The sequence below is a fragment of the Gracilinanus agilis genome, chromosome 2 (assembly GCF_016433145.1).
Source record: "Gracilinanus agilis isolate LMUSP501 chromosome 2, AgileGrace, whole genome shotgun sequence".
NCBI lineage: Eukaryota > Metazoa > Chordata > Mammalia > Didelphimorphia > Didelphidae > Gracilinanus > Gracilinanus agilis.
Genome location: NC_058131.1, coordinates 523,420,456 through 523,492,544, shown reverse-complemented (window position 1 = coordinate 523,492,544; position 72,089 = coordinate 523,420,456). Strand labels below are relative to the sequence as shown.

The following is a 72,089-nucleotide window of genomic DNA, read 5'->3' as shown; positions in this document are numbered from 1 at the left end:
TAGAGAGCACAAATCTCTAATAACTGACCAGAGGTCAGTCCTCCATCCTGTGTGATTCCTATTGTGCTCTCATGCCACAAACCAAGGGACATGTAGTGATATGGACAAGGCTGGCCACAGTTTATGAGAAGTAATATTAAATCTGGCAAATATATTAATTTTTTAAATATTTTTTCTAGATTACATGTCAATGCAATTTCAATAATTGTTTTCTGATATTTTACAATATCTCCCTCCCTCCCATCTCTTCCTCCTCCTTAAGAAAGCAGGTAGGGGCAGCTGGGTAGCTCAGTGGAGTGAGAGTGAGGCCTAGAGACAGGAGGTCCTAGGTTCAAACACGGCCTCAGCCACTTCCCAGCTGTGTGACCCTGGGCAAGTCACTTGACCCCCATTGCCCACCCTTACCAATCTTCCACCTATGAGACAATACACCAAAGTACAAGGGTTTAAAAAAAATAAATAAATAAAAAGAAAGCAGGTAATATGATATAGGTTATAAATGTATTATCATACAATATATATTTCCATGTTTGTCATAGTGTGAAGAAAGACACATATTGCTAACATTAGAGAAAAATTTATGGAGGAAAGAGTGAAGAATCAGACTTCATCAGTTCCTTCTATGGCTTTTTCATCATGGGTCCCCTAGGGCTGTCCTGGATCCTTGTGTTACTGATAATAGTTATTCACACTTAATCATCGAACATTATTGCGGTTACTGTGCAAATGTACTCTTGGTTCTGCTCTCTTCATTTTGTATCAAAATGCCTTCTTTGTTTCTGGATATTCTTTTTTAAAAGATATTTTATTTTCTCAATTACATGTACTAACAATTTCCACATATGCTTTCTGATTGTAGAAGATCCAAATTGTCTCCCTTCTTCCCTTCCATCCCCACTCCTGGAGATGGTAAGCAATTTGATCTAGGTTATACATATACTATCAGAAAAAAACATATTTCCCCATTGTTCATTGTCATAAGAGAATACTCATATTAAAAACCAAAACCTCTAAATAAAAACACAAATAAACTAAGGTGAAAAAATAATATGCTTTGATTTACATTCCAATTCCAATAGTTCTTTTTCTGGAGGTGGACTGGATATTCTTTTTTGAAGAGAAAGTCTACTCATTTGAACCCTCTCCTCCCTCCCTTTCCCCTTCAGCTTCCTTTATGTATTATCTTCCTCAGTAGCATGGAAGCTCCTTGAGGGCAAGGACTGTCTTCGGGCTTTGTAGAACTTTGTTGCTATTATTTAGTCATCTTGGTCATGTCCAAATCTTCTTGTCCCCATTTGGGGTAGCAAAGATACTGAGGTGGTTTTTCATTTCCTTCTCCAGCTTGTTTTACAGATGAAGAAACTGAGACAAATAGGTTTAAGTGTCTTGTCCAGCTAGTAAATGTCTGAAGTCAGATTTAAACTCAGGTCTTCCTGACTCCAGAACAACCGAAGAGCCACCTAGCTGCCTCAAATATATTCTCTAACAGAATACATTAAAGAGAAACACCAACAGAAGTAAGGTTGGGGTAGGGCTCATCTTTTATTCATCTCTTAACTGGCTTTTTTTTTTCTCATCTGGCTCCAGAAAGAGCTGTGATAAAGCAAATACAATAACATGAACTTCCCAGTTTGACCATTCACACGGAAGCCAACTCTCATGGTCTTACAGAAGGGAATCTGATGATGTGCCTGGGACCAATCTCCTTCCCCTGCCTTGGGATGATTGCCACCTCTCCCTTCTCTCCTCATCCCCCAATCCTTAACTCTGTCCCTCTTCCCCAACTCAAGCTCCCAGGGATCAATTTCCAATCTTCCCAAAGAATGTGGGAATCCCTGAGGGTTTTGCCACCAGCCCACTATTTGCAAGGGATTGCTTCGCATGCCTCATCCCACTCCAGGGCCCTAGACTCTAAACTCTCAGAGGCGCAAAGATATAAGAAAATTCCTTCAGGGATATATACTTTCTTATGCTTCTTTGTCTCCCTCACAATGCCTGCCATGTATAGTGGGTGCTCAACCGATGTTTATTGAATGGATGAATTGATTTGAAGACTTAATATCTGTCAGATACCAGGTAAGTGGCTGACTGCTCAAAAAGCTGGCCCTGTTCCAACAGCCAACATAGATGCTAATTTTGCAATGAAGATAAGTATCATTTGTCTTCTTTGAAGTTTATTGTCCTTAGCTCATTAAGATAATTCTAAGAGCTGGAAAGACAGTCAGTCTGGCGTCAGTTTTGCCTCTTGGAATCAATTTGTTTTTAGAAACCTAGTCCAGTTACTAATCTCCATGCCTGAATTTCAAATCCAAGGACTTTGGGCCAGAGTAGTGGATTGCTAGAGCCAGTGAACTAGCTTCTAAGAGCTTGGAATAAGTGAATACATCCTTTAGTTTAACTTATGAGCTATAAGAATGCTACTTGTCCTTCTGTAGAATCAATGGGCCTATGTTTTTTTTCCTTCTTAGAGTGTTTTTGTCACCTGGCACCCATGGCTCATTTTGCTGAGAACTTTGTCAACCATGCTGTTTTCTTGGGTGTATTGAGCATTGGGGAATTCCAGGATCTCACAGATAGTTCAGGTTTGGGACCTGCAAGCTGTCAGTTCTCCCAGATTATCCAGGACGAAGTCTGATCACTGCTCCTCTCGTCCGAAGGCTGCAAGTTCTTGACCCAGCTTTGGGTCTGAGCAATAGTAGTCTGCTGCTTGACTTAGCCACTGTCAAGTAGCTAGAAAACTCTGTTGGTTCTGAGTGACATAATTTTAGGTTCCCCTTTCATCAGGGATTTCTGCCTCTTCAGATTTCAAAAAGGGCTAGAAGGTAGACCTGTGACCCTGCTTAGCTCCTGGGATCAGAGCCACACTGCTGCTGCCTGCTTCTGAACTTGTTCTTCCCATGACATACCAGCTAGGGACTTGGGCTATTCTTTTTTTCCCCTTTTATAAAAACCTTTACCTTCTGGGGCAGCTGGGTAGCTCTGTGGATTGAGAGTTAGGCCTAGAGACAGGAGGTCCTAGGTTCAAATCTGGCCTCAGTCACTTCCCAGCTGTGTGACCCTGGGCAAGTCACTTGACCCCCATTGCCCACCCTTACCACTCTTCCACTTAGGAGCCAATACACAGAAGTTAAGGGTTTAAAAAATTAAAAAAAACAAACAAACAAACAGAAAAACCTTTACCTTCTGTGTTAGAATTGATACAAAGTATAGATTCCAGGGCAGAAGGTCATAAGTGGATTAAGGGACTTGTCCAGGACCACACAGCTAGGAAGGGTCTGAGGCCACATTTGAACCCAGGACTTCCCATCTCTAAACCTGGCTCCCAGGACACTGAGCCACCTAGTTGTCCTTTGGACTACTCTTTACCCCAGAATGCCTTCCCTGGAGGCAGATACCCTCCTTGGTTCATCTAGAGTCTATGACCTGGAGCTTGATAGTAGACAACAAAGCTGCCAGTTGGTACCCATCTCTAGGATGCATCTGGCATCTCCCCTTGCCCTGGTGCACAGCCTCAATCACCCGGGAGTGCTCCTAGCTTGTTGTACTGCCGGCCAGACCCCCTCCCCAACGTACACAGACCTCTCTGTCTCTTTATGCCAACTTGGCCTGGAAAAATGACTCACTCCTTCCTGATCCTCTCCATCTTGGCTGCATCTCCAAGAGGAGAACTTCCTGATATATAATGTCACTCTATCATGTTCTTTAATCTTTTCCTTTTAGATAAGCTAAACTCCTCCATTATCAAATCCAGGCATGAATCACATCCCATTTTACTTCAATATAACTATCAGTCCCAATTTATGTCTTTACTTTTATGGCTCCTGCTCACTTTTCTTTGGATCAATACTCTTCTCTTTTTTATACTGATATCAAAAGGCAAGAATATTATTGCTTTCTCTCTTTCCCGATTCTGTCTCTGGTGAGTCACTGGGCATTTGTACGGCTATTGTTTCCTAGGTAGCACCTGCTATTCTGTTTTATATGGATTAGTAGATGAATGTGGGAAGATTTTTCTCCACTTGTCCCACTTTTAGTTTAAAGCCCTCTTGGTCCAACCTGAAATCTCTAAACAAATATATGCTTCTGTGTTCACAAGAAGCACTACATCCCTGGATGTGAGCCAATCGTTACTATATCTTAATCCTTGATTTTTCGAGGAGCCTAAATTTTATTCTCAGACATTGCCTTTTTAACCAGGTATACACTTCCCAAATGTCCCTTTCTGGTCTCAAGCTCAGCCCTGTATCAGCTTGATGCTGCTCAATTATTTCACTTGTGTCTGACTTCATGACTCCATTTGGGTCATTTTAAATAATAAAATAATAACTTTATTATCACGAGAACAAAATCAATGGTATAAAATGAATGTCTCTTTCAAATACAGGCATGATATGACACCTTTCTAGTCTTTTTGATATATTTCATGGCTAAGTCGAGGATCTCTATCCCAAGATACTAGAGTGGTTTCCCATTTCCTTCTCTAGCTCATTTGACATATGAAGAAACTGAGGCAAACAAGTTTAAGTGTCTTGCCCAGAGTCACACAGCTAGGAAGTGTTTGAGACCAGACTTGAACTCGGGTCTTCCCAGCTCTGAATGTGCCAGTTTCTCCCCTTTACCACCTAGTTACCTTCTGCAGCAGTGAATAAAGCACCAGGCATAGAGCCCAGGATCTTGCATTTTAGGTCCCGGGTTTTATTATCTCTAGAGATACCTTTTAGGTCACTTTTCTTCAAGTGTTAGGTTTTCCAGCTCTCAGAGATAGAGCTGCTCTGTGACCACATCACCTTTCCTAACTGCTCATATCAGGATGACCCAGGATTGCCTGGGGGGCTGCTTCAGTAGAAAGTCACTAACCAGCAGGCCTGTCTCTTCTTCCTGGGACCAGTATTAGATATCTTCAGCCAGACAATCAAAACGCGGGGATCCTAATCAATGAAGGAGAACTTGCTTCTTTCTCAGAAAATCCAGCCCTGTGCTCTTTGGGGAGAGCCTCAAACTCCTATTAAATTTGTAATTTGGGTTTCCTTGGGTCCCACTCTTGGAAGATCAGGTGTGAAACATTTCACTCCCCTGAGTTCTCCAGGACCCTCCAGTACCTCTCCAGGACCAGTTTACCCCAGCGGGTGTGTGGAAGGGTCTCGGTTTTCTGTAATTGGTCAGAAGTCCCACCAATTATGATCCTTCAGTTTAGGGGATCATTTAACTACTTAATGATCAAATTAGTGGGTTTTTTTAAACCCTTACCTTGTATCTTAGTATCAATTCTGAAACAGAAGAGTGGCAAGAGCTAGGCAATTGGGGTTAAATGACTTCCTCAGGCTCATCCAGCTAGGAAGAATCTGAGATCAGATTTAAACTCAGGTCCTCTCCATTCCAGGCCTGGCTCTGTATCTACTGTGCCACCTAGCTACCCCTTAAATTAACTTAATTTTATATTATATAATAACAATAAAATTATAATTACATAAAATATAATCATACTTTAAAAAATTAACTTAAAAAAAAAACCCAAGTACCAATCCAAGGCGGAAGAGCAGCAAGGGGTAGTCAATGCGGGTCAAGTGACTTGCCCAGGCTCACACAGCTAGGAAGTGAATGAGACCAGATATGAATCCAGGTCCTCCCCATTCCAAGCCTGGCTCTGTATCTACTGTGCTACTTAGCTGCCTCTTAAATTAACCTAAAAAATTAACTTTACATTATATATAATAAATAAAAATTATAATTATATAAAAATATATTAAAATTTTAACTTAAAAAAAAATCCTTACCTTCTGTGAGAATCAATACCAAGTATCAATCCAAGGAAGAAGAGCAGCAAGGGCTAGGCAATTGGGGTTAAGTGACTTGCCCAGGGTCACACAGCTAAGAAGTGAATGAGACTAGATATGAAACCAGGTCCTCCCCATTCCAAGCCTGTCTCTCTATCTACTGTGCTACCTAGCTACCCCTTAAATTAATTTAATTTTATATTATATAATAATAATAAAATTACAATTATAGGGGCAGCTGGGTAGCTCAGTGGAGTGAGAGTCAGGCCTAGAGACAGGAGGTCCTAGGTTCAAACCTGCCTCAGCCACTTCCCAGCTGTGTGACCCTGGGCAAGTCACTTGACCCCCATTGCCCACCCTTACCACTCTTCCACCTATGAGACAATACACCGAAAGTACAAGGGTTTAAAAAAAAATTACAATTATATAAAAAAAATTTACAATTATATAAAATACAATAATACTTTAAAAATTAACTTAAAAAAATAAACAAGTTTTTCCAAGGCGGAAGAGCAGCAAGGGGTAGTCAATGGGGGTCAAGTGACTTGCCCAGGCTCACACAGCTAGGAAGTGTATAAGACCAAATATGAACCCAGGTCCTCCCCATTCCAAGCCTGGCTCTCTACCTACTGTGCTACCTAGCTACCCCTTAAATTAACTTAATTTTATATTATATGATAATAATAAAATTATAAATATATAAAAATATAATAACACTTTAAAATTAACTTTAAAAAATAAACAAGTACCAATCCAAGGCGGAACAGCAACAAGGGGTAGGCAGGGGGGTTAAGTGACTTGCCCAGGCTTACACAGCTAGGAAGTGTTTGAGCCCAGGTCTGAACCCAGGTCCTCCCCATTCTAAGCCTGGTTCTCTATCCACTGAGCCACCTAGCTGCCCCTTAGGGTGATATCTTTTGACTCTGGCATAAATTGGATTTAAATGAGGCAGAGTTGCACAAAGTCATCAGGCTTGCTCTCTCTTCCAGAATCATGCAAGTCCAGTAGCCAGAGAAAAGTCCAGATGATTGGGGATGGCCCAGGATGCAGAAGATCTTAGAGTCTCCAGTGTCTGACAAAGCTCAAGCACTTCCCAGTGCTTGCTTCAGATGCCTTCCTGCCTGTTGGAACAAATTGTTTTCATTGGGGATAGGTTTTACATGCTTGCGGTAGACACCACCCCCACCACCCCCAAGCCACTAATGGGTTTGAAGCCTCAACCTGATTTAGCCGTCTTCTGACTTGATTTTATTGGGATGTAGTTGCTGTACATGCTACAGCTTCTTGGAGCCCCAGGTGAGAGCTGGGTAAAAGCAAGACACCAGAGGTGGAGGAGCAGCCCGGAAAAGGGCTCGCCAGAGGTGCTAGTCCTCCCCAGGCACCCAGGTGGCACCATAGTGCACAGAATATTGGCCCCCCACACCAGAAGGTTCCAGTCTTCCCTAAACACCCCATACAGCCTTAACCATAGAGTAGGTCAACACAGAATGGCTAATCTCATGCCAGTCCTCCTGTCTCCTAGAAGCAGGTCTTTAGTGTCTGCCATATGTGTGGGAGTTAGGTAATCTGGACATACACCAAACCCTGGCTAGCTTCAGTGGTTCAATGATCCTCCTCTTCTTTTTCTGCAGATTTTCTTATACTCTACAATTTCCTGGCAGGCTTAGAATCCCTTTAACCTCTTCACGTTCTTTACTTTTGTTTTCCACTTGAAATATTTCCGTTCTTTCAAAGAACACTACATTCTCTGCTATAAGGCAGAACATAGAAGTATTTCTCTAGAACTTTCACCTTCACTAGTAGGGAGAACAATATGCAATTTAAAAAAAACTTTTATGTTCTGTCTTAGAATCAATACCATGTATTGGTTCCAAGGCAGAAGAGTGGTAAGGGCTAGGCAATGGGGGTTAAGTGACTTGCCCAGGGTCACACAGCTAGGAAGGGTCTGAGGCCAAATTTGAACCCAGGACCTCCTGTCTCTAGGTCTGGTTCTCTATCCACTGAGCCACCCTGTTGCCCCCATGCATTTTTTTTTTATGTAGTAAAAGTTGTATTCTATGGAACATGCATGGGGGTAGTCTCATATTTGTGATGAGTTCTCTTCACATAGGCTCACATGTGTAGTTTAGCAATGAAGAAGCTTGGTGCTTTGAAATGACAAGGCAATTTTCTTGCTGGCCCACCAGGCAGGAAGACCCATAGAGTTAGCAGACATTGAAAAAGTGCCTCGTGGGTATCTTTTTCTCTCTATTTGCTGAGCAAGTGAGGACTATTCAAGCCTCTCTCTCTCTCTCTGGAGTAGTGGAAAGGAACTTCTAACCCCTGGGCAGCCTGGTGTTTGCAAGCATATGGTAGTAAAAAAATATGCTCTGCCCTGGTGAGTATAAATTTTGGGGTTTCCTCACTTATTTTGTTTCTTTCTTGAGAATAGGTCATTGAGAAGTAATCCTGAGATACCCATTTCTATCCTTGGAGGTAACTTGGTAAGTTCAAGAGGTCTCGTTTGAAGCTGAATGGCAGCTGGAAGGATGTCTGGAAACTATTTTAGTACTTAGAAAATTACCTTTGGCAGAAAATTACCTGGCCTGACTTTCTGGAAGATATGAGTCTAAAGAGAATTGGTTGAAAAGCACAAAAATGAAGTGAAGGATAAAATGTCTATTTAACAGTCCCACAACCAGCTTTATGGATGTTTAAGTCTCAACCTTCCAATAGAATAAATTCTTCCCGTTGGTTAATTTATTTTTTTTTCTATCAATTAGTGCTTGTGGATCTAATGTTCATTAAGCACTTTTCTTGTGTGCAAGAATAAATAGCTGTCCTAGATCTGATTTACATTGTCCATAGAGTACCTCTCTACTCCTCACTTTGGGAAGACCTTACACAAGAGTCAAATCCAAACTCTAAGTGACTCTCCCTAGGTATGGGGATGTAAAGAACCAGAGAGTTCGAGAAAGAGCCCGATACTTTCCTTTGGAGGCCATACTGCCCCAGGACCAAATCCTTTCCTTGCATATATCCTTTCTTGAACTGAGAAGGGCAAATACTTCCTCCCTCTCCATACAGGGGGATATATGGATTAGTGGACCGTATGTGGGAAGATTTTTCTCTACTCCTCCCACTTTCAGTTTAAAATCCTCTTTGGTCTGACCTGAAAATCTCTAAGCAAATATATGCTTCCAAGTGCTCAGAAAAAGAACTTCATCCCTGGGCATGAGCTAGTCATGACTGTATCTTAATCCTTGGTCTAGGAATCCAAATTCTATTCTCAGAAGTTCTCTCTCTCCATAAAAGGAGGAAGGGGTGTTCGCCCTACTCATCTTGAATCTGGCAGCGACAGGGTCTGTTATCATTACATTTACACAAATAATAGATTACTATGGCCTTCTAGTACTGTGTATTGATTACCTAATCTATTTCATTGGCCCACTATGCTTTTTCTTAGCTAGTACCATATTGTTTTGATGATTACTGCTTTATAGTACAGCTTGAAATCCGGTACATCTAGACCCCCATTTGTATTTTTTTTTATTAAATTCCTTGATGTTCTTGACCTTTTGTTCTTCCAGATGAATTTTATTATTATTTTATCTAACTCTATGAAATAATTTTTGGGAAGTTTGACTGGTACGGCACTAAATATATAAATGAATTTAGGCAGAATTGCCATTTTTATTATATTGGCTCAGCACAAATAACATTTGCTTGGCATTAGAAGAAATGAAAACATAGCACATTCTATTGGCTCGACTAGTAGAGATGGTTAATGGGTATCATTATGGAACCTCTGGGCTTTTGACCAGTCGAAGTGGCCACTGTAAGTTAATACAATCCAGACCAGTATTTAATCTGTTTAAAGGGTGTAACCATTACCAGATGTACTGCAGAAATGCAGAGTCAAACTCCAATAATAGGCATTTAGGTCTAGTAGAGACTTAGCGCTTTGTGGTGACATGACATAACATGGCTCTGTGACCTTTGGATCCTCTTTCTATGATCATGATTTGATGACTGTAAACAATTCAGAAATGATGGACACAGATTCTTTGGTGGTATCTTCATTTAGTACATTGTCATCTTGTACTTCATTAATGTTATTGCAGTTGTAAATGTCTGATTTGCTCTTCTGTTTCTATTTTATTTTTGGCTTGATCATTTTTGGTCGTAAAGCAGTACGACTGGATTGTTTCTTTCTCTGTAACATAAAATAACATTTCAAATGAGTTGACATATATGAAGTGCTTTGCAAACTCTAAAGTGCTGTGTAAATACTAGCTGTTAATAATCATAACAATGGCCAAATATTATTATAACAGCACTTGGAGATTTAGTTTCAGAGAGGATCCATTTAGCTGGTACATCTTCTCTCTTCTCTCTGTTCCGAGAAGTATTTCTTTGTTCTCATTGTCTCTTATTCCCAGACAAATATAATCATGATAGAATCACAAAATGTCAGAGTTGGAAGAGATCTTAATGATGTAAGCTCACCATTTTAGAGCTAAGACCAGAGGGGTGAAGTAACTTTTTGATGAAACACAGCTAGTTGTGGCAAAGTTGGGCCTTAGAAGCTTGATTTCCTGATTCCCACTTTTTTTTCTACTATGCTATCTGATGCTTGGGAAAACGATTCCAGTATGAGGGCTTAGAGAGCCCTTTTCAGGGCTACTTTTCTCCTTCAGTGTCCACCTGCCACCTGTAGAACGTGTAGTGGCCACATCCCCATAAACTGCCTGGGCAGGTGGACTACACCAGGTTGAGGGTAACCTGTCAGACCCCAAACCTGTCAGTGACTCAGGAAGATGTCTATCCCAGGTACATGAAGACTATTCCAGTGAAGGGGAAGGTGTGAGCTGTTTGTTCCAACAGCCATGAAGGTGATGGAAGTAGGCACTGTGGAGTGCTTAGAGCTTTGGACAGACATAGAAGTTGCCAAAGTCATCTATCACATCCCAGGCCATCACCAATTGTCCCGACTTTTGTCTTGCCACTGGACTTGGATGACTCTGAAGAGAGAGTGAGGTTGACCATTTTGTGCAACTCTGCGTCACTTGAATCCAGTTTATGCCAGTCAAAAGACATCCCCAGTGAGGTCATTTTCATCCCCTCCTAGTATGAAGGACAACAACCAATCACCTGATGCCTACTCCATTTTTGCTTTACAACCCATCAAGTTTTATGTCACAAATAAGGCTGACTTGAAAGAAAATGGAATAGCTATCTCAGGACTATTCAAAGTATTTCAAAAGACTATGTACTTTAATGAGAAAAGAGTCAGAAAAGCTGAGTTGAATTCAGGCACTAACACTAACCAGCTGTGTGACCCATGGGCAAGTTGTTTAACCTCTCTGAACCTCATTTTCCTCAGTAAAATGGGGGAAGACTAATTTTATTCATGCTCTTAAAGGGTTAATATGAGAAAGGTGTTTTGTAAAACTTAAAAGATAATAGAAATGTGGATTATTATTGTGAGGCCCTGCCTGCTCCAAAAAATTTCTTCAATTGACCTGTCACTTCTTGAAGCAATCTTTTAAGATATTATCTTCAAAAGGCTTCTTTTTAAATCAATGTATTTATTTTGTTGTTGTTCATTAGTTTTAGGCACGTCCGACTCTCCATGACCCCAATTTGGAGTTTTCTTGGCAAAGATGGTGGAGTGCCATTTCTTCCTCTAGCATATTTTATAGATGAGGAACTGAGGCAAACAGAATTAAGTGACTTGCCTATGATCACACAGCTAGTAAGTGTCTGAGAACAGGGGGTCTTCTTTACTCCAGGCTCAGCTCTATCCACTGTGCCACCAAGCTACCTATTTATTAACTAGAAGAAATAGTAATAGGCTTAGCAACTGGACCCATGATTCATTGGCATAGGGAATTCCTAGGTGAGCGGACTCCTACCAGTGCAGGAGAGTAAGTGATTTACTTGTAGCCCATTGCCAGGACACATCAGAAGTTGGATTTAAACCAAAGTCTTCCTGGCTCTGAAGCCAGTTCTCTGTCCATTACTCCCTGGCTCCCTCTGACCCAAAGAACTATACTATGAGAGGACAGGGCTCCTTAGGACACCAAATACTATACATTAGTACTGTCACACCTGAAAATTGGTGATGAATGGGGCAGCTCGGTAGTACGGTGGATAGAGCACCAGACCTGGAATATAGAGGACCTGGGTTCATATCTGGACTTAGATACTTCCCAGCTATGTGACCCTGGGGAAGTTACTTAACTCCAGTTGCCTAACCCTTGCCACTCTTCTATCTTAGAACTGATACTAAGATAGAAGGTAAGAGTTTTAAAAAAAAGAAAAGAAAAGAAAATCAATAACGGCGGAGAGATAGAATTCAGAGTATAATCCATTTGTCAGAAAGGCTAGCAACTGCCAATAAATGGGGTCTCAGAAACCAAAGTCTAAAAAGAAGAACTAATCAAAATACACATTCACAAAGTTAATATATATTCATGATATGAATACATTCTTTTTTAAAAATAGATTTTCAGGAATAGGGAAGAATTACAGGAATAAGGAAGTAGGTTGATTTGTAATGTTTGCCTCAAAGATGTTTCTAGCAAGCATTCCTGACTGTATTATTACATATTAACACACATAAGAGAATAGGGAGCCTCCAAATTAGGAACTTCAACTAGGAGAGGGTATTATTTTACCATTTGACCTGGGAGATGGTCCTAGTTCTTCAAATTTCAAGACAGTAAAAAAGAAAAGACAGTTGAAGAGGGAGATTCTGCTTATACTCTAGCATAGAAATTAGTTAATCAAATGGGGGCCTTGTCAAATTCACAATTCAGAGTACTCACTCACCAAGGATCCATTTGTTAATAAGTAGAATGAACAATGAAGATCGGTGAGGTTAACAGGTACCAATAATGACCCTAAGAGATGTGGCAAAATTGGGACTCTAATGCATTGTTGGGGGAATTGCAAAGTGATACAACCATGCCTAAAGGACTATAAAACTGTGGATACCCTTTGATCCTGTAATAACACTACTAGGTCTATATCCCAAAGAGATTTTTGTACAAACATTTGTACAGAAATATTTATAGCTATTCTTTTTGTGATGGCAAAGAATTGGAAATTGAAGGGATGCCCATCAATTAGGGAATGGCTGAACAAATTGTGGTATATGATGGTGATGGAATACTATTGTGCTTTAAGGAATGATGAAAAAATGATTTCAGAAAGAGCTAGAAAGACCTACATGAACTGATGCAGAGTGAAATAAGCAAAACCAGGAGAATATTATATACAGTAACAACAATACTGTGGAATGATTAACTGTGATTTAGCTACTATCAGCAATATAATGATCTAGAACAATTCTCATTCATTTATTTATTTATTTGATTTTGGTTTTTTTACCCTATGGTTCCATGATTCATATTTTCATTCTCCCCTCATCCCTCCTCCCCCTCCCAGAGTTGACAAGCAATTCCACTGGGTATATATATATATAATCACTTGAACCTGTTTCCATATTACTCATTTTTGTAAAAGAATAATCCTTTAAAACCAAAACCATAAGTCACCTACCCCTTTAAATAAGTGATAAATCACATGTTTTCTTCTGGATTTCTATTCCCACAATTCTTTCTCTAGACACGGATAGCATTCTTTCTCATAAGTCCTTCAGAATTGTCTGATCCAGAACAGTTCTGAAGGACTTATGACAAAGAATGCTCTCTACCTCCAGAGAAAGAATTGCTGGAGTCAGAATGCAGATTAAAGCATACTAGTTTTCACTTTAATTTATCTGTGTTTTTTATTTTGGAGTTTGGGTTTCATGTGAGTATTCTCTTACAACAATGACCAATATGGAATTATGTTTGCATGATAATACATGTAAAACTGAATCAAATAGCTTACCTTCTGGAGAGTAGGGAAAGGAGAGAGAGAGAGAGACAATTTGAATTTTATATTTCAGAAAACCTGTGTTGAAAGTTATTACTTTGGGGGGGGGGTGGTTGTGACTTGGTGGCTCAATGGATGGAGAACTAGGCCTAGAATGGGGAGGTCCTAGGTTCAAATTTGACCTCAGACACTACCTAGTTGTGTGACCCTGGGCAAGTCACTTAACACCCATTGCCTAGCCCTTACCACTCTTCTGCCTTGAAACCAATATTGATTCTAAGATGCAAGGTAAGGGTTTTATTTTTTTTTAAAGTTACTACATGGAATTGGGCAAATAAAATATTTTTCTAGAAATAAAAAAAAAAATAATGGCCCTGAGAAAAGCCTTATCCTCTCTTTCACTCTGAGACTATGCAGAGTCAGCCTGTAAAAGTTGAACTTGTCTGCGCTTTTGCTCTGATGTTTCTAGACTGACTCCGAGACACAGCATTTCTTCTGCTGGCCAACTTGCTCACTTGGGCAACTTTTCAGGAGGTCTGAATCTGTCCGTGTTCTCCCGAATTCTGTGCAGGTGCCGGAAGATACACGAAGGGAGCTCTATTGCAAGCCGGTGGAGAATCAAAGGCACAGATCATAGCAGTGAGGCTTGGCTAGTGTGCAGGGTACATCAGCTGTGTCTTTGACTCTTTTGGAATCTTCTCTTCCCGTAGGTGAGTCTGTGCCACTGGTATGGGATGATGACAGTCAGGGGTTCTGGGACACGAACACGGTCCCTCAGATTAGCTAGCTTTTACCTAGGAGAGAGCAGGACCCCAAGAGGACAAGAAAAGAGGAATAAGTCTTTGAGGGAAGAGAGGAAGGTCCAACATGTGGACTCCTGAGGGAAAGGGCAGCTTCTGATGTGACTGGGTTGGTAGGACGGAAGGAAATGATTTCTTAAAGGGGAAGAATAGTACATTAAACTTTGCTTATTTCATAATTAGGTTGGGTCTTAACCTCAGAGCAAGGCTAATGGCAATAAAGGTTTCTCAAAAACCTCAGTTCACAGGACCATGGAACTTAGAGAGTTATAGCTCTATATAGATCTAATTTTATTGTATTTTGTTTTTGGAATAGCTTCATTTCTCAAGATTTCCCTCTTTACTCCCCAAGACCAAGAATCATCCCTTGGAACAAATCACAGTTCAGCAAAATTAACATGTCAGTCAAATCTGAAAGTATGCATGATGTGCCACACCTATTTTCCCCCATCTGCAAGGAAAGGTCGTATCTCTTCTTTGGGGCCAAGCCTTATGTTTACAATTACACAGAATTTCCATCTTTCTTATTCTACTACATTCATAGACGATTTGCTGAGCAATTTCATGATTGATGGATATATATTTTGTTTCTAGTTCTTTGTCACTCTCAACAGCATTGCTATAAATTTTTTGGTGTATATAGAATCTTTATTTTTGCCCTTCTTGGGGGGCATAAACCTAGCAGTAGAATTTCCAGGTAAATGTTTATAGACATTTGAGTCATTTCTAGATCTATTTACAATATATTAGTATGTCTGTCTTCCTGTAGCCCTTTCAATATGACAATTATCATCTTTTATCTTTTTCTAGTTTTCTGGTGATGAGGTGTAACTTCAATTCTTTTAATCTGAGTTTTTCTTGTTATTAGCAACTTGTAGTGGTTTTTTTTTTCATGTGGTTATTAACCCTTTGCAATTCTTCTGAGAACAAGTGTTCATTTCCTTTGCCCACTTCATTAGAAAGTGGTTCTTGGTTACATATAATTACGCTAAGTCCCTCTATGCCTCAGTTTTCCAATCCATATCAAGTTAATTTAAGATAATATAATTAATTTTAATTATTTTTCCATTAATAAGCATTTATTTTCTCTCTCTTTATTTGTGTTTTTTATTCCGAGGTTTTGGTTTTACATGAGTGTTCTCTTACAATAATGACCAATGTGGAATTATGTTTGCATGATAATATATTTAAAACTCAAATGAAATCGCTTTCCGGGCTCCCAAGTCCTGAAAAGGAAGAGTAAAAACAAATCTCTTGTAACCAATATGCATCATCAAGGAAAACCAATTCTCATACTAACTCTGACCAGAAATGTATGTCTAATTTTGCCTAGTGAAGCCATCACCTTTCTGTCTGGAAGTGGGAATGTCAGTTTCATCTCTCATTAGACCTCTCGAATTGGGATTGACCATTAATCAGAATTCCCAAGTCATTCAAAATTGCGTGTTTTTATGTTATTATTGTATAAATTGTTTAGTTTGCATCAATTTATGCAAGTCTTCCCGGATTTCTCTGAAACTATGTCTTTTAAAATTTTTTTTTAAATTTAATTTTAAATTAAAAAAAAAAACATTTTTTAAACCCTTACCTTCTGTGAGGGTTAGGTAATGGGAGTTTAGTGACTTGCCCAGGGTCACACAGCTAGGAAGTGTCTGAGGCCAAATTTGAACCCAGGACCTCCCATCTTTAGGCCTAGTTCTCAATCCACTGAGTCACCCAGCTGCCCCCCTGAAACTATCTCTTACTTCACTTCAATGCAGATCTATTTCCCCACTTAGTTACTTCTCTTTCTATTCTAATTGCTTGATTTTGTTTGCACAAAAATTTCAATTTCATGTTATTGAAATAATCTATTTTAATTTTCATCATGACCTCTAGTACTTGTTGGAAACTTAGTTCTAAGCAGGCAGAATAGTACAGGGCATAGTATAGAGGAAAGAGTACTAGATCTGAAATTGGGACCTGAATTCAAATCCCTGCTCTGCAACCTATTGCCTGTACTTCCCTGGGCACATTGCTTTACCTTTCTGGATGCCAGTTCCTCATCTATAAAATAAAGGGATTAGCCTAGACCAGTGAGGGGAAAACTACAGCCCGTGGGCTAGATGCAGCCCCCTGAAATGTTCTATACTGCTGCACAATATTATTCCTAACCTGATGAATACAGTTAGTAGGATACAATACAATGAAACTTCTAAAGAGTTGCCTTAGAAACAGACTGACAGATGAGCATTTCCTTTCCTTTGGCCCCCTCTTTAAAAAGTTTACCCAGCACTGGCCTAGACAATCCTTAAATTTCCTTCTGCCTCCCAATCTATAATCCTGTGATTCTGGTCTGCTCTGAACCCCTCACTATGTAGAACAGTAAATAAAAACCCACAGATGTTAAATAATTTGCTGTGGTCATTTTCTTATCTCCAAATTGAGTGGGACAAATTAAAAAGTAACATTGATCTTACTGCTTTACCAGGTATTTCCTTGGAAATCAAAAGAGGCTGGGAGCAAGAATGAAAGGATGATCCTGAGGGAATGGAGCACAACCCAGATAAATGATATGAGATTGTGTGTGTGTGTGTGTGTGTGTGTGTGTGTGTGTGTGTGTGTGTGTGTGATGGGGTTGGAGTATGGAAATGCCAGAGAGGTTGTCGGATCAAAAGACTTGCACCATCAAAGGGTTGCATGGGGCCCCTGGACCCTTGGGGCAGTAGAGGAACTATTGAAAACTAGGGAAGGGGGCAGGTAGGTAACAGTGGATAGAAAGCCAGGACTAGAAATAGGCGGTCCTGGATTCAAATGTGGCCTCAGATACTTCCTAGCTCTGTGACCCTGGGCAAGTCACTTGACTCCCAACCACCTGGCCCTTACTGCTCTTTTGCCTTAGAAGCAATATGTATTCTTAGGTAGAAGGCAAAGGCTTCAAAAAAGAAACAAACTAGGTGAAGGACCTGGAAAGATTGAGATTGAGGAGCATCAGAGATACTTTTCAATCCTGCCTGGGCTCAGGACTTTTACCAATTACAATAGTAACACACACACACACACACACACACACACTGGATTTCATAAGCTTTGGGTTTCAGTATACACCCAAGGTCAAAAATGACCTTCTAGGGGGCAGCTGGGTGGCTCAGTGGATGGGGAGCCAGGCCTAGAGATGGGAGGTCCTGGGTTCAAATTTGGCTTCAGACACTTCCCAGCTGTGTGACCCTGGGCAAGTCACTTGACCCCCATTGCCTAGCCCTTACCATTCTTCTGCCTTAGAGCCAATACACAGTATTGACTCCAAGACGGAAGGTAAGGGTTTAAAAAAAATGACCTTCTAATTCAGTCTCCTCATTAGATAACACAGACTCACATGAATAGATACTTAATAGCTTAGAAACAATTTCCCTTACAAGAACCCTATGCTAAAGGTAGCTGACTGTCTGTGCTTACTGTTGGTTGTACTCTCTTCACAAGTGTTATCCCTATTTTAAAGATCAGGAAAATAAGGCTCCCAGAAGAAATGACTTGCCTAAGGTCACACAGCTAATATGTATCAGTAAGGATTCAAACCCAAATCTTCTGACTCCAGCATCATTGACCACATGTTTAACAACAACAACAACAACAACCTAATTGAGAAAATAATTTACCAAGGCATGTAGTCTCTTAATTATTTCATTAAGGCACACGTTCAATACAATTGAAATCATATCTCTGTTACTTCTGTGAGCTGCTTACAAAATTGGAATCTTGTGTCAAGTATCTCCCCACTCCAGTCCATGTTCCATTCACTTGTTAAATCCATTTTCTTAAAGAACAGGTCTGGCAATGTCACTCACGCCTACTCAATGTTGTTTTTCACTTGTGTCCCACTTATGCTCCCATGTGGGATTTTCTTGGCATAGATTCTGGGGTGGTTTGCCATTTCCTTCTCTAGTTCATTTGACAGATGAGGAAACTGAGGCAAACAAGGTTAAGTGACTTGCCCAGGGTCACTAGTAAGTGAGATTAGATTTAAACTCAGAAAGATGAGTCTTCTTGATGTCAGTCCCAGCATTCTATCCACTATACCACCTAGATGCCCCCAAAAACTCTAGTGGTTTTCTATTATCTCCAGGATCAAATATATAATTGTTTGGCTTTTTTTTTTTTTAATGCTTACCTTCTGTCTTAGAATCAATATTGGGTATTGGTTCCAAGGCAGAAGAGTGGTAAGGGCTAGGCAATGAGGATTAAGTGACTTGTCCAGGGTCACACAGCTAGGAAGTATCTGAGGCCAGATTTGTACCCAAGACCTGCTATCTCTAGGTCTGGTTCTATCCACTGAGCCACCCAGCTGCTCCCTCTTTCTGGTTTTTTGCTCTAATCTCTCCATCTCCCAATTTGATGCATTCTCATTGGAGGCTGTCCCTCATGGTTGGAAAGCTCTCCTTCCTCATCCCCATCTCCTGGCTTTCCTAGCTAAAGTCTCAGCTAAAACCCTACCAACTACAAGAAGCCTTTCTCAAGTCCCCTCCATTCTAGAGCTTTCCTTCCTGAGATTTTTCATACATTTTATATATTCTAATTTATTTTATATTATATTATTATATGTTATATAATATTATCATCAACCATAATCATAAGAAATGATTTATTATAATTTATTATAATATGCCATATATTATATTATAAACCTTAAAATTTAAATATATTAGATTATATTAGATATAAGATATTAAATATTAAGTATATTACAAACATACTTATAAATATTGTAGTTATTAATTATAATTAATTATGATATATAATTTATATATTGTATAAATTATAATTGCAATATATAAATATAATGATATAAATATTATAATATAATAATACCATTATTATATTGTATTATAATATATTTTATACATTTTATATATTTTACACTCCTATATAATCTGTATACACACATATATGACATATGAGATAGATGCCATATTTCATACATACATGTATCTTATTTATACATAATTGTTGCGTGTCTCCCCCGTTAGAACACGAGTTCCTTGAGAGCATGGAATAGTTATGCCTGTTTGTTTCCCGAGGGCTTAGCACAATGCCCGGCACATAGGGAGTGCAAAATACACGCCTGTCAACTGACTGACTAGGAGAAATAAGCCATATACACAGATAACTATAACATAATTAGAATATGGATAAACAGTAGAAATATTTTTTAAAAATTCTATGTGATCTTTGGAGGAGATTGCTATGGGTCAGATGGAGTGGGGATCAAGAAAGGCTTCATATCATGAGCAGAATCTAAGAGGAGTCTTTGAAGGGTGCAACACCCTTAGTACAATACCACCTGGGGAAAGACTGTTGGACTTACGGTTCTAGTGAGAAGAGAAAGCTGAGTATTTGGAAATCTGAATCAAGCAGAATTCTTCCCTTCCATCAGAGAACTAACTAGGAGAAAAGGGCTTGGGCTAGACACGAGAGATTTTGGTGGAATGATTGTTTAGTCAGTTTCTCCTATAGACAACGAATAAATATATTTATTGATGTGGGCTAAGCCTGTGAAAGATCTGTGGAGGACACTTATTCCCAGACTAGTCCTACTTTCAGGCTATAGTATTCACCTTGTAAGATTGTCAAGAGGATCGAGTGAGAAGGTGTATGTAAAGCTCCTTGTAGACTTTAACTTGCTAGTATTTTATTTTATTTTTATTAATTTTATTTTTAAAAATTTTTTCCATGCTTACATGAATCATGTTTTCTCCCTCCCCTCCTCCCTCCTCCCTCCTGATGCTGACAAGCAATTCCACTGGCTTAACATATATATCACTCAAATCCATTTTCATTTTTGTCAAAGAGCAATCCTTTAAAACCAAAACCCCAAATCACCTAGCTGTATAAACAAGTCATTCACATGTTTCTTCTGGATTTCTACTCCCACAATTCTTTCTCCAGATGTAGATGGCAATCTTTCTCATAAGATCCACAGAATTGTCCTGGATCATTGCATTGCTATTAGTAGCAAAGTCAATTACATTTGATCGTCCAACAATGTTATAGTCTCTGTGTACAATGTTCTCCTGGTTCTGCTTATTTCACTCTGCATCAGTACATGGAGACTTTTCAAGTTCTTTCAGAAATCCATCAATTCATCATTCATTACAGCCCAATAGCATTCCATCACCATCAGATACCACAATTTGTTCAGGCATTCCTCAATCAAGGGACATCCCCCAATTTTCCAATTTTTTTGCTACCACAAAGAGCACTTGCTAGTGTTTTTGATGTTCTGTCTCTCATTATTCCACAAAAGGTTCAGAGGTGCACACACAATGTGATGTATGGAAAGAACACTCTAGACCATTTTTTGGATGGCTTTCTTCAATAATACACCTTGTTTGTCTCAGTTTCCTCTGCTGTCAAATGAGCTGGAGAAGGAAATGGCAAACCACTCTAGTATCTTTGCCAAGAAAATCCCAAATAAAGTTCCAAGTTGGGCACAACTGAACAAGAACAGAATTTATTGAATAGGGATAAGTGACATTTGTAAGACCTGTTCTTTAGGAAAATTGGTTTAACAAATAAATGGAGGATGGACTAGAATGGGGAGATACTTGACGAAGGATTTCAATTTTGTAAGCAGCTCACAGAAGTAAAAGAAACATGATTTCAATTTTATTCAACTTGTGCCTCAATGAAATAATTAAAAGATTCTCCAATTCTGTTAATTCAAAAAGTGGATGTGAAAATGATGTCTTTATTTTAACTTTTTGTTATTTGGATGGGAATCAAAAGAGAATTTTAATCATTGTGTATCTCAGTAAAGAAGTGTGAGATTCTTTTAAAAAAGTTAAAGGAACTATTGTTTTAGGAAATGACTTGCAACCTTGAAATGGACAAATCAATGGCCTTTTCTCTGTATTAAAAAAAAATCTCTCAGCTGGACTTTGAAGTTAGAGAACTTGACTCTCAGTAACTGTGGGAACTTAAGTAAACCACTTAATTTTCTTAATCCTCAGTTTTGCCATCTGTAAAATAGGGATAATAATATTCATTTTAACCTATCTCAGAAAGATTTTGCAGAAGAAGTGTTTTCTTTGGAAACAAAATAATTTTTAAAAAAACTGGGAGACATTATCAGGCTTCTTCTTATCTTTAAAAATTTATTCAAGATTAGTCCTTATACTTGATTACTTTTCCCCTTAGTTATTAGCTTCTTGAGTCAATAGTTCCCTAGAACTTGGGAAACTGGCCAATTAGGATGCCTCTTTGAGGTCTGGGTGTGTTACTTACAACCAGAGATTTATAGGTGGGGAATTGGGCAAGAGTAAGAATCAATGCTGGCAAAAGCAGCCAGATCTGTAAGCTGGACGTCACTTTGAGTAGAAGGGGTCCCTGCTTGGGCAGTGGGTGAGAATCTTCTGCCACCTGGACTTGGCTCTGGTCCTAACGATTTCTTACTTGGTTCTGGCTCCGAGAGGAGCCTAGCCTCTGGGAGAGGTTAAATCAGGAATGTGGTTACAGGAAAGAGAAGATCTGAGCAGGTGTGCTGAGGCAGTTTTCTCCTTTCAGGAAGCAAAGTTCAGGGGGGAACCTGTTTTCTGGAAGGAAGGATTAGGGAGATGAGTGTGTGTGTGTGTGTGTGTGTGTGTGTGTGTGTGTGTGTGTGTGTGTGTGTGTGTAAGGGACACAAGGATGTCCAACCCCACCAGTTATGGAAAATATAACCTGTTTTTCAACATCTTTGACATACTAAACTGAATTTTTTTAAAACGCTTATTTACCTTCCATCTTAGAACCAATATTGGCTCAAAGGCAGAAGAGCGACAAGGGCGAGGCAGCTGGGACTAAGTGACTTGCCCAGGGTCACACAGCTAGGAAAGATCTGAGGCCAGATTTGAACCTTGGACTATCCATCTCTAGGCTTGGATCTCTATCCACTGAGCTACCTAGCTGCCCCTATACTATCCTGAATTTACTGATACATGGAAAATCTGAGAGGAAAGGTTTCATGTATTTTGATCTTTCCCTGGGTCATTGTGTACTTGGAAAATGGGCCCCTTACCCCTCCCCACCATGATTCTCAGATAACAAACTGGTGCTTCCATGAGTACTTCCATGACTTTCATAGCAGAACTGAGGAAGAATAGATGGTGTACGTCGTAATAGAGTACTGGCCCAAGAGTTACAGAGACATGGGTTCAAATCCCACCCTTTATTCTTGCCAGGTGTGAAACATTTGACAAGCCACTCAGTTTCTTTATTTATAAAATGAAGCGAATGGCCTCTAAGGTTCTTTTGAGCCCTAAATCTATCAGCCAATGATCCTATAGAGATCACTGAAAAGGAAATGTGATAGAGTGGAATCATGTCTGACTTTGAAATGAGGATACCTGGATTTTTATTCCAAATCTGCAAATACCTAATTATATAACATAGATACATATCTATAGATATATGAAGATATACATACATGCATGTATATTTATACACATACACATATATGGAGAAAATGACTGGTCCTGATAACTGGTGGAGAATCAAGACTGCTCCAGTCAGAAATGGAGATACACCATGTACAAGGGACTTCCAAGTTATTAATTGCTGTTCCCCAAATCTCATCTGACTTCTCAGGTCTCTTGCTTCCATATTGACTGCTTTCCTCTCCAGTATCTTTAGTCTCTCCATAACTGGCTTCTCCTTCAACTCATAAGGGCTTGTACCAGAGAGGTGGCACTGCCAGAAGAGAGAAGGAGGCCTATACAAGAGATATTACAGAAGTACAAAAGTACTCAGCACCAGGTTGGATATGGGGTATTACATGTATGACAGAGCCCTTTGGGATGCCCACAGTTTGTAGATGTGACCTGAATAAAGATGATGTTATTAAAATCTGATGTTTGTCTTTTTCTAAGTGAGTGTAAATAGTCTTCAAAGTTCACCAGCTGTTTCTCTATGACTTACACTATAAATCCCCGTGTGGCAGTCAAGAGAGTTATGAATGGATCCATGTATGTAGGAATCATATAGAATTGAGCTCTCCCAGCAGAAGTTATGGTATAATCATATTTCTTTTCTTTTTTTAATTTTCTTTTTTTTGTCATGCAAAACATATTTCCAAATAGGTCGTTGTTGTAAGAGCAAAGCCATACATAACCCAAACCCCAAAATAAAACCCAAAATACACTGACGTGAAAGACAGCTCCAACAGTTCCTTCTCTGGAGGTGGACGACATTCTCCATCATAAGTCTTTCAGGATTGTCCCAGATCATTGCATCGCTGAGAGGAGTCAAGTTTTCCCAGATAATCATCAAACAATATTGCTGTTATTGTGAAGGAAGCCAGGAGGTCCAGGTGTAGAGGAACCACTGTAGGAATGGGGGATGGCCAATGAAGAGGTAAGAAGTTGGGAGATGGAGAATCTAGTGAGGAATAGCAAGCCAACCAGTGTCTCTGGATCAGAGTACGTGGAGAGGAATAAAGCGAATAAGCAGTGGAAAGGTTGTGGGCTAAGCAGAGGGCTAAGTTGTGAAGGATGCTGAATTCAAAACAGCTCTCTCTAAGGTTCTGCCTCCACTGGCACTCCACAGAGCTATTATATAGAAAGCCTCTTGGGTCAAGACCCAGAAATCCCATTTTCCTGTCCAGTCTGTTTCTTACTACCTGTGTGTCTTTGAACAAGTCCCTTAATATCTCCGAGCTTCCATTCCCACATCAGGAAAATAAGACTTGCCCAACCTACATTGAAGGAAGGATCATTGTTAAAGTGCAATGAGATACTTTAAAGAAAACCCTTTGAAAGAACTGTAGTATGTCATAAAATTATAGGGGTATTATGATACCGTTCTTAACTTTTCTTAACCATTACAAATCAACTCAACAATTACCTCCAGTTCATAAATATTTTTATATAATTATTTAGCATGTTTAACCCTTTTTTAATTGTATCCAGGTCTTTGCGATTTCAATTTGGAGTTTTCTTGGCAGAAATACTGGACTAGTTTGTCAGTTCCTTCCCCAGATTATTTTTCAGATGAGGAAACTAAGGCAAGCAAGGTTAAGTGACTTGCCCAGGGTCACAGAGCGAGGAAGTGTCTGAGACTGGATTTGAACACAGGAAAAGGAGTATTCCTGCCTCCAGACCCAATGCTCTATCCACTGTGTGATCTAGCTGTATAGATTAGCAGAAATCCACATACTGACCCCTTTCACTCAGTTTTCTCATTTGTAAGATGAGCAGTTGGACTCCATGGCCTCTAAGTTTCCCCCCAGCTCTAAATCTATGATCTGATGACACTGTGTCATAGGGAAGCTCTTGAAAGAGAATCATTTATTCACAGGAAAGAGGTTTTTAAAGCTAAAAAGTTAGGGGCAGCTAGATAGCACAGTGGTTAGAGTGGCAGGCCTGGAGTTGGGAGGATCTGGGTTTAGATCTGTTCTTAGATGCTTCCTAGCTGTGTGACACTTAACACCAATTACCTAGGCCTTGTTGCTCTTCTGTCTTAGAACTGGTACTCAGAAGGAAAGAGTTAAAAAAAAAAAGAAAGCTGGAAAATTAACCTTTGAACTAACGTCCTGGAGTGGAGATAAAAGTAAAAGAATGAGATTTTATTGGGGGGGGGGGCGCAATTGGAGGAGGGAGGAGTGGAGTGTAGGGACTGCAAGGAGGTCTGAGTAGCAGGTTAGGTGCTGGCTAGGAGGGACCTGAGAAAGAAACCCAAATTTAGAGTGAAGTTGTCCTCTGGCCTTATGCCTAGGAGGGTGGAGCAGGTACTTTAAGAGGGTGTCTCAACTCCCGCTTAGAGATCCCACTTCTGCCAAAACTACCAGCCTAGGGAACCCCACAGATTCCTAGTCAAGTCCGAAATGCAAAAATTGCACAAGATAAAGAGAAAAGGGAAATATATGAGACGGGAAAAATCAAGGACAATTTATGGCTCAATTGAGGATGGAGGTGTAAGGCAGCAGCTCAGTTTTATAAATCATCCGAGAGGAAGTGGTTACAATTGCTTCTTATTTTTTCTTCATTCGGGGGTGAATTTTAAACTGAAAGTCAAAGTCAAGTCAAGTTTCTTGCATAATAAGATTTTTAGGGGAAGGTGGGGCAAGAAAGGGAGGATGCAAAGAGAGAAATTACATGACCGTTTTGGCATTATTCATCTCACACAGGACGTTAGGAGCCGCAACATTTTCCACAGCCCAGCTCTGGAGCAGGAACTAGAAGGTATCCTTTTTTTAAATTTTTTTTTTCCTTTTTAAAGGGGATCAGAGGAGGGAGAAAAAGAAGGGGGCAAAATCAAAGAGGGATAGGAAAGGCAGAGAGAGAGAGAGAGAGAGAGAGAGAGAGAGAGAGAGAGAGAGAGAGAGAGAGAGAGAGAGAGAGAGAGATCAGGAAAGACCATAAAATCATTTTTTAACATAGCATTTTATTTTCTCAATTACATTAAAATTTTTTTTAATCTTCATTTTTTAAAGTTTGAGCCAAATTCTTGCTCTCCCTTCTTCCCTTCTTCCCTTCTTCCTTTTCCCACTTCCTGAGACCCTAAGCCATCTAGTATAGATTTTACATGGAGCACAGAATCATTTTAAGGTGACAGCCAGTCATCCAGGTGGAGATGCCTAGAGGCAGTTCTTCCTCCCCATATTCATGAATCTTTTTTTTTTTCCCCTGAACTCCTATAACTGTGATTTCTGTAACACTATTGTCACCCTGAGTCCTTTAGACGTACTACTAGAAAGTTATTGATTTTTTTTAACTGTCTCGTAGGAGTTTTGTATTATAATCTTCTTATAGCTTGTAACTTACAGATTGTAAGTTTCTTCAGAGCAGGGGCTATGTTTTATTTTATTTACTATCTCCTTCTCCCCTGCATGTAGCCTGGTCCCCAACTTAACTCTTAACCTAGCTTGAAGACAGTAGACAAGACAAAAATAGGTGCTGAATAGTAGACAGAACTAACCTTGACCCAAATTGGGAAGCTGTTCGAGTTTGTTCTTAGTGTCTGCAGCCTCGGTTGTTTTGAATGTCAGTTATTCTTCTATTTTCCAAAGTGAGCCCCTCGAGGGCAATACCCCTGTTTTGGTTGTGGTTCTCTTGGGGATATTTTGTTTTATTTTGATTGTGTCTTTTTAAATGTAACTTTTATTTTATTATTATATTATTATAATATATTATTATAACATTTTGTTTATTAAAATGTATTTCCTTTTACTGTTTTTTTAAACCCTTACCTTCCACCTTAGAATCAATACTGTATATTGGTTCCAAGGCAGAAGAGTGGTAAGGGCTAGGCAATGGGGGTTAAGTGACTTGCCCAGGGTCACACAATGTCTGAGGTCAGATTTAAACCTAGGACCTCCTTTCTCGAGACCTGACTCTTAACCCACTGAGCTACCCAGCTGCCCTCCTTTACTTTCTTTATAATGAACAAACATTTATTTTATATCCTTCCCTCTTCTACATCCAATTAAAGAATTAAATTAATTAAAAGAATTAAATTAATTAAAAGAAAAACAAAAGCCATATAGCACATATGAGCAGTCAAGCAAAACAAATTACTCATGTTGGCCATGTCCAGATATCTATATTTTTTTCTTTCTTCATCTTGAATTCATCATCCCTCTGTCAGGAGGTGAATGGTAGCTTCATCATCCGTCTTCTAGAATGATGCCAACCCTGTAATTTTACAAATGAGGAAATTGACCCCAAAAGGAGGAAATAATTTGGCTAAGATCACAGCAGCAGGGAGTAAGTAGCAGAAATTAAGTTCCAGATCCATTGGCTCCAAATCTATGGTACCTCAGCCACTGCACCCCAGTCCACCCCTTTACTTTTTCCCATTCTTCTCAAACACTTACCTCCCATTCCTGGAGGGCTCCCGGCCCTCAGCACCACACGATAGGCTGTTCTCACCCCTTTTCTCTGATCCAAATCCACACTAGCTTCTTCAGAAGTACTGCCAGGGCATCCAGCATTTATGGGTAATCGAGTGGCCTATGCTGACAAATTTCTCTGTAGGGCTTCTCTTAGAAGTTAATTCTGTTGCTGTCCACGTGATCCTCATTCTGTGCAGTGTGCTCCTTTTCCCCATCTTTGCTTCTGCTGATTATCCATGTCTTAAAACTCTTAAGTCACTTCTAAGTTACGTACTCTCGCTTTGGCTGTTTGTTCGTGTCTTTTTTAAAATCTAAAGTGGTTTCTAAGTTATTTACCCTCGCTTCTGCCGTCTCCTCTTGTCCTTTTAAAAATCTAAAGTGGTTTCTAAATTTAAGGTGGACGTTTGCATGGATCTTTTTGGACATCTTCCCACACTGGTTTGCCATTAGGGTTATTTAGTTGTTTTTCATTTGTTTCTGATTCTTTTGGACCCTTTTTGGGTTTTCTTAACAAAGATAATTGAAGTGGTTTGCCATTTCCTTCTCCAGCTCATTTTAAATGAATAAACTGAGGCAAGCAGGGGTAAGTGATTTGGCCCAGGGTCACTAGTAGTATCTGAGGCCAGATTTGAACTCATGAACATGAGTCTTCCTGACTGCCATGAGACTTTTTTCAAATATAGTAGGATGAGGTAGCTCAGTAGGTAGAGAGCCAGGCCTAGAGACAGGAGGTACTGGGTTCAAATCTAGCCCCAGATACTTTGTGATCTGAACAAGCCACTTAAGCCCCATTGTCTAGCCTTTACACTCTTCTGCCTTTGAACCAGTATAGTACTGGCTCTAAGACAGAAGATAAGGATTTAAAATAAATAAATATAATAGGATGACTCAGCTGCTTTTGAAGGATAACTAGATTCTTTCCCAAACCCAATCCAGAGGCTACCATAATTAATTGTATGGAAAAGAGTTTCTAGCAGAAATTAACCCTTAGGGGACAGGTAGGTGGCTCAGTGGATAGAGCCAGGCCCAAAAACAGAAGGTCCTGGGTTCAAATCTGACCTCAGACACTTCCTAGCTGTGTGACCCTGGGCAAGTCACTTAACCCCCATTGCCTAGCCCTTACCACTCTTCTGCCTTGGAACCAATACACAGTATTGATTCTAAGATGGAGGGTAAGGGTTTCAACAACAAAAAATGAAATTAATTATCTATAATCCTCAAGATAGCTACTTCAGTCTTGGAAGTATTCCCCATTTTGATCTTGACCCCTTCATCACTTTCATGCTAACATATTTACACATACCTTTTAGTTTGTACTCAAAGGAGGAAATCTTACAGAACAAAGATGATTTTCTGTACTCGTTGCACAATCTGCGTGATTCATCATGCAAAGTTGTTTCTTCCTGCTCCTCTAGTATTTAAATGATAGACCTTAACATATAGATAGAGACCTTGTGTCCTCTTGGCGGATTTGAGTCCTCATCCCCTTAACCCTTTTCATCCCCTCAACTTCATTCTCTCAGTTTTCTCAGTCACTGCCCCCTAGCCGCCTCTGTTTCTCTTTTTTTCCCCAACACTCTTTCTTGCTTTCTTACACATTCAATCACATTCAATCTAAATCCTCACAATTTGCCCTGCGATCCAGGGACACTGGCCTTCTTGCCATTTTCACAGGGCACTAATGTCCCAACTCTAGGCATTTTCACTGAATGTCCCTCATACATGGAATGCTCTCCCTCCTCATCTCCAGCTTTGCCTTCCTTGGGTTTCTTCAGGTCTCATCTAATATTTCATCTTTTTTTTTTTTTTTAAACCCTTACCTTCCGTCTTGGAGTCAATACTTTGTATTGGCTCCAAGGCAGAAGAGTGGCAAGGGTAGGCAATGGGGGTCAAGTGACTTGCCCAGGGTCACACAGCTAGGAAGTGTCTGAGGCTGGATTTGAACCCAGGACCTCCCGTCTCTAGGCCTGGCTCTCAATCCACTGAGCTACCCAGCTGCCCCCTAATATTTCATTTTTTACAAGAAGTCTTTGCCAGTTCCTTTTATTACTAGTTTCTTCCCTCTTCAGGGAAACAGTTGGCTTAAATCAGAGAGTGTTAGACATGAAATCATGAAGACCTAAGTTCAAATGAAGCCTTAGGTAGCTATGTGACCTTTTTTTTTTTTTTTTTTTACCCTTACCTTTCGTCTTAGAATCAATACTGAGTATTGGCTCCAAGGCAGAAGAGTGGTAAGGGTAGGCAATGGGGGTCAAGTGACTTGCCCAGAGTCACACAGCTGGGAAGTGTCTGAAGCCGGATTTGAACCTAGGACCTCCTGTCTCTAGGCCTGGCTCTCAATCCACTGAGCTTCCCAGTTGTCCCCAGCTATGTGACTCTTGACAGTCACTGAACCTCTGCTTGCCTTTGAGTCCCATCTGTAAATATAAGTATAATAGTAATATTACTATTACATATATCATAAAGAACATATATTATATCTATTATATAGTGTGTATACTATGTTGTCACATAGTGTATATATACTGTTATGATATATGCTATGTGTGTTATTATATATAGGCTATATAGTATATTATTATATACACTATGTAGTATTTATAGCACATTAAAATATATACTATTATCTGTATTATATAACATATACTATTTATATATACTATAATATATACTATGTAGTATATCTAGAATATTATTATATATAGGCTATATAATATATTAATATATGTTATGTAGTATTTATAGCACATTATATTCTATTATCTATATTATATAACATATACTATTTATATATACTATATACACTGTTATATATACTATGTAGTATATATAGAATGCTATTATATATAGACTATATAGTATTTATTATACAGACTATGTAGTATATATAATGTTATAAGATATACTGTATACTATGATACAGATATTATATAGTACATATACTATCATATAGTATATACACAATGTTACATATATACTATGTAATATATAGTATGTTATATAGAAACTATATGGTTTATTATATGCTATGTAGTATATATAGTATAATATGTACTATATACTATGTTGCTACATATGTTACATAGTATATATATACTCTTATTATATATACTATTTACCAGACACTGTTATTATATATACTATGTAGTATATATATAGCATATTAGTATGTATACTATATGTAGTATAACATACTTTATACTGTTATTATAGATACTATAATATATTATATAATATTATATATAGCATATATAGTAATTTTACTAGTAATATTATATATAATAGTTTATACTATTTACCTCCCATGGGCTGTTGTGAGATATTCGTAAAATGTTTTACAAACTTTAAAATATTATATAAATGTTAGCTCTCTAACTTAAAGTGATTATCTCTAACTTATCCTGTATACATCTTGTTTATACATTGTAGTTTGGATGTTATCTCCCCCATTAGACTGTGAACTCCTTGAGGGCAAGAGCTATTTAGTTACTTTTGTGTCTTTCATAGTATCCCCAGTGCTTAGCACAGTATCTGGCACACAGAAAGTGTTTGGTCAAAAGTGTTTATTGACTTGACTTGATGGGTTGGTGGCCCCAATAGGAAAAGGTTTCTGTCTCCAAACTATGGGTTGTTCAACTCAAACTTCAGTCTTGTATTTTTTTTTTTTAGCTTAAAAAAAAAAAACCAATAAAAAGAGATGGAGAAAGAAAGAGAGAGAGACTCTATCTCTCTCCCTTCACTGAAGAACATGGACAACCAGGGCCTGGATATCATGGTAATTTCTGTTTCTTCTTTCACTGAAATATCATTGTCTGACTTTGCCGGTCTCTAAGACTTACATAGACTTTGTCCATACTTATAGGGGGAAGAACCAGACATTCTGGAAAAAACAAGGAATGAAGATATAGGAAATAACTTGGAGAAAAAGTCGGAGCTTTCCATTTTTGAAAGGTACAGTATTAAATTTAATGGGGATGAATTTGAACTCCTTCAAAAATTCAGAAAAACCACGCACAGGTAGTTTTCACTAGCTCTCTCTCATATCTAGAACTCCTATCTCTTTATCCCCACCTCCTGGCTTCCTTGTCAGCTAAAGTCCAACCTTCTGTAAGACATCTTTCTTGTGGGGCAAGTAGGGGGCTCAGTGAAAGCCAGGCCTAGAGATGAGAGGTCCAGGCAAATCTGGACATCAAATCTGGCATCAGATACTTCCTCGGGTGAGGAATCATGGGCAAATCATGCGACCCCAGTCGCCTAGCCCTTACCACTCTTCTGCCTTAGCACCAATATATAGTAATGATTCTAAAACAAAGGTAAGGGTTTTTTTGGTCTGTTTGTTTTTTAAAGCAGCTTTCCTGGTCTTCCTTAATCTTAGTGTTTTCCTTCTGACACTAACTCCATACCTGGTGAAGTATTGTCTCCATTGGGCTGTGAGCTCCTTGAGAGCAGGGATTGACTGTCTTTTGACTTTCTTGGTATCTCCAATACTCAGCCTAGTATGTAGCACATAGTAGGTGCTAGTAGTCTGATCAATTGACAAGTAGAGCATAGAGGGTAGGTTTAGTGAGGCAGTTTGTGTGAAATTGGGAATTCTGAGGGGTTTGGTGGCCTTCAGGTTCAATATGAGTCAGTGGTATGATACAGCAGACAGTAGAAACAGTGTCCAGATGAAGGGAAATGAAGGCAATGTTTCACTCTGTTTTGTTCAGATCACAACCAGGGCTATTGTGCTCCATTCTGGTCACCACATTTTTGATGAGGCCATTAATGAGGCCATTGCAAGGTGATGAGAGGATGGTTAGGATTCAGGGAGCATCAGTTTAGAGCTGGAAGATCTAAAGATAAAACACGAAAAACCAAATTTGAACAACAGTCATTCACCATTACTCTGCTAAACAGGTATTACTGTGTGGGAGGGCAGATTTAGAACTCCACATGCGTTCTCTTAGCAGGTGCCATTTTCCATACCTATCCTAATACTTAATCTTTCTATCCATAGCCCTTCAAGTCAAACCTTTATTCTGCCCAGAGGTTCACTTTCCTTATCTAGACTCTTCAATAACCTTCTGAACTCCAATTTCCTGGATACACCTTTATACTTTAACCACAAATGCCAGATTTTCTTTCTGTCTTCTCCTCTCTTCACTTCCCCTTCCTTCCTTCTTTCCCTCCCCCTTTCTCTTCTTCTCTCTCTGTTCTGCCTATATCTCTGTTACTCTATCACTCTCTGTCTCTCATAATCTCTCTTTCCTTTTTGTTTTCCTGGAATTGCCTCTATCTCTGTCTCTTTCCTGACTGTCTGTTCTTCAGATTGAATTCTTTGAGAATAAGGACTAACTTTTACTTCTTTTTTGCAGCCCCAATACTTAGAATATGTCTGGCATATAGTCATGATTAAGAAATAATTATTAATGAATATGTATTAGTAAATGTTTAATAAATAAGCAGATTGTTCTTTTCTCAGATCTTTGATTTCAAAGATTATTCAAAGGCATAATGTTATAGTGGAATGAGTATTTAGGTTCAAATGCCACCTCTGCTGCTTACACATGTCACCTTGGACATAGTCCAAGTCTCAGTTAAGTTGCTTAACTTCAGTTTGATCTGTGTAAAAAGAAGGAGTTGAATTTCATGGTTTTTGAGGTCCCTTCTAGTTCTGCTTCTATGATCCTTTGATTCCTCCCTCTTCCCATTCAGCTCCACCCTCCTGAGCTGATTCAGGTTGGTAATTCAGTCTTAGTTGCCAAGGTACACTGAGAAGTTAAATGTTCTCACAACAAAAATTCTTCCTGGAAAAACCACTATCTTCAGAGAGTGGGGAATTGGTCTCAGAGAAACAAGAAACGTGCTTGTAGAGTATAAAGGAAGCTCAGAGACACCAGAGATTAAGTGAGGAGGGAAAAATGAAGAGGTAGGATCATTCTGTTACCCTCATACTAGCAAGTACCTCCTAACAACCCAGCCATTTAGGAAACCTCCCTTTCCTACAGATTTCTAGTCTGTAACTATATTTCTGATGGGCCTGGAGGAAGAAAGCCCAGAAGGGCTTCTCAGGAGACCATTGATCCCTTTCTACTGCAGAAAGTGACCATTGTGCATTCAGTGGCCTTAGGGGACAGCTATGAATGAACACCTTCTCTGAAAGAGACATCATGATGCTGAGACATGCGGATCATTTGGGATACCTCTAGGTCCAAGCTGGGATGGAGTTTGCTGTGATCTCTGGCCCAGAAAGAGTAGATCTGAAGCAACCCAGATGAGCTTTCTTCATGCTGAAGCTGCTTACCAGCTCAGTTCTTCCATTGAATAAAGACAGATTCTATCAGGAACCAAGATGTCCCTCCTAGGATTGGAATCTGGGAGCCAGTGAAAAGGAATTGAAATCATTCTAACTTCTTTCTATTTGGTCTTCAATCAGGGGGAGTAAGAAGCCTTTCTCCAAGGCAAGACATTTCTACAAAATTCATGCTCAATTGTTCCGGAGAATACTATTGGGCCTCCTGTGTACAGGTGAGACTCTGAGTTCAGTTTGTCTTCAAGTACTGGGAAGTTAGAAACTAAATCACTGTGGGACTGGTGCTGTGCCACTATAAAACAGGCTGCTAGGTGGTACAGTGGATAGAGTGCTGGCCTGGAGTCAAGAAGATCTGAGTTTAAATTCTTCCTCAGATACTTACTAGCTACGACAACCTTTCTGTGTCTGTTTTTCATTTGTAAAATGGGGATACTATTCCCTACCACACAGGGTTTTTGTGAGTTTCAAAATGAGATAAAATATGTAAAGTGCTCTGGAATTTTGGCTTTCTCAAGGTTTACTAGAATGTCTTTAGTCACAGTTGAAAGTGAATAGTATTGAAAAAATTAATTTTCCATAAATATATGGAACTATACTTAGGAATATATTTATTTTATATATTTTCAACATATTTATATATTTATACATTAATTTATGTAGAAATATATTCATCAATTTCTAAAACCTAATTTTTCTTTTATAACTTTTATAACTTTTATCTTAGAATCAATACTATGTACTGGTTCTTTTATTGAATTTTTTTTTTAGCTACAGGTAGAAATAATGTTTGACAATTTAGGGTTTTTTTAGGATGCAGATTTTCTTTCTCCATCCTTTCTCCAATTATTGCTTCCAGGTAGTAAATAGCCTGATATAGGTTATGCCAGTACTCTCATGCAATACATATTGTTCATATCATGATAGAAGACACATACAATAAAAATCTCATAAGGAAATGAAGTGAAAGATGGTATGATTTGATCTGCATTTAGACTCCAACAATTCCTTCTTTGGTTGTGGATAGCATTTTCATCATGTTTGTTATAATTATCTTGGAGACTTGCTTTGCTGATGATGGTTTTGTCCTTCAGTTGATCATCATATAATATTTCTGTTACTGTAGATATTGTTTACTTGGTTCTGCTCAATCTATTTTGCATCAGTTCATATAAGTCTTTCCAGGTTTTTTTTTTAACTCATCTTGTTTGTCATTTCTTATGGTGTAATATTATGGTGTAATATTCCATTACAACCACACCTTCTTCATCCATTCCCCAAGTGACAGACAACCCCTCAGTTTCCAACTCTTTGCCACTACAAAATGAGCTGCTAAAAATATTTTGTTCCAGGTAGGTCCTTTTCTCTTCCTCTAATCTCTTTGTGATATAGGCCCCAGTAGTGGTATTATTAGGTCAAAAAGTATGCATAATTTTATGGTCTTTTGAGCCTGGTTCTGTATTACTCTCCAGAATGGTTGTATTAATTTACAGTTCCCCCAACAGTGTATGTGTCCCAATTTTCCCACAACCCCTCCAACATTAATCGTTCTCCTTTTTGGTCATGTTAGTCATGGTAGGTATAAGGTAGAATCTCAGAGTTTTTTTAAATTTGCATTTCTCTAATCAATAGTAATTTGGAGCATTATTTCATATGACTAAGGACAGTTTTAATTTCTTCCTCTGAGAATTGCCAATTCATATCCTTTGACCATTTTTCAACTGAGGAATACTTTGTATTCTTATGAATTTGACTCAGTTCTCTATGTATCTGAGAGATGAGGCCTTTGTCAGAGACACACTCTATAACATTTTCCCCAAAATTTGTTGTTTACTTTCTAATCTTGGTGCATTGGTTTGGTTTGTACAAAACCTTTTATTTTTCTAAAAAAGTAAGTAATTAATTAAGAATATTTTTCCTTGGTTACATGACTCATGTTCTTTTTCACCCTCTTCTCTCCCCCCTCCCATAGCTGACAAGCAATTCCACTGGGTTTTATATGTATCACTGATCAAGACCTATTTCCATATTATTAATATTTGCAATAGTGTGATTGTTTAGAGTCTACATCCCCAATCATATCTCCAATCAAACCATTGTACAAAACCTTTTAAATTTAATCAAAATTATCCATTTCATTTTTTGTAATGTTCTCTGTGTCTTGTTTGGTCATAAATTCTTCCCTCATCCATAAGTGTGAAAGGTAAAGTTTTTCATATTTCCCTGATTTGTTTATGGTGTCACCCTTTATTTCTAGATCAAGTATCAAGTATTATGACTTCATCTTGATGTATGGTGTGAAATGTTCATCTATGCCTAGTTTCTGCTTTACTGTTTTCCAGTTTTCCCAGTAGGTTTTGTCAAATAGTGAGTTCTTTCCCCAAAAATTTGGTTTATTGAACTTTAAGTTGCTATGGACATTAACTGCTATGTGCTGATTATCTAATTTATTCTATTTATCTACTACTCTTATTTCTTAGCCTGTACCAGATTATTTTGATGATTTCGGCTTTATGGTATAGTTTGAGATCTGGTATGGCGAGACCTCTTTCCTTTGTATTTTTTCCATTAATTCCCTTAATATCATTGGACTTTTGTTCTTCCAGATGAGTTTTTTGTTATTTTTTCTAGTTCTATGAAATAATTTTTGGGTAATTGGATTGGTATGATATGTATTGGTAATAAGGCAGAAGAGTAGTAAGAGCTAAGAAATGAGTGCTAAGTGATTTGCCGGAAGTGTTTGAGGCCAGATTTGAACCTAGGACCTTCCATCTCTGGTCTTGGCTCTTTGTCTACTGAGCCACCTAGCTGTCCCCAAAACCTAGTTTTTTTTTACATGAGAATAATTATACATTTTTTAATCATTAACTGAGCATTTATATAATGCTTCATCTCTCTACATATGCTTATCTCCTACCCTTTCCCTGAACTTGATGTAATAAATTCCTATCTCTTCATTTTACAGCAGAAAATTGTGTTCTATTATAAATATCATCATTAATGTTTAACTATATAGACAAAGAATGTATGGACAAGGCATTCAATCATTCTCATTTGTGTCTTTCTTTGGTCCCATTTGGGGTTTTCTTGGCAAAAACACTGGAGTGGTTTACTATTTCCACCTCCAGTTCATTTTACAGAGGAGGAACTGAGGCAAACAGAGTTAAGTGATTTGCCCAAAGTCACATAGCTAGTAAGTGTTTGAGGCCAGATTTGACCCCATGAAGATGAATCTTCTTTATTTCAACCCTAGTACTCTGTCTGCTGTGCCACCTCTTTGCCCATATTGGCAAGTATCTACTTCCAAATTAGGTTCCTAGAACATGGCGAAGTAGTTGTTTCTGCTTTAAAAATGAATTAATAAATGCATATTTTGGTGAATGGGAGGAAAGTAATGAGAAACTTGTCAATGTTCTAATTTGCACTGGATATTGGCCTCATTTTTATTTCTTGAGAAAAGAATTATTTTTTTTTTGTATGGAAAAAGCTATATATATATATTTGAAAGGAGAAAAAATAGGTACTGAAATGAAGAGAAGGGGCAAGAGAGTAACATTATTGGACTGGTGATGTCATGATTCTACTTCCCATTCAAGTTTAAATAGTTTCCAAAAAATAATTTATATACATATATCATTAAATTATGAAGCAGTCTTCTCTTTTTTTAAAAAATTTTTGGAGTTGTCACCCATTGTAGTAAGTAACTTCCAAACACCTCCATTTCATTCATTTAATGTAATCAAAATTATTTATTTTACATTTTCTAATTTTTTCTAACTTTTGCTTGGTCTTAAAATCTTTCCTTTCCCAAAGATCCAACATGTATACTATTCTGTGTTCACCTAATTTACTTATAATTTCCTTCTTTATATTCAAATCATTCAACCATTCTGAGTTTATCTTGGTGTAGGGTGTGAGATGTTGATCTAAATCTAATCTCTCCCATACTGTTTTCCAATTTTCCCAGCAGTTTTTGTCAAATAGTAGATTTTTGTTCCAAAAGCTGGGATCTCCATTTAGTTCAAGCTTTTGTTGGTTCAACCCAAAATGTCTTCATAATCTAGTGAGGTACTAAGTAGGAGTACTTAAATTATTGTTTAACCAAGTGTTAACTCAAAATAGATACATGGAATAAAGAATACCCTTTTACATATGTAAACTCAGAAAAGATAACAAAAAATTTCCTTTCACAATTGGTTGGGGGCAGTTTACTCAGTTGATTTGTTTTACTAACTAGACCTACTAGACTATACTATGATCTTGTCTCCCTTGCTTAAGGGAGAAAAACCAAAGAGGTATGGCTTGCTCAAGGCAGAATGGGCTCAAAAGAAGAGAAAAGGGCTCACTTAACTGTATGAACCTCAGTTTTTCCTATGTAAAATGGATAACCTCCAGTATTGAGAGGCAATATGACATAGCCATAGGGGATAGTCATCAGAGTTGGAGTCAAAGCCCATCTCAGATACCAATGATGTGACCTTGGGCAAGTTACTGAATCTGTCTATACCTCAGTTTCTTCATCTGTAAAGTGAGGGTGTCAGATTGACTGATCTCTAATGTCCTTTCTAGCCCTGAAACTATGACCCTATGATCCTTCTACTTTTAAATCTATGAAACTTTTTTTAAAGTTTTTATTTTGAATATTTTTCCATAGTTACATATTTCATGTTCTTTCCCTCTCCCCCAGACCCCCACAATCCTCCTTAGCCAACGTACAATTTCACTGGGTTTTACATGTATCATTGATCAAGACTTAATTCCATATTATTGATAGTTGGACTAGAGTTATCGTTTAGTGTCTACATCCCCAATAATATCTCTATCAGCCCATGTGTTCAAGCAGTTGTTTTTCTTCCATGTTTCTCCTCCCACAGTTCTTCCTCCGAATGTGGCTACTTTTCCTTCTCAGAAGTCCCTCAGCCTTGCTCTGGATTCTTGCATTGCTACTAGTAGAGAAGTCTGTTATGTTTGATTGTACCACAGTGTATCAGTCTCTGTGTACAATGTTCTCCTGGATCTGCTCCTTTCACTCTGCATAAATTCCTGGAGGCCATTCCAGTTCACATAGAATTGCTCCAGTTCTTTATTTCTTTGAGCACAATAGTATTCCATAACCAACAGATACCACAATTTGTTCAGCCATTCCCTAATCAAAGGACATTCTCTCATTTTCCAATTTTTTGCCACCACGAAGAGTGCAGCTATAAATATTTTTGTACAAGTCTGTTTATCTATGATCTCTTTGGGGTACAAACCTAAATCTATGAAACTTAAGACTCTAAATCTATTAATCTTACCATGCCTATGCCGTTTCCTTAGCCCAACCTCTAATTTGGTAGTTAAGGAAAATGAGGTCCAGAAAACTTTAGTGACTTCCTCTTGCCTTCCTCCTAGTTAGCAGTATAGCTAGGACTACAATCGGGGTATTCTTATTCCCATCTTGGTCTTCTTTCCATTATGATACCCTACAAAAATTCTATGGAAAAAATACTTTGTGGCAAAGTTTGTCTGCTGAAGTTTCTAATACCTTTCTTCTTAAATGTTCCCTTGTCTTTCTATATACCTCAGGTTGTCCTCTTTCTGGCTCTCAGAGAACTTCTCATACTTATAACCTTGTCCTGAGTATTCTTCCCTAGTGATCTTTCAAAACAAAAACTGGTTATAGAACTATTAGATATTAACCATAGGTTGGCCTGGGTGGGAGTGATTCCCAATTGTAAAAATTTAAGTATCAATGAGTGTTCTTGACCACAACACATATTAGGGTATCAGAAGGATTATAAAACATAGATCTGGATATGAAAAGAACTTTAGAGGTCTACATGTAAGGGTGAGGAGTGGTCTTGCACTCTAGCCTGTATAATGAACAAGGAGAAAGTTCAGAAGCAAGCAGTAGTAGTGTGGGTCAGACCCCAGGAGCAGAACAGGGGCTTACTTTTAGTTTCTAGCACAATCTAAAGTTTGTGGAGGAATAATTAGGGCAGGGATCTTGGACTGAATGTGGCTGAAGGTGATGCAGTGAGTGGATAGAATGCCAGATCTGAAGTTAGAAGGACTCATCTTCCTGAGTTCAAGTGACCTCAGACTTACTGACGGTGTGACCCTGGGCAAGTCATTTAACTTTTTGTCTCAGTTTCCTTTTCCATAAAATTAGGTGGAGAAAAAAATGGAAAACCACTCCAACATCCAAGCCAAAGAAACCCCCAAATGGGGTTATGATGGGTTGTACACAACCGAACAACATAATCCTGTCACTCTGAATCAGCAGAGGTTTCTAAACTGACTGATAGAAGCTGAGTCCAGCAGCAATCTTCTATTGCTCAGGCTCTTCTATTGCAAACTTCAGACAAAGAGGCAGTGAAAAGACTTTGCCCTGAATTGGACCATTTTGGGAGTACTGAAAGCTTTCAGGTCCCCAGCTTGAGCTGTCCCTGAGATTATGGAATAAAGTAACACTCAAAACCCCAACAAAGCAACCCATACATTTCCTCCAGAAGCACAGGGAGTCTGACCCTAACATAAAGTCTAAAGTCGGGAAGTAGGTTGGAATAATAAGCAAACAAAAAAAAAGAGTCTCCCACTATTTAAAAAAACCTATTATGGAACAGGAATGCTCAAGAAACAAATCTAGAAGAGAATGACTTCAAAATAACTACAATCAAACCTCAAAGAAAAAACACAGCCAAGGCACAAAACTATCAAGAGTTTCTGGAAAAGATGAAGCAAGAGTTTTAAAAAAAAAAAAAGAATAAAAAAAAAAAAAAAGGGCAGCTGTATAACTTAGTGGGATTGAGAGCCAGGCCTAGAGATGGGAGGTCCTAGGTTCAAATCTGGCCTCAGACACTTCCCAGCTGTGTGACCTTGGGCAAGTCACTTACCCCTCTTTGCTTAGCCCTTACCACTCTTCTGCCTTGGAGCCAATACACAGTATTGACTCCAACATGGAAAGTAAGGGTTTTAAAAAAAAAGAATAAAAAATGTATTTATTAAGGAAATAAAAGTGCTAGAGGAAAGAATTGGAAAAGAAATGAGAGCTATAAAACATAAATCCTTGCCCAAGAAACAAACTCCCTGAAAATTAAAATGGGCCAAAGAAAAGGCAGTGGCTCATGAGAAAACAAGAAATACTGTCAAAATACTGAAGAAAAAAAAACAGAAGAAAATGGTAAGAGTCTTATAGCAAAGGTGACTGACCTGGGAAACAGGTTAAAGAGAAAAAAAGTAAGAATCACTGGACTGCCTGTACTCCATAATAAAAAAAAAGTTTATATATCACATTCCAAGAAGTCTTAAAGAATACTCAATGCCCAGAACTAGAGGGCAAAGTGGAAATAGAAAGAACCTAAGTGTTATCTCCTCCTAAAAATGCCCCCCAAGAGAAAATTCTCAGGAATAAAATAGCCAAAATCCAGAGATTCTGAATCAAAGGCAAATACTTCAAGCAGTTAGAAGAAAGAACTTAAATACACATTAAAGTATCACAATAAAAATCTCCAATAAAGAGAAACTGAGGCATGAAAATCAGAGCATAATCTATTTATTGTTAAGACTAGCAATTACCATGCTAGAGGTAATGACTCCACAGTGACCAGAGACACACCTTACCATCCAAGCAGCTTTTTATACAGTTTGGTAGTTATATAAGATCCAGTGATAAAACTAAACTAAGGCTGCGATTGGTTTGTATTAGAAGCCAAGTATGGGTTACATTTTGCTTACTTGCAAAGAAGGGTTTCTAGAGTTCAAAAAAACAGAGTTAGTCAGCGTCCTCTGGAAATCCCTGTGACAGTTATTCCCACTCCACCCCATAGCAGAGATATTTGGTGATAGGAAAAACATCTCCGGACCAGGCTGACTCATTCTCCATCCTTCTTTTATCTCCCTCAAGAGGCAAGTCCAATCTCAGTTGTGTACACAGTCTTCTACAAAATCTCATACAAACTTTTCTACCAAGTTCTATACAAAATAGTTCTAAATTTACGCCTTAGAAAATGTTTACAGTGATTACTAAAACTCATAACTATTAATCAGTCACCAACTATTAATCAATTAGTAATCAATAATCAGTTTCACAGAAGTCACAGTCAGGATCACATATGATTAAGCAACTTCCAGTAAAAATGATCAGATAACTTGGATTCCAGTATTCTAGGAAGCAAAGGAAATAGACTCCCAGTAAAGAATAACAACCCAGGAAATCTGAGTATAACTTTACTGGAGGGAAAAATAGACTTTTAATAAAATTGAGAATTTCCAAGTATTTCTGATAAAAAGAAAGGAGCTGTGAAATTCAAACATAGGAGTTAAGAGAAAAGTTAAGAAGTAGGAATGGCCAGATGGCAGCAAGGCCTATTAATTGCTTGCTGTTTGATCATATGCAAGATTTGAATGAGGTGGAATCTGATAACTCTTATTCTGGAAAAGGAAGGTTAGGGGAAATTTCTCACAAAACCAGGGTATATGAAAACATATCTATAAAACTAGGAGGTTGGGGGTAAAGGAAGTAGGTGATATTTGAACCTCACTCTCATTTGAACTGATCAAAGAAGGGAAGCACACACATATATACCCAGAAATACATAAATACATTTTACTCAATAGAGAAATTGGAAGAAAGGAAAGTAGGGAATGGGGAATAAGACTGATTGGAGATTACTGGAGAGATTATTTCTGAGCAAGCTACAATGAAAGATGTACAAAAATATTCATAGTTCTTTTTGCAGCGGTAAAGAATTAGAAATTGAGGGAATGCCCATGAATTGGGGAAATGGTTGAACAAGTGATATATGAATGTGATGAAGTATGACTGTGCTCTAAGAAATGATATGTTTCAGAAAAACCTGGGAAGACTTGAATGAAATGATGAAGCAAGCTGATCCAAAAGACAAACAACTTTGAAAGATCTAGGAAGTCTAATCAGCATAATGTTTGTACATGATTTCAGAGAATTCATGATGAAACATACTACTGACTTCCTGATAGATGAGCTTTGGAATTCAGAATGAGATATATTTTTCTTTTAGATATGTTTAATGCAGAAATTTGTTTTGGTTGATTATACATGTTTGTATCAGGGCTTTGTTTATTTGTTCTTCATTCTGAATTGAGGCAAGGGATGGGGTAAGCAGGAGAAAGGGCAGATTTCTTTTGATTGAAAAAATAAATAAAGATGAGCAATTCAGCTTAGATCAAATACTGTGTGATGTCAAGGAGCTGGGATAAGCTTGGGAGATTTGTTGTACATCTTCCTTGCTCAGATCCTTCAAATTCATGGCAAGAGTTCTAGTTGCCCTCTTCCAAGTCCATTCTCTGACCTTTATCTTTTTTCTCTTTTAACTCTCTTTAGCCTATGGTGCCTATGTCCTGGTGGCCTGCATCCTGAATTTCCAAAGAGCTCTGGCTTTGTTTGTCCTCACCTGTTTGGTCCTCTTCTACTTGGCTTATCGTTTCATTAAAAGGCATTATGGGGAGAAACTGATGAGACGTGTGGAATCCACCGAAAATTCTCGGCTATGGCTTTGGCTAAAATGGTGAGTGGGAAGAGAACTATAATGGCCAACTGACCCACAGTTTTATTGTCTCTGGGATGGGTACACCGATGATCCAAATTCTAGAGTATTTTTTGCTCATCTGTCTTTGTTCTTCTCTGTCTCTATCTCTGTCTGTTTTTCTCTGTGCCTCCTGTAAGACTGATTATTGTTGGACTACTGGGGCCATGGGGTTTAGCTTTTACCTTTGTATCTATGTATATTAGCATGGCTGAAGGGTATAGGGATATTTCAGGGAAGGGAATCAATCTAACTAACCTTTCAAGTGTTTTTGTTTGGAATGAGAGAAACTATGATCCAATTCAATAAAATAATTAGAAAACGAACAGAAAAACTTTGGATGGGGCATTCACCTTGCTTACTGTGTTAATATCATTCTTTTCTAGAAATCATATACCTTCCCTAGCCACCCTTACAGCCCCATATTCCTACATCATATCTCCAGACTTCTTGGGACTATTAGTAGTGCTGGCAGATATGCCTTTTACAGTTCTAGAATTTTTAGAAGCAAACTTATTGCTTAGCCAATGAGAAATGGGACATCATTTCCAACAACATGTCCATGGTCTTTGCCTAGCCACACAGGGTAAGGACAAATTCTGAGACTCCTCCTATTTGGGGACATTCCCTGTTCTCTTAGCATTATTCGATGGAAGGCCCGGGTATAAGTGGGCAGTGGGAATTTATATTAGTTTGAGTCTATTTTAGTCCATCTTTGGGACACAATATAGTACAGTGGAAAGGGTGATGATGATTTGAAATCAGAGTAATGGTTTGAATACTGACTCTTCAATTAATAATCTGTTTGGGCAAGTCACTTAAATTTCCCTTGATCTCAGTTTTCTTCTCTGTAAAATGAGCAAGTTAGATTAGATGACATCCAAGGTCCCTTCCACCTCTCAATCAATGGTCCTTTCAACTCCACACTGAGTCATTGAGGCATGTGGCACTATAGCATACATAGGCAAAGAGAGTATTTTTTTCTTTAGGTTAAATAATATAATGGGTATCAAGGAATTTGAAACCTTAAAGAATTATGTGTGTCAGCTATTATTATTATTTTTAAAAATAATAATATTTGTTGTTCAGTTGTGTTTGTTTTAGTCATATCCCACTTATGATCCCATTTGGGATTTTCTGGCAAGGATACTGGAGTGGTTGACCATTTTCTTTTCTAGTTTATTTGACACATGAGGAAACTGAGGTAAACTGAGTTAAATGATTTGCCCGTGGTCTCACAATTAGTAAGTATCTGAGGTCAAATCTGAACTCATGATGATGAGACTTCCTGACTCCAGGCCCAGCATTCTCTCCTCTTTGCCACTTATCTACCCAATAATAAAAATATAGCTTTCACTTATGTTTATGGCTATAATGATTGCAGAGTACATTTACATATGTTATCTCCTATGATTAATAAGTATAGAAGAAGGCCTATCTTGGACTTGAGAGTCTTGCCTGTGCCACTTACTGGCTTGTATGACCATGGTCAAATCATCCTCAATGTCCAAGGCAGCTCTCTAAGTTACAGACAAATTGCTGGGTTGCATTGGTAGAGGGAGTTTCCACACTTGGACTTCCCTACACCAATCATAGGTCCCTTCAAAAAATTATTACTAGCAATTGTGAGGAAGAGTTGTTTTTTTTTTCCTTATGTTGTTCAGTCTTTTATAGTCATGTTTAACACCTCATGACTCCATTTGAGATTTTCTTGGCAAAGATACTGGAGTGGTTTGCCATTTCCTTCTCCAGCTCACTTGACAGATGAGGAAACTGAGGCAAACAGCATTGAGTCACTTGCATAAGATCACACAGGTAGTAAGTGTCTGAGGACAGACTTGAACTTAGGAAGAGGGGTTTTCTTGACTTCAGGCTGGGTACTCTATCCACTTTGCTACCTAGTTGCCTCATAAGGAAGAATCTATATATCTCTAAACTGTGTTAGGCTAACAAAGATTCTGAAAGAGGGTTAATTCACTCAGTGCAGGGGATTCACATAATAAATAATTCCCTGTTTAAGACTTCATTCACCTGCCTGGAATGCCTTTTACTTCTGAACTATTCCAGTGACTGACATCTTCTCCTTCCTTCTCTTTTTAGGGGTCTAATGGCAGTTGCCTCAGTTGGCCTCATCCTGTGGCTAATCCTAGACACTGCCCAAAGGCCAAAGCAGCTCATTTCTTTTGCTGGAATCTGTATGTTTGTTATCATCCTCTTTGCCTGCTCCAAACACCATCACGCTGTAAGTCTTGGGTTCATAGCTAAGGGTAAAAAAGCCTCCCCAATAGCTTCCTACTTAATCCCCGAAGGGTCCTTCAGGTGGGCATCATGGAAAATGACATGAACTCTGCCACGGAACTAATGTTGAGTCGAGAAATAAATTCATGTCAGATGGGGAGTTGAGGAAATGGAAGAGAATTAAAGGGAACATAAAGTCATAAAGGAGATAAGATGTACCAAGGATCCTTATGAAACTCAGTCTGGTTTCTCTTTAATTAGGGTGAAACAAGCAAAGTTAAAGTTTTGGAGAGTGACTTGGGAATTTAGAAAATAAATCAGAAAGTAATATGCGTGGTCCAGAAATGTTGTTTTCAAAAAATGTGGCACGAGCAGAATCTTTCTGGCTAGATTCCTGAAGGCCAGCAGATTTTTATTCTGGTTATCTGAAAGTAAATTTGAGTATACTTGTGAACAGAAGTATAATTTTATTATATATTATTTTAAGATAATTATTATAAATTCAGCATACAATTTTATTATACAAGTACAAATTTATTATATAATTTTATTATACAAAAAGCAAAACTTTTTTTGTTAAAGTTGCCTTATAGTTTTTTAGAGCTTCTGGTTCTGGTATGACCCCAATCCAAGAGCAGAGAATAGTTCCCAGGGTCCCAGAGGATCTGAATGGGCATCATTTATTTATTTATTTGTTTGTTTTTAAAACCCTTACCTTCTGTCTTGGAGTCAATGCTGTGTATTGGCCCCAAGACAGAAGAGTGGTAAGGATAGGCAATGGGGGTCAAGTGACTTGCCCAGGGTCACACAGCTGGGAAGTGGCTGAGGTCAGATTTGAACGTAGAACCTCCCATCTCTAGGCCTGGCTCTCAATCCACTGAGCTACCCAGCTGCCCCCTGAATGGGCATCATTTAAACATTAACCACAATTTTCAAAATTATTCAGGTTAGTTCCCCCTATGTTTTCTGTGTGGCATGGACCTGCTAGAGCTCTCCTGGGTCTGTACCTAAAATCATAGATTGGCTCTAACAATGTGTTCTCTGTGACATTTGAAATGATACATAGGTGTGATGAGCTACTTTAAGGGGTGGTAGGTTCCCCTTCCTTGGAGGTCTTGGGGTAGAGACTGGGTGACCACTTGTTGGGTATGTTATAGTGGAGATTCCTTTTGTGTATGAATTGGACTAGAGGCCTCCTGAGGTGCCCTCCAATTCTCAAATTCTATGATTCTTGGATAGAAACCTAGATAATATGTGGAAAAGAATGGCTAGCATTTATGTGCTATGATAATAGTGCTTTAAGGTTTGAAAAGAACTTTATGTGTTTTTTAAAACTTTACTTTTATGTACTTTATTTTAATATTCATTTAAAAAACAGTTTGAGCTCTCAGTTATCTTCCTCCCTCCCTCTTGAGCCCCTTTCCCACTCGTTTCCAAGGTAAAAAATATAATATAATTTATATATATGAAGTCATATTAAACAATTTCCATATTAGTCATGTTGAAAAAAGGGGAAACAATTAAAATAAGTGGGGGAAAAAAGTATGTTTCAACCTGTAATCAGAGTTCATTGGATGTGGATAGCATTTTTCTTCATGATTTCTCTGGAATTGTCTAGGGTGATTGTATTGCTTAGAGTAGAGAAATCACACTCATTTGATCCTTACAACCACTCTGTGAGGTAAGTGCAATTAATACTTTCATTTTACAGATGGGGAAACTGAAACAGAGAGGTATTGCCCAGGATCACATAGCTAATAAGTGTCTGAGGAAGGAGTCACACTTAGGTCTTCCTGACTCCAAGTCCCATTGTATCCACAGTGCTATCTCGCTCCTTCTTTTTAAACCTAGGTGTCCTGGAGGGCTGTGTTTTGGGGTCTTATGCTGGAATTTATCCTTGGTCTCTTGGTCATTCGAACCGATCCTGGATTTGCTGCATTTCAATGGCTGGGTAAACAGATTCAGGTATGGGAAATTGGGTTCTAGGTTCTATTTTGCCACAGGATCCTGGGAAGAGAGGAGTTGGGAGAAAGAAAGGGAAATTCAGAACCCATCCTATGACTACTAGGGATAGATCTCAGGGGAGGGGATTCAGATATATAAGGAGACATTAAGGAGATTGTATAGAGAGGGGCAGAGTTAAGATGGTGAAGTAAAAGTCAACATTTTTTATCTAGATATCCCAACATACCCCCTCCAAAGCAACAAAAACCACATCAAACTAAACCCAGAGTGGGAAAGCCAAGTTAAGCAGGAGGATTATTTCGCCACTTCCCTGTGCCAAGGACAGAGTTTGTTAGCTCAAATCTAAAAATGGTAGGATGAGGTAGAAGTCAGGGACATATATTTCACTGTATTAATATGGATTGTTCTACAAAGGAGTTCAGAGCTTGGTACTTCACCAAAGGCTCTGCAAGTCTTCCTGAGTGCAGAGACTTGAAAGGAAACCAACCCCCGCCCCCAATACATCATAGATAGATGGATGACCCATAGCATCTATCTTCCTCCTGACTTAAGGGTTAATTATTTTATAAATGGTGACCAACAATAATCTTTTTTTAAACTAATATTATATTTTCAAACCAATTTCTAAATATTACATTTGGCATATTACATTTGGCATAATGTTAATTTTTCAATATTATAAGCCTTAGATGTCACCCCATCACAAAGAAATTCAATAGCAATGTGATTGTGTGGTGTGTGCATATCCCATGAAAAGATGCATTAGCCACTTCACAGGCCTTGACTGGGTCTTGTTTCGGGTCACCACGAGAGAACCTCCTAATTGCAAGGCCCATGAACACAAGCAGAGTTGAGAGATGAGTGTCATTAATCCTCTGACCCTTGGATCTGCCTCATCTTTGCCTTGTTTTTCTTTTCCTTCAGATTTTCCTTGGTTACACAGAAGCTGGCTCCAGTTTTGTCTTTGGGAATACTCTCATCAAGGATGTCTTTGCTTTTCAGGTGATACTTCTCTCTGTGGTAGTGGCTGAACCAGAGTATGTGTGTGGTGGGTGCAGTAATGGCTTTTCAGGACAGAGCTTTAGTTTTGGCTGCATAAAAGCCCTCACTGTCATGAAGACTCCTATATCCTCTGATAACAAGCTTGAAAAGGATTAGGCCATTTTGGCAGTATTATCTTAATTGGATTTCAATAGGCATAAAGAAACAGCATGGATTTCAAACCTTCATGGGTTACTCTGTGCCAAGCACTGTGCAAAGTGCTGAGGTTACAAACAGGAAAAGTGAGACAGTCTCTGCTCTCCAGAGAGTCCATTCTCTATGGAGGGAGATAACACAGCAAACACAGTTGAGTTGCAGAGCTCACAAGTCCTAATGAGTTCACAGCAGGGTGGATAGCAAAGCCCAGGTATCTTTAAATCAGATGACAGTGCCAAGGAGCAAAGCAGGGTGTGAAGCAGAGCATATGGTAAGACCCAGAGGACTTTGGGAGGCAAGGGCAGGGCAGATGGCAAGGCCTGGAAATTTTCCACATCACTGGAAGGAATGTTGTTGACTTGCATTTCAATCAAATCTTGTATTTAGCAAAGCAGCAAAGGAGGGAGAGGGGGAGGAGTGGGTAAAGGCTGGCAGGTCTTTGTGCCATCTGGCCTTCCCATGTGGGTTTTGGGCTGAGGGAAGGTGCTGGGGTTGAGGGGTGGGGAAGGAGAGAGGGGAAAGAGAAAAAGGAAATGGCCTTCTCTGGTTTCCTTTGATGGATACCTTCAGAAACTAGATTCACTTTTTGTGGGAAGTAAGATTCAAATGAGTTTGGTTCTGTGGAACAAAAGACTACCATGGCTTCAGTTTCCTCCTAAAGTAGCTTATATTTATTAGTTATTGAGAGTTTGCACTGTGCTGGACACTATACTAGACCTAGCATTTTGGGGCAGCTGGGTAGCTCAGTGGATTGAAAGCCAGGCCTAGAGACAGAAGGTCCTAGGTTCAAATCTGACCTCAGACACTTCCTAGCTGTTTGTCCCTGGACAAGTCACTTAACCCCCATTGCCTAGCTCTTACTGCTCTTCTGCTTTGGACTCAATACACAGTATTGATTCTAAGATGGAAGGTAAGTGTTTAAAAAAATTAGACCTAGTATTTCCTGGGAGTTTTGGTCTGCTAAAGTGACATGACCTATAGACATTATGTAATCAATTGATCCACAAATATTTATTGGTCAAATACAGTACCTATATTCCAGGCATTATACTAGGTGCTTAGAATATAAAGACCAAAATGAAATAGTCCCTGCCCTCAGAAGCTTGCATTCTATCAGAGGAAACAAAATGTACATCTATAAGTATATAAAAATAAATAACAAAATATCACCTGTAAGTATATAAAAATAAATAACAAAACAACATCTTTAAGTATATAAAAACAACAAAATAGCCTCTATAAGTATATAAAATAAGTAACAAAATAACATCTGTAAGTATATAAAAAATAACATCTAAGTATATAAAATAAGTAATAAAATAACATCTATAAGTATATAAAAATAAATAGCAAAATAACATCTTTAAGTATATTAAAAATAACAAAATGTCATCTGTAAGTATATAAAAATAAGTAACAAAATAGCATCTTTAAGCATATAAAAATAAATATCAAAATAACATCTCTACGTATATAAAAATAAATAATCAAATTTGAAAGTTAATGGTGGTGGGAGTAGGGAGGCTCTTGTAACTGGGTGGAATCAGCAAAGGTTTCATTTCAAAAGTGACCCTTGACCTCAGTTTTGAGGGAAATTAGGCAAAAAAAGAGAGAACTGAGTGCATTCCAGGAATGGGGTTCAGCCTGTGTGAAGGCCCTCACAGGGTTGATAAGATAGAATGTCATGTATGAGAAATGACAATTTGCCAGTCTGGCCAGACTAGGCTGTAAAGTAAGTGAAGGGAAGTTATCCGTGTAAGGGTGTAGGAAGAAGATCTAAATGCCACATCTCCTCTCTTAGATGCTTCTTGCCTTTCTCCTTCTAGGCCTTACCAATAATCATCTTCTTCAGTTGTGTGATGTCCATACTCTACTACTTGGGACTCATGCAGTGGCTGATTGTGAAGGTGGGTTGTGCTCCCATTCAGGTCATAAAATAACTCATTCTTTGTGATCTTTGGAATCCAAGCAGATGGTGTCTTTAGGCTAAAATGCTTTAGGATATTCCCATATCTGGAGCAGAGGATACAGCTGAACTAGATTAATTCAGTTGTTACAGTCCTCCAAATAGCTTTGACACCAAGTTGTGCACATTTCAGCCTGATCTTTTTTTTTTAATAAATAAATCATTTTATCCAATTGACTTTTTCTGTTGTTGAAAGCAACAGATACTCTCAAAGAAGAAGGTGGCTGATTCATCTGATTGAACAAATCCTCCGCCACCTCTCCCCAACACACACCCTCACTAATAATTCACATTTAATATGGCATTTTAAAGTTTTAAAAGTGGTTTACACTGGTTATCTTCTTTGACTCTCACAGCAACCTCTAACCCTTTTGGGTCTCTATTTTGTCATCTGTGAAATGAGGGGGTATGACTATGTTCTGTGTTTCTCTTTTTCTCTTTAGGTTGCTTGGCTTTTACAAATTACCCTGGGCACCACAGCCACAGAGACCTTGAGTGTAGCAGGAAACATCTTTGTGGGTATGGTAAGCAATATGTAAACTCATTGTTTATTTGCAGTCATAGTTTGTTTTGATGTTCTTCAGCCACACTCATCATTTCCTTAGGTAGTATGGATAAATTCTACTTTGGCCACTGATAGAGCTCCTTTTTACACTTGGGATCTCAAAGCACTTCCTGGTTCAGGTTTCATTTCTATAATTTCAGCCACAGGCACAGAAGGATGAAGAAGGGGAGGAGAGAAAAGACTGGTCCCCATATTGGCCTGCTATTAATACATTCAATCCTCAACTTTCACCAAAGTATCATTCTGAGAAAGTGGTGTGAAAGTCAAGAATGTGAATGTTGAAATATCGAACCTATGGAAAATAGGGAGTTAGGTTCCTGCAACTTCCAAAAACTATACTCTTTTGCTAGAGATTGCTGAAAATAAAATTTTCTGCATACAATTTTGTATAATAAAACATTAATTCTGAAAATGTGTACTTTTCTCAACACAGTACCCATGAAATAACCCATAAAATGCTGTACAAAAAATAATTGGTAACTTGCAAAACATTTTTACTTGAGAGTAATCCCCTAGATTCTATGACCTTAAAAAAACCAAACCTAACATCGATTTCAGACTATATTCACTTTTCATGACACAGGAAATCCACAGTACCCTAAAATACTAAACAGCAAATAAAATTCTTAGAGCTGAAATACTTTTTAACCTGAATCTTACCTTCTACATTGTTAGATGCCAGTGTGAGGGCATTGCACTGTATACTATATTGCTGTAAACCTCTCTTTCTGCCTTGGTTGCCCTTGGAAAACCAAGGGGGAGGCTCCTAGAACTTTAGTTGCTGCTGTCAGAAGATGCTGACACGGGCGAGGTCTTGACATCACCTCCTATACTCTGTCCTTCATGGCTGGTGAATTGGATTGCAGATCAGGAAGGATATACTAGCTTGAAATAATCCATCACATAACATTTAACTGTGAGGTTGCAATTGATGATGGGATCAGCAGCCTTGATATTTCTAGCCAGCTGGTGGATCAAGCTACCTTTCAAGTTTGGAAACTGTGAACTTCCCAGTCTTGAGAGCTTGTTTGTCATCATCGTCTTTGCAGTCCCAAAGATCTTCCTGAGCCATCACAACTAACTCCTCATTCATCAGCTTCTGGGGTTATTCTCTAGAGACATCTTCTTCTCTCATGACCTTGAACCCTTCACTTCAAAAAATGTGCTAGATGAATGATTACTTCACCATTCTGTCTCACTACTTCATCAATACCTTGAAAGTCTTCAAAATCCTGGCAAGCAGGCCATACTCCTCCCTCGCCCCCCAACATTTCCTCCGGCTACATTAATGTAGTTAATGACTTGAAGCATGGTGACAGATTTTCAGAAATCTATTATGGTGGTTTCAGAATTCACCTCCAAGTAGTCATAGGCATGGCAATAAATTTCCCTGATATGAGACCTGAAGGTTTTTATGATTCCCTGATCCAGAGACTGGATCAAAGACGTGGTATTGGGTGGCATAAAAACAACTTTTACATTTTTGTGTGCATTTTCCAGCTACTCACAAATATGAACTTGTGTGTTGTCAAGTATTAAAAGAACATGAACACAAAGTTCTTTCCCTGTAGATATCATTCTACCTCCTGAACGAAGCATTTGTTGAACTCTGCTCTCTGCATTCATCTGAGCTTTTCTATTTCAGCCAGCATCATTGCATTCAGACCTTGGTTTTTTTTATATTTTCAAAACCCTGAGATTTGGGACTCAGTAGATCATCAGTGGCTTATACTTGAAGTTTCCCCTGGCATTGGCACATAGCAGGGTCTAGTGATCTTTAAAAACCTTGAACCTTTGGGTAGCTCAGAGGATTGAGAGCCAGGGCTAAAAATGAGACATTCTGGATTCAAATTTGGCCGCAGACACTTCCTAGCTGTTTGACAATGCACAGTACTGATTCTAAGACAGAAGGTAAGAATTAAAAAAAAAAAAAAACTTGAATCCAGGGTCTTTGGTGATGGCTTTTGTTTTGTATATTCCCTTTTTTACCTAAACAGAGTCATATCACTGGCATTAAATTGGTTCTGGTAACCCCTTTTTCTCAATCAGCAGGTTCAACATTCTGAAACTCAACTGTAGCCAAAGTATCAGCAGAACCAGCTTTACTAGGAAGTTTCACATTTTTTTTCAACCATACTGTAACTTAAAACAAGAAAGCCATCTTTGTCTAGCAATAAAAGGCTTCACATTTTCTCAGCCTTTTGTCACGTGCTTTATAAATTGTTGGGTCACACTTTTTCATTCTTCCACAAACTAAGTCATTTTTCCATTTTTTCAGTTCCCTCATCCCATACTTGAGAGATGACTTTAGCTAGCCCTTTCTGGAAAAGCAGATTCACAAACACCCTTACAAATACTTCCCTCCTTTTTACAGATGTAATGAATCTTTGATTCATCAACACCAAACTCTCAGCTGACAGCAGCTGTAGACATACCAGCATGAATCTAACACCTTTATTTTCTCCCTAAGCCACACCACTGACTTTGCCCTCTTGGGCTTAGATCCCAGAGGACTCCTATTCCTCTTTGGGTACATAATTGCAACACAAAACTTGAGTTTTAAAAGCAAACAATAAAATATGCAACAAATGCACAGGGAACTCTTTCCAACAGTAGCATGAATGAGACCAGTGAAGGGCCCAATAGGATACTAGCTATTCCACCAACTTGAGCATCACTTTTCTCAATTTTTTTCCCTATTGTGCTTGGCCAGGAATGTTGCCAATGAAAAAATGAAAATGAGGTTACTAATAAAATCACCCAAATACTTAAAGTCACAAAAGTTAAATGCGTGAATATTGAGGATTGAGTTATAACGATTTATTAAAATGATTTATTATAATATTATAAATTATAACTAATAACATTATTGAGTTATAACTGAGAGTTATGGGGCTCAGGGCTCTTTCCTGAGCCTTCTGCTACCACTTCCCATGAAGGTCCTTAGTAAAAAGTTAATGATAGCTACACACTCATTTCAACTTTATCTATGGCACAGGTATAAGAATTGATAATGGTTAAGCCTCATCAGATAGGCAGGTACAGGCTCAAAGAGGAGATGGAGAAGTGAGTTTGGGAGTCCAGTCTTCGAGATTCCCTTCACTCTGGATATTCCTATGTTCCTGACTGGTTTTGTAGGCAGTTTCTCCTCTGTCTCATTTTACCCTGGGCCAGGAGGGCACCTAGTTCTCTTTTTGAAAGAAGTTGTAGAACTCATCTGATGAACTAATTTTTTTAAACATTTATTAATAATCATTTTTAACATGGTTACATGATTCATGCTCCTACTTTCCCCTTCACCCCCCACACTCCCCCCACCCATGGTGATGAACTAATTTTTTATCTTGATTTTGGACTGAGTTGTCCTCCTTGTTTTTCTAATAGAAAATCTGTCCTGGTCCTAGCATAGAATCTATAGGAAAGTAGATCACTCTTCACTAACTCTGATTAATTCATTCTTACTCACTGATGGGCTAGGTGGCACAGTAGATAGAGTACTGAACCCAAAGTTAAGAAGACTTCTGAACCTCAGACACTTTCTAGCTGTATGACCCTAGGCAAGTTACTTAACTCTGGGTATATTGCTTAACTTCTCTCTGCCTTAGTTTATTCATCTGTGTTAAGGGGATAATAAGCACCTACCTCCCAGAGTTATCATAAGGAACAAATGAGATATGTGTAAAATGTTTTGCAACCTTAAAGCTGCATATGAATTTTACCTATAATTATTATATCTACCAAGATACTCTTCTCTTTTGTTTAACTCTTGTGGGAAGCCAATAAGAGAATAGATAAAAATCTGAGATTCCTCTTTTGACCCCTTTTGTGATCCTTGTGATTTCTCATTGAAAAGTATTGTGGCCTTATTGAAAAGCTTTAAGTTCCTAGAAAACCTGCATTTAAGAGGTTAACACTTTTCCTCTTTGGCCAGGAATGCAGCTGCCTGGTACAGCCAAGGCCAAAACCTTAGTTAGCTGGGGCATTTGCCCCTGAGAAAAGTATTCTCAGACTTGGCTTGGTGATAACAAATATAGCTGAAAATCCGGGCTGGTTCTTATCTTCATCTTGAAGCTTCTAACCCTGTTGTATTGTCTATGTTAAAAAATACAGCTCTGTGTAGTTGTGGGAAACTATCCTTGTGCTTTTGGGTGAAAGGGAGTTTGAATTTCTTATATAATAAACTTGTGACTCAATGGCACTTTGGAGAAGCAGCTATAAGTTAACAGTCAAGATCTTCTCCCGTGTCCTGTTATTTCCTTATCAACTAAGCTGTCTTTATCAGATTATCTGGAGATGATAAATAGATCTCGAGAAACTAACAAAATCAGCCTGGGGACAGCTAGGTAGCACAGTGGATAGAGAGTGAGGCCTGGAATCTGGAGGACCTGAGTTCAAATCTGACCTCAAGACACTTCCTAAATAGGTGACCCTGGGCAAATCACTTAACTCTGATTGCCTTGCCCTTAGACTTGATATTAAGACAGACAGTAAGGGTTTAAAAAAAAAAAAAGAAAAGAAATCAGTGTATCCTTCCAAGCTATTGTAAGTAGAAATGCTAAGAGTAAATATTCTGTTCTTAATGAAAATTACCTATTAAGTAATTCTTGGTTTCAAATAAAAATTTTTTATTTAAAAAAATTTTTAATTATTTTGTTATTTTATTTTTTGTTATTTATTCATGTTAGAGAAAAATAATTCTATTCTTACATTTTTCTTTTTTTTTTAATTTATTTAGAATATTTTTCCATGGTTACACGATTCATGATTACACACACACGCCCCCCCCCCGTCTCTCCCCTCTCCCAAAGCTGACAAGCAATTCCACTGAGTTATACATGTGTCATTGTTCAAAACCTATTTCCATGTTATTCATATTTGCAATAGAGTGATCTATTAACATCAAAACCTCAATTGTATCCCCATCAAACCACGTGATCAATGATATGTTTTCTTCTGCCTTTCTGTTCCCACAGTTCTTTCTCTGGGTGTGGATAGTGTTCTTTCTTTCTCATAAGTTCTTCTGAATTGTCCTGTATCATTGCATTGCTGCTAGTAGAAAAGTCTATTACATTTGATTGTGCCACAGTGTATCTATTCTCTTGGTTCTGCTCCTTTCACTCTGCATCAGTTCCTGGAGGTCATTCCAGTTCACATGGAATTCCTCCAGTTCATTATTCCTTTAGCACAATAGTATTCCATCACCATCAGATACCACAATTTGTTCAGCTGTTCCCCAATCAATGGACACACCCTTGTTTTCCAATTTTTTTGCCACCACAAAGTGTGGCTATGAATATTTTTGTGCAAGTATTTTTCCCTATTATCTCTTTGGGATACAAATCCAGCAGTGGTATGGCTGGATCACAGGGCAAGTAGTTTTTTAAAGTCCCTTTGCACATAATTCCAAATTGCCCTCCAGAATGATTTATTCTTACATTTTAAAGAATTGTTAATATGAATGGATGCTATTTTTAAGATCAAGGCCATTTTCTGCATCTTATTACAATATTATAAGATTTTTACATTGTTATTATAAAATAATATTATCTTAGTGTCTTTTCTTATTGATGATCTATTATACGAATATATCCTCACAGTCTGGCTGTTCTCATCTCCTCTCATAGTTTGGATTTTGACCCTGGGTTTTCTGACTTTAATAGGTGAGCTTTTTTTAAATAGGTTATCTTTCTGGGAAGCAGGCCTCTAAGATACTTCCTGGCCATTTCCACCACACCCTGCTGTGGGGTTTGTATGGTCAACTCCTCCCCGGTTTTTTGTAATCCTTTTATGCTGGGTATCCTAAGATATGAACTAATTGTTCTTAATAGCAAAACGTGTATTAATAAAAGCAATTACTTTAATGATGTTTGTTGCAGAGGTTCTGCCTTTTACTGTGAAATTCATTGAATTCAATGAATTGCTCAAAATAAACCTTGGTTTTTTATGCACATCTTTTGATTTTTTAAAAGAATGCTTAGCATGTGATCCTGGGCAAATCATTTAACTCCAATTGCCTAGCCCTTTCTGCTGCTCTGTTTTGGAACCAATACTTAGTTATTTCTAGGGTAATTCTAGTTATCTTAGTTAATTCTAGGATAGATGATAAAGATTAAAAAAAAAGAATGCTTTTCTTTGTTAAGAAACTGATTTTAGCATGAATTCTAATGCTCCCTACTTTCTATATATTACAAGCTAGTTTCTTTTATTATTTCTTATTTTTATAGAAAAATCTTGTAAAATTTAAAATGGCATTTTAAAAATATATAACTTTCTTCTTGATTACTTGCAGGATTGTCCCTTTATTATTGTAGTTTAGCTTGACAATGATATGCCAGAGTTAATTTAATTTTGAATTTTTACTTACTAATATTCTATGAATCTTATGTATTTATAAACCTTTACCTTCTGTCTTAAAATCAATATTGTGTATTGGTCCCAAGGCACAAGAGTGGTAAGGGCTAGGCAATGGGGGTTAAGTGACTTGCCCAGAGTCACACAGTTGGAAGTGTCTGAAGTTGTATTTGAACCCAAGACCTCCCCTTCTCTAGACCTGGTTCTCCATCCACTGAGCCACTTAGGTGCCCTTGAATTTTGCCTATTTTCTATCTTCACCTTACTTTCTCCATTAGGAATATTTTCTTGTATAAGTTCATGGAATATAATGATCAGATTCATTTCTTTGTGTTTTTTAGGAAATTCAGTAATTCTTAAATTTTCTCTGCTTGATCCATTCTCTGGATCCATCATTTTCAACAATAGTGCTTCCAAATCATTTTTCTAGCTTGGAATTTTCAAAGTTTGTTTTTTCTATTTTCTGTTCCCTCTAGTATGTCTTTTAGTAAAAATAATTTGCATTTTTCATCAACTTTGTTTTTATGTACATATTCTCTAGGCATACTTCTAAAATGTTGTTGAACTGACATTCCTTGGCTATATCTGGTTCTTTATGTCTTTTCATAATTTTTTCTTCTACTAATTTTATTTTTTCCCTAATTCCTTTGGTATGACTTAAATTTGTTTGTTCAAACTTCCCAATCACTCGTGACAAAATCTTCTTTCCTTCAGTTCTTCCTTCCTTCCTTTCGCAAAGATCTATTGATCATCTGCTATGCATTTCATTCATTATAGGAACTGTGCTTTCTTCCCAAAATGCCTAGCAAAAGGGCCGTTCAACACTGTCACAATAAATTTTTGATTATGTCAGGGTTAAATTTAATGATTGGATAATAATTTTATGAAACTATGTGGTCACCAGTATTTATTATATTTTGAGTCAGAAAATTATTCACAAATATTTACAAATAGAGAGGAAATAATAAAGAAGAGAAATATGAGGGTAATAGCAACCTAAAGCTCTCAACCAGGAAGGCTAGTGGTAAGTAACCATGTGGCCTTCTCCAAGATGGAAGCTAGTCTCTTAGAAAACTAGGAAGTAGTCAGTCTTTCATTCACCCAACGAAGTAGTCCAGGAGTCAGAGATGAAGCCGAGCTCCAAGCCCATAATCCAAACCGAAGTCTCCAACAAGCTCCCTCAAAGACACTTCCCAGTAAGAAGCCTATGTTAAGAAGACAATCTCTTCAGGCATTCTTCTCCAAAACTATCTTCCCAGACTGAGTTTAGGGCTTGCTTTTATGATGACTCCCTGTTCCTGCCCCTCTCCACGGGGACCAATCACAGTTTCCAAATTATCTAGCACTGCTCAGGGCTCCGTGTTTGTGGGAACCAGCTTGAACCTTCTGGAGGGGTGAATACTCATTGAAAGAGTTCACAGTTTCTAAGGGTGTGAACTCTTAAAAGAATTCACAATTTTCTGACTGTTTGAGTTAGAAAAAAGGGTGGAGCTCTCCAAGTATCTTTCTGGCTTCTCACCTAGCACTAAGTAGGGTATGAATTCACTAAGTGGTTTGCAAGCTTTTCCACCTAGTTTAGGCTTGTGTTGATTCATTCAAAAGGTAGACAAAGGAGAGTTAGTCCTGTCTTCACAATCTAGTGAGGTAGTTAAGTTAGTGTTAACTCAGAAGAGACAATAAAGTAAAGAATTCTCTTTCACAATTATGAGAGACTAAGGCACAAAAGGTTCAAGTTTATTTATTGGCAAGGCTAGTGGTTACCAGTAATAGAGGTCAATGATTCCTCAGTAACCAAAGACCCCTAATGCAGTTAGAATAGTTTTTTAATAGAGTTTAGTCAATACATAAGGTTCAGAAACACCACCTAAACTAAGATTGTGATTGGTTTTTAATTATCCTATCTGACCACCTGAACATGAGTCTTCATCCTTCATGTTGACTGGAAAATTCAAATTAAGTCAACATCCTCTTATAAGAACCAACCCCACAGTGCCCTCCAAGATCAGGACTTTCAAGAGTTCATGGTATTATGGATGGGGCATAGAATTAGTTTTTCTCCCCAGAATATTCTCCAGAAAGTCTGTCATTCACTCTGCCAGCAAAATCCAGCTCTAGGAAGTCATCTTGTGATCAAGTGGAATCATCCTTCATCCATCTTTCTTATCTCAACTGGCATCTTGTTTTGCTTGTTTATTGAGGTTTTGGCATTAGATGTGTACAATAATACTCTAGGTCTCAAAGTCTTAAAGTTTGGTTACAATGATAAAGCTTGATTATAATGGTTACTATTATGATTAACAAACTTAACTATAAATCAATAATCAATTTCACAACTTATATTTCTAATTGTATAACTAGATAATAGAAGTAGCATCTTACCAAATGACACAGACTTAACAATGGAATAGACTTTGCCTGAAGGTTTTATATTTCATTTATTCAATCATCATCCAAAGAGCATCTATTACATACCTGCTATGAACTATAAATGCTCAGAAGGAACAAAAGAAACATGAAAAATAATTTCTGTCATCTAGGAGCTTACAGTTTTTTTTTAAACCCTTAACTTCTGTGTTTTGGCTCCTAGGTGGAAGAGTGGTAAGGGTGGGCAATGGGGGTCAAGTGACTTGCCCAGGGTCACACAGCTGGGAAGTGTCTGAGGCCAGATTTGAACCTAGGACCTCCCGTCTCTAGGCCTGACTCTCAATCCACTGAGCTACCCAGCTGCCCCAGGCGCTTACAGTTTAATGGTATAGAAGTAAATATTGATTGACTGGTATTACAGTACTTATTTCTAATCCTGGTTCAGAGTCAGCTTCACTGAGAAGGGCCCTGAGTGTCCTCTAACAATCTAAGGCAGCATAAGATCATAGGTTCATACACTCATAGATTTAGAAGTAGAAAAGAGCTTAGAGGTTATCTAGTGCAAGCCCCTCATTTTATAGATAAAGAAACTGAAGTCTGAAGAAACTAAATGCTTCGCCCCAAGTCACGCAGATAGTAAATAGGAAAGGTGGGATTTGAAACAAGGTTCAAACTCTTAGTCCAAATCCATTGCTTTTTTCATAGAATCATGCTGATTTAAATGCCTCAGTGAGTGCTATAGACACTGAGTGCTAAAGGATTGCTCAGAGAAGGTTAAAGCGATTCCTGGTTCTGGATATGTCTTCATATTCTATCACTTTCCTGTGGCGGGAGAACTATGATTCTCTCCTGTGTATAACAACTCAATGAATCTAAAACTATAAACAAGAAATTGTCCTCTTCTTCCTGTCATCCCAAATACTGCCCTCTTAAAATACCATTGTTTCTATTTCTAGTCAATAAGGATAACAATATTTGCAATACTTAACTTGTTGGAAGAAAAGTGCTTTGCAAATCTTAAAAGGTTCCTCCTTGGGAAAATATACTCCTGATTTTGGAGCTATGCCTTGGGTACAGGATGATGATGTTTGGGGGCTCTCATATCTCCAAGCCCAACAGACTTTTTATTTCCAGACGGAGGCACCTCTGCTGATTCGGCCATACCTTCCAGACATGACATCCTCAGAAGTCCACACTGTTATGACCGGAGGTTTTGCTACCATTTCAGGCACTGTGTTGGGAGCCTACATCTCTTTTGGGGTACGCATAGATTTATTGGTCCCTGCATAACCTAGAGCATCATGCTCTTTTTTTTTCACAGAGACAGGAGTCATTCCCTGGAGAAAGTCTTTCTTCCCTAGTATCAGGATCCTCCTGCTCTTGCCATTTATGATATAGGTCTGGGAAGTAGGGAGTTTCACCCAAGATGCTTCAAGGTCCTAAGACATTCTTGTGTGAGAATAATCATCTAGCAAGGAGTCAGGGATGAACACGTATTAATAGAACAAGGAATTCAGAACTGAGTCTTCTTATGCTGGGAGAACTATGGTTCTCTCCTGAGGATAATACCCAGTGAACATATAATCATGAACAAGAGATTGTCTTCTTCTTGTCATCCCAAATATTGCTCTCTCAGTATGCCACTGTTTTTATTTCAAGACCAATGGGGATAATAATCTTTGCAATACCTACCTCATAGGGTTGTTATGAGAAAAGTGCTTTGCAGAACTTAGAAAAGCTTTATAAATGGGTTATTATTTTTATTGTTTTGTTGCTATCATTATTATCATGCTAGGTTCCCCTTTTGCCATGTTTCTTGGTTGTTTTTAGCTTATAAATAGATAAAAGAAGACTCGGCATTCAGGGGCAATCCTTGGCACCAATTAGTAGTCTCAGGTTCTGCATAGATACTGACCTTGAAGTCTGACCTTTCAGATTGATCCTGCATCCTTAGTTTCTGCCTCTGTGATGGCTGCTCCCTGTGCTCTTGCCCTGTCTAAGCTGGTCTACCCAGAAGTGAAAGAATCCAAGTTCAAGAATAAGGAAGGGGTAAAATTGTCCCGTGGGTGAGTCCAGTGAAACACATTACTTGTGAGATTGTGGGGTCAGGATCAAGTACATAGGCAGGAGTGAGAGGTATAATGAGATTTTATGTCTATTTATCTGAGAAAGCATGCATGGGAAGAAGAGTCTGTCCTCTTCTTCCTCGTCCATGTTTCCAAATGGTCACGTTGTTTCCTTTCCTAACTTTGGCTCATCCTCTGACCTGATATCTCTGTAACTCAGGATCACAAAGTGTGTCAGTTGGTTGTTTGATTGGTTGGTTGGTTGGTTCTGAAACACTTCTTTCTTCTTTTTTTTTTTTTTTAAACTCTTACCTTCTGTCTTAGAATCAATACCGTTTATTAGTTCTAAGGCAGTAAGGGTTAGGTAATGGGGATTGTGACTTGTCCAAGTCACACAGCTAGGAAATGTCTGAGGTCAGATTTGAACCCAGGACCTCTTCTCTAGGTCTGACTCAATCCAATGAGTCACCCAGCTGTCCTCATTACATTTATTTCTGATACTTATTCAGAACCAATTTCATTGAGGGCTCTAAAAGTCCCCATCTTCCCTGGTGCTAACTTTCTACCTCTTTCCCATTGTAAGAACAGAGGAGACTCTTAGCCTTAGTGGGGGTAGGAACCACAAGAAAGATTCAAAGCTAGCTCCCCTGAGTGGGATCCCTTCCCCAGTTGCCAACACTGAGATAACTACAGACCCTACATTTTTTAACCTCTTATCTCTGATGACAATCACAGCACTGAGAAGAACATTCTAGAAGCAGCCAGCAGTGGTGCTGCGGACTCTATAGGACTCATCGCTAACATTGCTGCCAACCTCATTGCCTTCTTGGCTGTGTTGGCCTTTATCAATGCTGCCCTTTCCTGGCTGGGGGAGATGGTGGACATAGAAGGACTCACCTTCCAGGTAATGTATGTCATACTGACTCATCACAGTCCATTTTCTTGGGAAGTGGATTAGATAGGTACCAGAACTGTGCCTATTCCCTTAATCCTATATAAACTAAAGAGAAAATTGGAAAAATGGGAGAGATTGAATCCTTGGCTACAGGGGATGGAGGTTCATTATTTTTCCTTATCCTGGATAGACTCAAAATTCTTATCATTCTCTCTCTCTCCCCCTCTGTCTCTCTCTCTCTCTCTGTGTCTTTCTGTGTGTCTCTCTCTTTTTTTCTCTCTCTCTCTGTTTCTCTTTATGTCTGTCTGTCTGTCTGTCTCTCAGGTCATCTCTTCCTACATCCTACGGCCCATTGCTTTCATGATGGGTGTGGACTGGGAAGACTGTCCAATGGTGGCCGAGATGCTGGGGATCAAGTTCTTCCTGAACGAGTTTGTGGCCTATGAACAGTTGTCTCAATACAAGAACAAACGTCTCTCTGGAATTGAGGAGTGGGTCGGGGGTGAGAAACAGTGGATTTCTGTAAGTGAAACATCCAGGGAAATATGGAACACTGTAAGACCTCACCAATGTCTACCAACGTGCAGAAGGAGACTACCAGAAAAGCTAGAGCAGCTTCCAGGGGCCTCTTGAGAGTTCTTGGGATAAGCCTTGGAATATATAGTAGGATTATGCTCAGCTGGCAAGGCAGGCCCAGTTAGCAGCCTTCTGTCTTAGGTCCTTGAACTTCCTTGAGGCTCGTATTGTTTCTCCTTCATCCTTTATCATTTTTCTCTCTAGTCTAGCACTGGGCCATGATGGAGTTTGATTCTGTTCGGAAGGATCATTTTCTGGTGGTCAGATAGTCTCACTCCTCTTTCACTTAGAGTTTTTCTTCTAATCCTATGGGGTATTGAGAGTGACTGAAAGCAAGTAATTTAATTTCTCTGGGCCTCATTGTCCTCATCCATAACATGAAGAGTATGGACTTACTGGGCTCTGAAGTTCCCTTCAGCTTAGATCTATGAAGCCATGAGAGTATGGAGGCATATAGTAGTCAACAAGACAACAGAACTATATAGAGATCTATAGAAACAGAGAGATAGAAATATAGAGATAGAGAAGTATAGAGAGAAGATATAGAGATTGATATAGAAAGTATTAAGATAGAAAGATAAAGACAGAGATGATAGAGATATCAAAAATATGGAGAGATAGAGACAGAGATAGAGAGATAGAAGGGATAGAGAGATAAAGTATAAAGACAGAGATATCAAAAATATGGAAAGACAGAGATAGAGATAGAGAGACAGAAGGGATAGAGAGATAGAAAGTACAAAGGTAGAGAGATAAAGACAGAGGTAAAGATGGAAAATATGGAGAGATAGAGAGAGAGATAGAAGGATAGAGAGAAATATAAGGACAGAGAGATAAAGACAGAGATAGAGATATTGAAAATATAGAAAGACAAAGATAGAAGGATAGAGAGATAGAAGTATAAGGATAGAGAGATAAAGACAGAGATAGAGATATCAAAAATATGGAAAGTCAGAGATAGAGATAGAAGGGATAGAGAGATAGAATGTGTAAAGATAGAGAGATAAAGACAGAGATAGAGATTGAAAATATGGAAAGAGAGAAATAGAGAGGGAGATAAAAAGATAGAAGGATAGACAGAGATAAAAAAGTATTGATGGAAAGAGAGAGATAAAGAAAGTATAAAGATGGAGAGACAAAGAGACAGAAAGGCAGATATAGAGGTAGAGAAAACATAATGATAGAGATATAGAAGTATAGAGAGATGTAGATTTAGGGAGATATACACACACATATATTTCTGTGTATATGTGTATGTGTTGCATAGCTAACATTTATATAGGACCCATTATATGTCGAGCACTGTTCTTTACAAATATTTATCTCATTTGATCCTCACAATAACCCTCAGCATTACATATTGTGAGTATCCCCATTTTATAAATTAGAAAAATGAAGCAAATAGCAGTGAAGTGACTTGCCCAAGATCACACAACTAGTTAAGTGTCTGAGGTGGAATTTAAAGTCAAGATTTCCTGATTTTCAGTCCAGTAGTCTATCTAATAGGCCACACACATGTATATGCATGCATACATGCATGCAGCCTATATATGCCACATATGTACAATATATGTGTATGAGTCACACATACATATATATACACACAGCTAGGCAGCCCATACATACACTTACAGCCAACATACATGTATCCACACATGTATATGCACACATACACATTCTTAGACTTATGTTTAAAGTTCTTTTTTCTCCCAGGTGAGAGCAGAAATCATCACAACTTTTTCCCTGTGTGGATTTGCCAATCTCAGTTCGATGGGGATCACATTAGGCGGCTTGAGTAAGTTACAGGAAATCCCAGCACCTCTCAAAGGCTAGCCCAAAGTCTCGGCCAGACGCTGAAAGCCCGGCTGCTGGTCATTCCCAGCCCCTGATGCTGCAAGGTCAGGTGCGCCTAGACAGGGTAGAAATTGTAGTTAGGCTAGATCCAACCAGTTGGAAATACCAGAGCAGAAGTTCATTAGGGGGAGAAAAAAAGGGCCGGAGAGATTTCTGTGTGTCCTCTGGGATGTCAAACATGGAGTCATATCCCATGCAGCCCAAACCAGATTAAAATGTAATTGGGAAATATTTAACAAAGTAAATAAAAATATAACAAAATAGAAATAATGTCACATTTTAAAAACGAAGTCAGTGTGCTACTCTCAGGGACCCTTATGCAGGGATTAGCCCTGTGTCTATTTGGGTCTGACACCTCTGGGCTAGAATCACCATCATGATGTGGATGAGCTGCTTTTAAATGAAGAAGGATTCTTTCCTTCCCAATTACTCCTTCCTCCTGATTGAGTAAGGATTTTCCTTTAAATAGATCAGGTCTAAGATAGATCCGATGCCTGATAATGAATTCTGATCTATGATGAAAAGTATTATAGTGACATTTATATCTTTGACACTTAATGGGAAAAACGCTAATTGCGTGCAAATTTGCATGTTTTATTTTTGATCTGACAGCTGAAGGGCTCTCTGTGTTTAGATTATAGCCCCGTTCTCCTGTTCTGAGCAGAAGTTCGGAGAGAATCCCTGTCAAAGGCACATGGAAGAAAGCTGCCTATCCATTTTTACCTCTTTTATTTTCAGGGACAGAATCATTAGCTTTATTGATTTGGCCGCTTATTGAGTTGTTTTCAGTAGAGATTACATCATTTCTTTTCAATGCTCCTCTCCCCTCCCCAATCCTGCTCAGTAATTCCTCTGCATTGCATTAATTTTGAAAGCCAGTTATTGACTAAACGTGAGACAGCCATCTGAGAGGAAGACAAATACATTATGGCCAGGCCTGAATGAATGGGGTCTTATTCCTCTTTGACCAGAGGCTAAATCTGGCTCTGGCTAAGCCTTGGAAATTCTGACTGAGAAAGGTCCAGGGGATTTGCTCCAATCTCCAACAACCCTGAAATGGTCCATTGGGATGTTGGAACAGTTAAGGTACCATTGCTGAGACTTGTCTTGTGAGGCCCCAAGGCCTGGAATGAATCAGGTCAGTCAGTTTTTACTTAAAACTTTTGCACTGGACACATCTTACCAAAATAGAGGACTTCAGACCAGTAATCACCTAGAGCAAAGACATAGCAACTCATGAGTGTGGGCCACTTTTGTGTCTGATCTCCGGATGATGAGGATAGTGGAGGATAAAGATAGATTTCTCATATATTTTATTCTTCTGAATTATTCTCAGGCAGGGCTCACTGTATGCTTTATTTTCTGGAATCCTAAGCTCCAAAATTAAATTGCTTTCATTTCTTTTTCCTTGCAGCTTCAATGGCCCCCAAACGGAAGAGTGACTTTGCTAAACTGGTAACCAGCGCCCTGTTGACAGGGGCCTGTGTGTCTCTGGTCAATGCTTGCGTGGCAGGTAGGCACCTCTATCAGCCTTGTTCAGAGTTATTTTTTGATTTGGGGCAGGATGTATCCAAGAATATGGACTGATTTCATCCAATGATCAAGCCAATAACTATCCACTCTCGAAAGAGAGAAGGCAACCTAATCTTTTGGGATAAAGGAAGTCCCAAGGGTTCTGAGTTCACATTGCAAAGGGCTGAGAAACCTCAGGACCATATTCAGTGACTGCTTTATTGTCTCATATTTTTATCTCCTTCATTCAGGAATCCTCTATGTTCCTAGGGGGGCTGAGGCCAACTGTGCCTCTTTTCTGAACACGACAAGTTTTAGCAATACTACCTATGAGATCTACGTGTGCTGCAGAGAACTCTTCCAGAGGTGAGGACCCCGATGTAGGATTTAAATTAATGTACAATACTTTTAAGTATTATTTTTATAAAGTTTATTATCTGACAAAATAGAACCACGTGACTAAGTTTGAATCATAGTTTTTAGGGTAACAGATTTTAATTACACACTGGGATTCCTGGCTCCTTCAGCCTCCCCCAAAGGAGTCTCTCTGTAGCAGGGGAATTGGTCAGGGTCAAGGGGGAGGCACTAATCATGGAAACACTGTATATAATCTGAGTAGCACATGAAAAGGAAAGGTTAGAACCTCTTCTTACCTAGCAAGGGGGATGGTTATAATTATGGATAGGTACATAAAAAGAAAAAGATAGTAGAGCTTAACTAAGTTATTTTCTTTAAACCCTTACCTTCCATTCTTAGAATCAATACTGTGTATTGGTTCCAAGGCAGAAGAGTGGTAAGGGCTAGGCAATGGGGGTCAAGTGACTTGCCCAGGGTCACACAGCTGGAAAGTGTCTGAGGTCAAATTTGAACCTAGGACCTCCTGTCTCTGAGCCTGGCTTTCAATCCACTGAGCTACTCAGCTGCCCCCTTCACTAAGTGATTAAAAGATTTTGGTCATGAGTAGTAAAGGCAAAGTCGAGTTCACCCATCTCTACTCCCATAAAAAAGAGAACATCCATGAAGCTTGAAGAAGGTAGTTTTAGGATACATAAAAGTATTATTATAAATTTATATAATTCATTAAACTCAAGAGGTGGTAAGACTGAAAAAGATGTAAACAGGTGAAATTTAAGGGTGAAAGCTAGACCAAGATATTAATGGAAGTTAATGGGCTTTCGCCAGCCCACCTCCTACTATTGCCAAAGGCAGACTTCTAAGCTAGACAAATCACTAGTCTTACATCATATTAACAGTTTGTTATGGCAGTCCAGTGAAAGAAGAATTTTTTTAACCTGGGGTCTGTGAACTTTTAGTTTAAAAATAGTTTGTAATGATTTCAATATAGTCGTTTCCTTTGTATTGCATTTTCTTCATGTAAAAATATTATTCCACAAAGGAGATAGTTTTCCAAAGCTGTCATTTCACAAATGCTGTGACACAAATAAGTTTAAGAATCCCTGTGTCATGAGGACCAATCAAAATGTAAAAATGGGTAGGTGGCTTTGTTTTGAGCTAAACTGCACCCTCAGTGATGAAAATCACCCAAGTGAATGGAGCATTTTCTCCTGTTCTTTTTTGCTCACCCAAATTGCTATTGACATTATACCTAGAACCCCCATCCTGAAAGTGATTCAGAACTAGAACTAGGCACAGGTTCTGGTCTCATTGATTTACACTACCTACACCTTGAGCTTGATCCTCCTTCCTTTGTCCCTCCAAAGGGCAAAGAGAATTGTTGATTCTAATGAGTACTGTCAAAATCAAGCAGTTATTAGCTATGTGAGAGAAAATAGGACAACTACTGGATGGATCCAGAATTCTAGTTTTCAAAGATTTATTAGCTAGCTAAGAACTTTTAACTAGGAAGCTTCATAAACCCTGTCAAAGATGTGCAACACACTCAGGAATATACTCAGGAATACTCAGAGATCTTCATCCATCCCTGAATATATTCCCTTTCAGTGGGGTCTAAGCCCTTGAAAGCATTAGGGAGGAGGTTGCATTTTCAATGGAATCCTTCTATAAAGATTCCATTTCCTTGGATCTTTATGAAGTTAAAAAAGTGTTTGCAAAACTTAGGCAGGGCAAAGTTCTTTTTGTGTTTGTTTTCCTTGGTGGCTGATACATTTGGCCTTTGCTTAGTTGCATATATCTTCTTTGCTTGTTGTCCCAGTACCCAGGTTCTGGGTTCAAATCCTGAATCTGTCATTTACTACTTAGTAAATGTCAATTTAGGCAAGTTAATTAAATTTCCATTTGCCTCACTTTTATCATCTGTAAAATGAGAAGAATGGACTGAATGATCCCTAAGATCTCTTTGAGCTTTGAATCTCCATGATCCTATTATAATGATTCAGCTTTTGTATATTCTAACCCTTTTCTTTGTCCCTTGTTAACTTCTCATAAAACTAGCAACCATAAGTAAAAACAAGAACAAATATTTATATAGCCTCTCAAATTCTTGCTTATTTTAATGTAATTAAACACTGAGTACTCCAGGTCCTGAGGCAATTAGGTGGTTTATTGGATAAAGCATTGGATTTGGACTCAATACCTCAGAGCTTAATGGGTCACTGAGCAAGTGGTAGGCAGTTGGGTGGTTCATTGGATAGATTGTTGGGCGTGGAAGCAGGAAGACTCATCTTCATGAATTCAAATTTGGTCTCAGAAACTTACTAGCTATATGACCCTGGGCTAATCACACCACCCTGCTTGCCTCAGTCTCCTCAGCTATAAAATAAACTGGAGAATAAAATGGCAAACCATTCCAGTATCTTTGCCAGGAAAACCCCAAAAGGAGTCATGAAGAGTCATACATAGGGCATTAGGAGATTCAGCTAGGTCTAAAGACAGGTTCAAATCTGTCCTGAAGCATTTCCAAGTATGTAATAAATCATTTAACTCCAATTGCCTAGGCCCTAGGCTTACCACTCTTCTGTTTTGGAACCAATACTTAGTAATGACAATAAGACAGAAAGTAAGAGTTTTTTTTAAAAAAGAGTTGTATGTGACTGAAAAAACCATCAACAACAAATAAGAACGTTGCTTAGACTCTGCAGCTCAATTTCCTTATCTGTAAAAGAGATCATCTACCTCATAAAACTGTGATATCAAATTAAATAATATGTGTAAGGTGCTTGGTAAACCTTAAAGCTTAGATAATTTAGGTAAGTTCCTGCCCTCATGGAGTTTAGTGTCTTTCAGGGGGAAAAATATAAATAGATATTATAATGCATAAAATTATATGAGAAATCATCAGAGTTGTAAAACAAAGCACTCTGTTAGAGCAAGGGGGATTTAGGAAGGCTTCATAGAGGAAATTATATTTGCATTACATTTTAAAAGAGAGCTAAAATGTCATCCAATTTAAATTTGCTCTTAAATTATTAATTCATTAATATGAAATCCATTTTAGTTCACTATTAAAATGATTGTCAATTACTTCAGTGTATTTGTAATTTCACCAGTGTGATTGTTCCCTTCGCTTAGACCAATCATAATACCTCCCCAAACCTCCATGCCTTCGGAGACAGTTGCATGTATTGTTGTGGCCAAAAATAATTACTGCCTGATGGCCAGCTTCTGGTGATAAACCTCTCTGAATCCGGCTGGGCTGGCCCTTGACCAAGAAATGTATAAACAGTCATCAGATCATATTCTAATGTAGCTTAGTAGGACCTGTCAAGGTTTATGCTCTGCCAGCATTGACCTTGATGTATTCATGGTTATCTCTGTGTTATTGTGAAGCACTGGCATGGGCCTTTTGTAGAAAATGTTCCTGTGGTTATAATTATTTATGTCTATGTTTAGCTCACAGCATTCTGAAGTTATAAAGATGCATTAGGTCACCTAAAACATGTTTTCAGGAGAGGAAGACTCCAATTTTTAGGATTCTGGATCTTTAGGTTATAGCTCTGAAGTTCAATTCCATTCAGTTGTTCTGGAAATAGATTCTTAAAGAAAAATTCGTATTCTCTGGAAATTAATACATATTGTGTGACAGCCATAAAACTTTTCTGTGGTTAATGGCCCAGATTTTCAGCAAATAGGGCTCTATATTTTCTCTCATCACACGGAACTCTGGAGGGAAAGGAAGAATACAAGAAAAGGTGATAAATCTAAAGCTGGAAAGGACCCTAGAGTACATCTAATTCAACTTTGTCATTTTATAAATAAGGAAACTGAGGCCCAAATCATTTTATAAATAAGGAAATTGAGGCCCAACGTCAAGTGACTAGGTCAAAAATGAGATTTGGACTCAGATCCTCTAACTCCAAATTCAGAAAATGCTCTTCTTGATAATTCAGTTGGCCTTGAAGGAAGTGATAACTTTCAGTAAGTGACTTGATTGCCTTTCATTGTGCCATGTTCCCTTCTTTTTTTAGCTATTTGTCTTATTTTTCCTCCATAGAAGTTCAAGTCTGACCAAGTGACAAATATCTTTGGTTTTCCATTTCAGCTTCACACTGAACAACATGACAAGCCCAGAATTCAGTACTAATGCTCTTGCCAACTGCTGTGGACTCTACAACCATTCCATCTGTTTCTAAGTCAGTTCTACTGTGAAACAATATTTGACTATAGCTCATAGAATCTAGAGCTAGAATAGCTTTAGATGTCATCTAGTCCAGTGGGATCCCTAAAACCATATATGAACTTAGATGATCATAAATTAACATTAACTTGTATTATATTTTAAATTTTTGTTAAGCATTTCTCAATTACATTTTAATAAAGTTCAGGTTGCACTGGGGAGTTCCTGAGAGCCAGAGCCATACATTTGATACCTCTTATCTGTTCCCCTTGCCCTTTCATTTTATGATTGAAACAAAATGGTTTCAAATTCCTTTTTAATGCAATTGGGGAATGGCTGAACAAGCTGTGGTATATGATTGTTTTGGAATACTATTGCACTATAAGAAATGAAGAGCAGGATAATTTTTTAAAAACTTGGAAAGACCTGCATGAAATTATGAAGAATGAAATGAGTAGAACCAAGAGAACATTATATACAGCAACAGGAATATTATTTCAAGAATAACTTGTGAAGATCCACCTCGAGAGAAAGAACTGATATATAGAAACATGAAAGAATTTATATATACATGTATATACATATATAAATATGCATATATACATACAGAATTTATATGTACATTTTTTCTTTGTTGCAGAGAAGATGTTTCTGGGAGGGGGATGAAATATCAGGGAATTTTAATGTAACTAATAAATAATTTTTTAAAATCTTTTTTAATGACCAAACTGATTTAATACATAGTGTTAAATTAAACATAAACTGATTTAATACCTTACAATTAACCCATCAAAGTCTTTAACAATCATGTAAAATTCAAAATTTTCATTTTGATTCACCTTTCTACGATGAAAGTGAATACCCATCTGAAACCAGACAGAT

The 72,089-nt window shown here is 38.4% G+C and overlaps 1 protein-coding gene across 1 annotated transcript; it reads left to right on the top strand.

Moving 5' to 3' along the window:
* The first annotated feature begins 25,521 nt into the window (after positions 1–25,521).
* On the top strand, positions 25,522–71,223 carry LOC123235927 (sodium/nucleoside cotransporter 2-like). The gene is made up of 18 exons (XM_044662163.1): positions 25,522–25,632; positions 30,954–31,059; positions 31,147–31,235; positions 33,703–33,794; positions 42,923–43,106; positions 45,225–45,366; positions 47,214–47,327; positions 48,252–48,329; positions 50,351–50,431; positions 50,934–51,014; positions 60,905–61,030; positions 61,706–61,836; positions 62,572–62,740; positions 63,056–63,253; positions 65,021–65,102; positions 66,576–66,674; positions 66,925–67,039; positions 71,133–71,223. The coding sequence occupies exons 2-18, from the start codon at positions 30,982–30,984 to the stop codon at positions 71,221–71,223; spliced, it is 1,950 nt and encodes a 649-aa protein (XP_044518098.1). The 5' UTR covers positions 25,522–25,632; positions 30,954–30,981.
* The last annotated feature ends 866 nt before the right edge of the window (positions 71,224–72,089 follow it).

What these genes read in the sequence shown, in the direction of transcription:
- LOC123235927 (XM_044662163.1), top strand. Translation starts at nt 30,982, where the DNA reads ATGGAGAAAGAAAGAGAGAGAGACTCTATCTCTCTCCCTTCACTGAAG. An exon ending in GGCTGGGTAAACAGATTCAG is followed by an intron (nt 47,328 to 48,251) that starts GTATGGGAAATT and finishes CTTTTCCTTCAG; the next exon opens with ATTTTCCTTGGTTACACAGA. An exon ending in GAAACATCTTTGTGGGTATG is followed by an intron (nt 51,015 to 60,904) that starts GTAAGCAATATG and finishes TTTTATTTCCAG; the next exon opens with ACGGAGGCACCTCTGCTGAT.